General features: G+C 33.1%; 2 protein-coding genes and 1 long non-coding RNA gene across 3 annotated transcripts; all 3 read left to right on the forward strand.

Moving 5' to 3' along the window:
* Positions 1–19,391: 19,391 nt before the first annotated feature.
* On the forward strand, positions 19,392–34,170 carry LOC145583017 (putative E3 ubiquitin-protein ligase LUL4). The gene is made up of 3 exons (XM_081640116.1): positions 19,392–20,205; positions 21,361–21,871; positions 33,733–34,170. The coding sequence occupies exons 1-3, from the start codon at positions 19,613–19,615 to the stop codon at positions 33,847–33,849; spliced, it is 1,221 nt and encodes a 406-aa protein (XP_081496242.1). The 5' UTR covers positions 19,392–19,612; the 3' UTR covers positions 33,850–34,170.
* Positions 34,171–43,790: 9,620 nt separating this feature from the next.
* LOC145580904 (uncharacterized) lies at positions 43,791–47,033 on the forward strand. Its single transcript, XM_081637987.1, has 3 exons — positions 43,791–44,506; positions 44,549–44,736; positions 44,839–47,033. Exons 1-3 carry the CDS (start codon positions 43,791–43,793, stop codon positions 47,031–47,033), a joined length of 3,099 nt encoding a protein of 1,032 aa, XP_081494113.1.
* Positions 47,034–50,842: 3,809 nt separating this feature from the next.
* LOC145582005 (uncharacterized) lies at positions 50,843–52,125 on the forward strand. The gene is made up of 3 exons (XR_014099721.1): positions 50,843–51,423; positions 51,726–51,821; positions 51,904–52,125. It is a non-coding gene; the product is annotated as an uncharacterized LOC145582005 (long non-coding RNA).
* The last annotated feature ends 19,964 nt before the right edge of the window (positions 52,126–72,089 follow it).

The raw sequence follows: 72,089 nt of genomic DNA on the forward strand, positions 1-72,089 counted from the left end.
GTGCTTAAAAGATTGGTTTATATTTTCACATAATTGCAAATCCATTGCATTAAGTGTGAAAAATTTGTTCCTTGAGGCTTCTAAGTACTAAAGATTCAATCTTTAATTATTTTAAGTGATTGAAACTTTGAGTTACTAAATTCCATGAATTTTTGGTTGAACTTTTGATTTAATCATGTATTAAGTTGATTGGAATCATAAAGTTTGAATCTTGTGATAGAAATTTATCTTCATATTGGAAGATATAATTTTTCAAGGATTCACAAGTTAAAGTTGGAATCTTTATTTGAATATTTGTGTTCATAATTCCAACTCCTCTTTATTATGTCAAAATCTCATGATTAATTTAATTTAATTTAATTAATAGTGAGTTATTACCCTTGTTCATTTTGTTGCACCAAGTTGAACCAATTTTTTTAAAGAATGGTTCTTGGAAATAATTTTGGTTATGTGCACCTTAATGATTTTTTATTTATGTTAGACTTAATGATGATTATCTATCTAACATGTTTGTTTAGTTGTGCATAAAAAGATCAAGTTATGCTTGGAACAGGGTACAAGGAACCTGAGTAATGACAGGTATATATCAGGAACTTAAGCAATATAGGATAAGCAATATAGGATAAGCAATAAAGGAACAAGAACAATGATGAGTGTTATGGTTGATAAGTATGATGATGGCTAAGGAACCATGAAGGTAACTATGTAAATAGGTGTTTGCATATGTTAGCTTCACGAGGTAAGTATCCTATGCATATATAGGTCATGTATGTGTAGGAGTCTTTTAATCTAGTTTAGTTTTCTTTATTGTTTTTATAAATAAAAATAACCTTCTATTTTATTCTGTTATCCTCAGAAGTTTGCTTTGTTTGTCATCATCAAAAGGGGGAAATTGTTGACCCTGATTAGGTCTTGATGATGATGTTAATGATTGAGCAAACTTCTATCTAATAAGAGTCTTTTAGTGTTTTGATTTTTGCAGGATAAGTAAACTCTGGGAGTTGACGTGAGGATTGAAACAGAGGAACCTTAGAAGACTAAGGATGACAAGTAAAGCAGAAGAAGAGTTCCAGAAATGGAACTTCAAGGTGTTTCCTGACAGGAACATATCAACGGGTTGTAATGACCTGGTTTCGGTGTAATGCTGGGGTAAAACCTGAGATCTAGAATACATCAAGACTTCAGGATTCTAGAACAAGAGTCTTAGAGAAGCAACATGAAGACGGAGAAATAGAAGTATATTGCTCTAGGATTCATATAAGTATGTTGGACATAAAAGTCGGTCTGGAACAAGTTTATATAGAACCAAGGTGAACTCCAGAAAGTCAATGAAATTAGAGTTACTGACTTAATTAGAGTTACTGACTTGTCAGGAACTCAAAGACTGTCAGAGTTCCGAACCTAATAGAAACTTAAGTATGCACGTCTTTAAAAGTCGGTTTTAATTATATATATTTACCTAATACGTGCATATCTTTTAGGGATTTGGTTTTACTGAATAAAGATATTTATTTTCTAATAAATCCCTTTTGGAAAAAGATAAGTTTGTTTAAAATGTATTTTTTAAACAAAAAGATAAGATTGGAATAAAATCTGATTTTATGTTAATTATATCTTTATTATTATTGAAAGATTTTATTCTTAACAAAAAGATATATTTTCGGAAAACTTATTTTTAGAAAATATCTTTTAAACTTATCTTCTCATAAAACTTATCTTTTTCAAGATGAAATGAATAATTCGAGTGTACTATAAATATGCTCATATGTATTCATTCAAAGTTGAGGCTGATGAAGTGGAGTGGTCGTGCTTAATGGTTTTATCCTTCACCACGAAGCTAAGTCAGTCCTCCTGGTCAAAGTTCCTATCAGGTTTTGGTTACTGTATGTCCAGTGAGTTCCAGACAGATCTCGAGTGTCCAACATATTAGTTTTATCTCTTTATTCATATATATGTATTTAGAGTTATTCAATGAGATCTTGTAATGGGAAAAAGGGTTTGAGTATTTTGGGTATTGGGTTGTGAGGAGTTTAAATTCTCTAAAATTCAAGTGGTAGTTGTGAGTGCACAGTGAGTGAAAGGAACCTAAGTATGTCTTGGGTCAAGTGAAAGAAACCTGAGTGTGTCTTGGGTCAAGTGAAAGGAACCTGAGTGTGTCTTGGGTTGGGTAGGATAGGTTCCTATCAAGTAGCAAGTGTCCTTGGTGGAACTTGTGAGAAAGGTCCGTGTATAATAGGATGTAACTAGGTGTTTAGCCCTATTATAGTGAAATGTATGTGTTGAAAATCCCTTGGTGGGTCGAGGTTTTACTTCCAGTTGAGCTTTGGAAGGTTTCCTTGTAAAATCTGCTTTTCACTCCTTAAGTTCCTAACTAAAACTGTTTTATATTCCGCGAAAATTAGGCACTAGGAACTTACTACAATTCACCCCCTCTTGTAGTATATCATCTAAAATAACAAAAGCGAAGGCCAGGAGCCTGTTCGTGCGTCTCCCTTCCTGAAGGAACGCCTTGCCTCAGGCGTTCTTCGAATGAGGTGGTCACTTCGACCGCCGAGCATTCACTGTCACTAACTGTGGCAGTGTTTGTGCTGGTGGCTGTCTCCCCGTCCATGTCATTTGGGTTACGGGAGACTCTAGGGTTTACCAGATTGCCGTCTGGGTTTCTTTCGGCGTACTTGTCATATGTCTGCATCGTCCAGGCCATTTTCGGCTGCAGGGACAGAGAAGGGTAGGTGGATGAGAGTTGGTACGCACTAGAAATGGACCCACTCCATGAAGGAGACAGCTCATCTCCGTCCACTCAAGACTCCTCAGTCCCAGGCGAACGGCCGGCCTTATGAGGAGAAACGGACGAAGCCGAGTGTTGAGCCTGGTTTAAACAAAAAGAAAAACTAAGGCAAATAAAAAGAGAAGTAAGAAGAACAGTCAGCTTACCTCTATACGTGTAGAAAACTCTGGAAATCCTTGAAAGTCTTAGAAGTTGACCGGAAAACTCAAACTATGTGTCCGGAAAATTCAATCGTACGGCGGAGCTCTTGAAGATTCAGGGAAGAAATCACTTTCTCTCTCTAAAAGCTCTGACTTCTCTCTAGAATTCTCAAAGTTCCAAAGTAAGAAAATGAAGTCAAACATCCTATATTTATAGGCAAATTTATGGGGACAAAATGGTAAGTCTACCTTTCCCGCCTAAAAATTCAAACGGTTACTTTTTGAAAAATTTAACCTAGAATTCGAATAGGCAAAAAACGTTCTTCCGTCACTTTAAACGGAAGAGAAGACGAACGGGCTGACGGCACGTCAAAATAGACGGACATGTCAGCCGAATCTAAACCGTTGTCCCGAAATCCCAGGCAACAGGTGTCCTTTCTAGAAAGGTAGTCGGCCTGCTGCGTCCGGACCCAAGAAGTGTCCAAATAGAGGAATTACAGGCGGACAGGACCAAGCGTCCGGCCCAAAGGAGAAATCCCCCAATGCACGAATGGTAATGTCCGCATACTAACGCAATGCTCAAAATTCTATGAAATTACTCGGACATGACTGAACGAGTAGAAAATCAGAGGAGGCGGTCGATAAAGTACGAGCCACCCCCTCTAAGGGTCAAATGTTTGGGGCAAAAATTACCTCAGCACGTGGACCAATCCCTGGTAACACGTAGCCCAATCAGAAGGCAACACGTGTCACTATAGGAAGAAGCCACATATACAACCCTAATTAAGAGCACCTGAATAAGAGAGAAAAAGGGCCTTCTTACATTAGGAGGCCCAAATCCCGAGAAAGCCGCAAAACGGTGCTTCCCAAGGACACATGTCCAAACCTGATTGCGCCGCCAATCAAAAAACTTCATTCTAGGTACAAACCCTAAAAAGCTCAGATCTCCACCCCTATAAATACCCTAATCATTTATGATGACAGGGGTGGATTAAGACAACATTTAATATAGAGCACAAAACAGCCCCAACTTCTCTCTACTTTCTCTCTCTAGCCTTTCCGATTTCAAGTTACTAACTTAACCGTCGGAGCAAATATTCCGTCACCAGAATATTTGTGTTTTGCAGGTGTCCAAGTCTACTTGTAAGAAGAACGCGACCAAAGTCCAAGGAAATCACAAAACCACCCGAAACAACTCTGATTGGGACGAAACCAACGCTAAATGAAAGATAAAACTCGAGGATATAAATCTATTGGCACAACACGTAACTCTCTTTAGAACTCTGGCTATGACCAAAATAAGCTGACTCTTGTGCAGGATACGGGAATAAAAATCCGGGTTGACTAAAAAATAAAAAATAAATTAAAAAAAAAAAGACTATGACTCGACTATAATAATAAAACAAAATATTAGATAAAAGAGAGAAAAAAATAAAAAAGTCACAAAAAAAATTTACACATAAACACATTGTCACGCATGATGCAATGAAGTTCGCAACTTAGGGTCGAGTTCTATGTTCCACTATGGTCAAGCTTATTTGGGTGTCAAAAGGTACCATGGTTAAGATTTTGGACGCGTTAGCAAGGAAGCCTCTTTTGAGGATGTATGCCAACAGGCGGCTTCGCTAGTTCGTGATGATATCAAACTCGACTCCATGGTTTGGGTGGATTTAAAAACTCGGATGAACCCTTATTGCCATGAGCGTTTTTGGGTTGATAAAGCTTAAATCCCCCGGGCTAGCACATACATAGTACACGTACTATTGTGGCAAAATAGGTAAGCTCAAATGCATATACATATGTGACAATGCCAATTAAATCGCAGGTATACCATTCAAGAAGCTTTCAAGTCTCATCCACTCATCTCAATTAAATAACGATCACCCAAATTGATAAATAACCAAGAATCCTCCTCAGTGGAGTCCCCAAATTGTAGGCGTCGTTCGAAGCGCGCCAACGTAAAGCATGTTGTGAATATGCTTGACACTCATAAGAAGTGTGAATTAACATATACGATTAGGGACAAGGAAATTAGGGAGCCCCAACAAGTTTTTAAGGAACTTATAAACCATCCACGGATCATTAAAGGCAACCACGACTAAGGGACAACGATAGGCAACAACGATTGACCCGTGAAGGTTACACCCGATTCATAATCCATGAGATTACTAACTCGATATGGTTCAGAACCACGAAAGGAGGATCGGGGATGATGGTACGAAGTGAGTCATTGAGTCACATTTGCCCGTATTGGCCTCTACTCGATTCTTATTGTGACAAGTAATTCTTGAGATCTTAAAGGCATACAAACAAAGACTCAATTTGCTCCAAACTATAATTATGTTAAATTGGTTGAATATTAATGCACACATAATTCTAAAATATTTGTGATCACTTGATTAAACAATAATATTTAAAAGGATCCTAAATAGGTTGTCCAAATTATCTTATTAGGCGTTATAAAATATTCCCTTTAAACATGCAATATAGTGATCAAGAATAACAATAGAATAAACATTAACATTGGAAGCAATTTAACCATAATAACGTTAGTCAAATCAAATAATAATAAACCTAATCATGACACTAGCAATAAAGAATAAAAATAAGAGCAATTAAGTGACTAAATTACTCACGTTCCGCATTTCTTTAAACCGCTACGTCATGAATAAATTGTTAGTAACTTCAATAAATATATGAATCAAATTGAAACAATTAAATTAAAAGTAAAGTAGATTTGGTCCAAACCCTCAATTTCGCGCCTTGGTTTAAGTATGGAACTTCAGGTTAAGTATGGACTCCTTGGAGTGTTTAAGGAAGGAATGATGTAATTAGGAATATAGGTTTAAGGCTTAGAATATGAGAGAGAGAGAGAGATTAATTTTTTGGTGTATAAGAAAGGAAGAGAGAACGATTTTTGGTGCCCCGAAACTAAGGAAATCAGCCTCGTATTTATAGAGAAAATACGAGGGGTGAAGCACGAAACCCTAGAAGTGAAGGCGCCACGGAAAAAAGCCCAGAAAAAACTCCGTGTCATGGAATATATGCCGTGCCACGTCAAAATTTTCCATGGCGTGACAGTTTTGAAGTGGCATAGTAAATTCCAGTTTTTATGCATTTTTAAAACCTCGATAACTTTTGATCCATAATTCAGAATAAGGCATATAATATATAATTGGAAAGGTCTTTAATCCTAATTTCTAACACAATTAAAATCAGGTCAAAATATTTTGTAAATTTTAAGATATGGTTGTTTTAGTGAACGAGTGTCGATTTTGGGCCGAGTTTAGTGTTTTGCTCATATCTTCTTCGTTTTAAATTGAAATTGGGCTTATGATATTCTGTTGGAAATCTTATTTCAAGTCCTATCCAAAAAAAAATATTATTTGGATCAAAATTATAGGACAACAAAATAATTTTAGCTTAATTTTGTGATGTGGGCACGAAAAGTGGAAAATAAGTTATGGTTTGGGGAAATGAGCTAAGAATTGGGTTAGTTTATGAAATTTATTGGGGTTGAATATGGATGTAAGCACTCCAAATATTAGATACTCAACCCAAGCAATAATGGCAATGAAAGGTTGTTCATCATTGGGTTTGGTTTTGGAGAAACTTTTTAGATGTCTACAATTATTAATTGGGTGGTAAAGGATATACTTGAAGTTTTCATAGGTTTGTGAAGAGATTGATTAATATGGATGTTAGGATGTTATTTTACTTGCCAAGTTATATTTAAATTCACAAATTTTGATCGAAAAAACCTCCATGCATCTGTAGACACCTGATTGTGTCCCCCCAAACACCAAACCCAGTGATGAGTATCTTTCACGTCATTGATTATCAAGTAAGGTGAAATTTTGAAGGGTCTCGTGAATTTCCTTTTTTTCTAAAATGTTTTAATTCAAAATAATACATTTCGTATTTCCAAAATCATTCATTTCGTGTCCTATCTATGAAAAACGTCCAATCCAGTTTATTCTATTCTATAATCTGGGTCCAATAGTTGTATAGTTGGATGGGGTTTGAAAAGCGCTTTCCAACGATATAGTATAAGCCCAATTCCGAGTAATAATGAGGGAGTTATGGCAAAAATACTAAACTGGGCCTAAAGCGAGCTTTATATGCAGACTCAATGATCATGTGGATATTCCATTAATATTAATTATAGTTTTAAAACCATTAGGATTTATCTTAATTTTCTAGAATTATCTAGAAGGTTGTTTTAAGTTTTAAGGGCATTAGGATTGATTATTATCTTCTAGAAGGTTCTAATTTATCCTATTTTGAAAAGATAATGATTGAGAATTTTATGTTTGATAAAACAAGTGTTTTTAATGGATTTAATTATGATTTAATAAGGATAAGTATGGATAAATTAGAAGTCGGATTCCGTACAAATCCTACCTTTCGAAATTCATCGTGCGACGATGGATCCATCAGTAATGGAAATATCACGACGCGATGAAGCCATCGCCCCCGCGATGAAATCTGTTTTACTACAAGTTAGATTCTGCCTCGTTCTTTTATCTTTTCGGTCGTTTTTCTCTATAAATAGGGACGATTTTCTCCGTTTCTATTCACCAACAATAATCATTAATCATCAATCATCATCTCTTTCTCTCTCTAAGCCAAAGCTTATTCTTCCACTCTCTCTTGATATTCTAAACCTTTTCCCAAACACACACCATACGTCCTTTGCGAGACACTAATACATTTAGCCAAACTCGAAGTTGCCTTAAACCTCAACATGAAAGGTTGATAGTTCTGAAGGTTTGATCCCAAATCTAAATTTCAATTAATATTATTTTGATTGTTTATTTAATATTTTATTGAAGTTACTAGCGTATGTATTCTTTTGATAGATTGAGGTACGAGGTTTCAAAGTGAGTAATTCAATTGCTCTATTTCTTTAGAAATCATGCTTAGATTATTATTTTAATTCCTAGTATCATGTTAGGTTGCTTTTATTAATTTCTAGTATCATGTTAGGAATAAAGCATTGATTTTTATTATTTAGTGACATGATAGGATTTGTTATTAATCATATTAGTATCATGCCTAGGATCTCGCTAATAATATTATTCTTTAAGAATATGATGATGATGATTTGTTGTGTCAATATTAATATTATTATGTTGCTTGATTTATTATTATAGTTATTGCTTGATCACGCCTTTTCTAGCAAGTTTAAAGGGAATTTGTACTTGAAATCACGCTTAATAATATAATTAATAATTTGATTTTAGGCTAATGTGATTTTAATTCAAGTGATCGCCAATAATATATTTATTTGTGCATTAAAATCAACCAACGTAGATTAAATATGCTTAGGAATAATTTATTGGATGTATGTTACTTGGAAAGCGCACATGAATAAAAGAAGAATAAAGTAGAGGCCTATTTAGCGCGGGTCCAATCTCTTTTAGGTTGGATTCGTACCATCATCCCCGAATATCCAGTCATGGTCCAGGACCACTATGGAGTTAGCGATCTTTGTGATCGTGAATGGGGTGTAACCTTCACACCCATGGACGGTTTACAAGTTTCTAAAACTTGTTGGTGACTCTTTTGCTTTAGCTTTCTTCCCTTTGGACGCCACCATGCTTAAATGCATGATCACAGTGGGACTCAAAGTTGATGTTTGAAATATTCCCGACCGCATCCAACTTTTTTTTTTCTTTTGTTCTCAGCCGTAAATTCTCATTGTGACACGCCTTATGTTACCAGTCTACTAGATACCAAACAAAACATTAGTGTATTGATCTTAGTAATGTAAAGTGTTTTTCCAATGAACTCCCAAAATCCAAAGATAATTAACATTTGGACAATCCTGTTCCAATATTCATCTCACCAATTTTGAAGCGCTAGCATTCTAATAACCCTCCTTATCGATTTAGTTATTAATTGCTCTCTACCCCGTAAAAAGTACTCATATAAGATAAGAAATCTTATTGAATCCTCATTTCTTTCCAATATCCATTTCTTCATGCTCGAAGCACTAGCATTTTAACAACTCTATTTATAATCATAGTTTAATCAGAAATTCTCGGCCTCAAGTAGGTAGAGTTCAAGTGGACTCAAGCAAGGGTATTTTCATAATATAAAAAAAAGAGTACTTTATCCGTATATTAAAATTTAGTACCAACGACATATATAGGTAAAACCATCCTTAGTAGTATCAAAATACCATCCTACAACACATTGGTATCATCATAGTACTACGGTTGGTATCATATTTAACAAATATTGTTGTTGGTATAAGTTGATATATTGTTGGTATCCTAACTACGATTTCGTTGGTATTTTGCTGGGTTTGATTGGTATCAGAGTCATGCGGTTAAAAGTTAAACTAAGTTGTTAATTACATTAATAATTAAGTAAAACTGGAGAATACTAGACCTTTTATTGAATGTAAGAAACCTGATTTTAAGCATTATTATCATATTCCTGAATATACTAGTAATTTTGGCCTAGTCCTTAATTATATAGTAGATCAAATTGGTGAATTAAGATCTAAAGTCGATAACATACATGCTCGCTTTATTATAAGATATCAATAACCACAACCGATATTAGTAAAAAAGTAAGTGAGCTAAAAGAACAAGTTAAACAAGTACAACTTGCTTTAACAAAAGAAGTTAGACATCAATCTGTTAAAGAAGTATCACCTAATAAAGAGAAAATTGTCCCGTATAAATATAAGTATCCTTTCCAAAATTTAGATAAAAATAAAAAGTTTACGGTATCACTCCCTAAAAGACCTACTAATAACCAAGAAAAGAATAAAGAAACTAAAGATGAGCCCTCATCTTCAGGAGAAAACAATTAACAAATTGCAAATCTTATTTTGATAAAGAAGGAGACCCTGATAAGCTAAACAAAATTATGAACTTGATTTCTGAAAAAGGGATTAACTTTGAAATAAATGAAAATAATTATGTTTCTTTAGAAGAAGATTTATATCTACAAATGGGATTAATAAAATTAGATGATCTAGACTTTCTACCTATAGAAGTTGTTTAACAAAAGATTGGAAACAAACTTGGTAAAAGGGTAATGGATAATAATGATGTTGGAAAAGAAATTATTAATGAAAATATTAATGTAAACAATGTTATCCAAAGACCAAGGTACCAAGGAGAAGGAAGTAGCACACGACCAAGATACATACCAGGGAAGACTACCCAGTTTAGTGTTAAGGTTATGCCTAATCATATACCTAAACAAGAAGAAGTGACTCTTGAACCTATAAGTCAAACTGGTTATAAGCTTAAATTAGATGGTGTAAGAGATAGACAAGATGTTTTAGATCAGTGGAAAAAGAGTATGAGTAGTGTACTTAATTTAAACACTGAATGGACTTCTGAAAATTTCTTAAATTATATAGAACATAGTTTTTATGACTGTGTAGAAGATTGGTACGATGGAATAGATGAAGAAGTCAAAACAACATTAAGAGCTAGTAAATCTCCTACTAGAATGTTCAGACTGTTATGTCAATACATTGAGTCAGAATGGAATATCAAAGTAAGTTAAGTAATTTGTCCGTTTGCAATATGACATATGTTGAAAATTACATTATGGAATTTGAAACATATTATTATAAAATTGGTGAAAATGAAACAAATCTTGGAATGTCCTATGACAAATTACCAAGTCCTTTTAATGAAGAAATTAGTGAAAAATATCAAGAATGGAAAGAGAAATTCTTAGCTAGGGATGCCCTAGGTAATAGAATTGCTTTTCTAAGAAAATGGATTGAAAAGAACTGTAGAGAGGTTGTAGGAACTCAACAAATGAAAACATTATTTCTTACTTGTTGGGATTTCCCAAATAACTATGATGTGAAAGAAAAAACTTTAATAAGAGAAGGAATTATAAGAAAAATAAATTTGAGAGATCAAGAAAAGAAACCTATAAGAAAAAGTACTATAAACATAAATATAGAAAACCAAGTAGGTTTTTCAGAAAGGCAACATATTGTCCGGAGAAAAAGAAAACATGCAAGTGTTGGTCTTGTGGAGAATTAGGACATTATGCTAATGAATGTAAGAAAGCTAATCATAAATTAATGGAAGCCTTAGGTAGTTAGGATTATATAGAAATACCAGAAGACAAGGCTTTAGAATTGGCTTTAAGCAATAATAAAGAAATAGTAGAAATCATAGAAGAGGAAAATGAGTATAATGAAGAACCCGAAGATAGTGATGAGTTTGAAGATGAAAATTATGAAGAAATAAATAATATGATGGAAGGAGAAGTATTAGAAAACTCATAATCAGATGACGATGAGGATAAAAGTAAAATGACTATAGGTTAACTAAAAAGAGCTGAGTATTCTATTGATGATAAAGACCTAGACCAAATGAACAAAGAAAGTTAGTATTTTCCCCAGATTACTAAAGATAAAATATTTAAAACTTCTTTCTTTAAAACTAGAACTAAATATGAATAAATGGAAGGAAGTATAGTAATCGAGGGTTGTGAAAAGAAAGCAGCAGTAATTAATATCATAAATTCGAAAAGCATTAAGAACCATAAAGAAAAAGGAAATTATAGTTATATTTGTATTGGTGCAGTGCAGGTATACATAACTCCTTTACAAGATTTTGGTAAAAATGTTAAATGTTTAAGCTTTGTTTGTGATATTAGACATAAAGAGTTCTATGAGCAAATTATTAGTGGTATCACTTGTAGCTTAAGTCAAGGAACTGTAAGCTATATATGTGAACCTAGATATTATGTGAGCTTAGAAGATTCATATGCTCCAAAGTTTCTAGCAATCAAGTTATTAACTGACGGAGTAAACATGCATAAAGGAACTCGACCTATACAACTAAGATGGAAGGTAGTGTATAAGTTGGTTAACACTATAGATTCATCTTTCAAGAAACAAATAGTAGATTGCTCAGAAATATGAGCAAGGAGGAGGTCCTAAGAAGAAAATTAGCCCTATAAAGTTAAATCCTAATGAAATAGAAATTGAAAAAACATGAAAGGCATTCTTCCTAAATCCTGCAGTAAAAAATAGGTCAAGTAAGATGTTAATTGATGAATCAGGATTACTTCATATTAGATTAAATCCTAAAATGCAAAGAAGTATGAGTCTTAGAACACCAAGTCTAAGTAGACAAAATTCAACTATAATAAGGATGAAAAAAAAAGTCAATGAAAAACTCGAAGAAGATGAAGAAGAAATATTAGCTTTAATAAAAAAGTTAAATGAAAAATATGAAGCTAAGAAAGCCTTAAAGCAACTAGCAAGGCATAGTATAGATATTGGTTCGTGTTCTAATTTAGAAATGCATGAAGATTCGAATATTTCTATTATTGACAAAAAAAGGTAATTGGATATAAAACTAAAACTGTGAGCGAACCAGTATATGAAGATGAAGTTAATTTGTAAATGGAAGCTTGTAATGAAATATTCAGTACTAATCCTAATAGCATTTATATTCCAATTGATATATGCATTGAGGATTATAATAAATATAAATTATGTGCATATATTGATAGTGGTTGTTCTACATGTTTTGGAAAAGGTCATTGTTTCTGGAATTCCTGTAGAAAAAGGCTAAAAATCCTATGCAAGTTAGAATTGCTAATAATAGTGTCATGCTGCATACGGAAATAATTGGAAATTTACAAATAGAAATTGGAGGAGTTCAATGTGTTATTCCTGTGTTATGGGCAATTGATCAACCTAGCCATGATATGATAATAGGAAATAATTTTCAAAGATTACACTCTCCATGCACTCAAACCATTGATCAAATTATACTATTAATGGTCATTATGTTCCTATACAGAAAATAACAAAGGCTTATACATACTCATCATACTATGAAATTTACGCGCATCCAATGTAGTGATAGGGTTACTCCTACACAACGAGAGGTTGCACTTAGAATTTCTGAGTGTGATTCATCATTAATAGATCAGATAAATAAGCAACAAGAAAAATTATGTGAAAAATTATATTCAAAAAATCCATTAGAACATGGGAAAGGGATAAGACATTTGCTAAGATAACTCTAACAAATCCTAATAAAATTATTAGAGTAAGACAAATGGTTTATACCTACCAAGATATATTGGAATTTGATGAACAAATAAAAGAATTGCTCAATAAAAAGTTGATTAGGAATAGCAAAAGTCCTCATAATAGTCCAGCATTCATGGTAAGGAATCATGCAGAAGAGAAAAGAGGTAAAGCTAGAATGGTCATTAATTATAAACAGCTAAATGACAATACTGTTTTTGATGGCTATTACATTCCTAATAAAACTGTGTTATTTAATAGAATACAAGGAGCCATATGGTTTTCTAAGATGGATTGTAAGAGTGGCTACTGACAAATCAAAATGGAAGAAGAGAGCATTCCATTAATTGCATTTAGTGCCCCTCAAGGGTATTATGAATGGTTAGTAATGTCTTTTGGATTAAAAAATGCCCCGCAAATATTTCAGAGAAGAATGGATAATATTTTTAGAGAATTTAATCATTGTTGTTTGGTCTATATAGATGATATTCTAATATTTTCAAAAGTTTTAGAACAACATAAGAATGATCTTAAAGCGGTAACTCAAAAATGTGCTGAGCATGGTATAATCCTTGGAAAAGATAAATGTTTTTATGCTAAACAAGAAATTGAGTTTCTAGGATTAGAAATTAAAGCTGGACAAATAATATTGCAAAAGCATATTTGGGAAAAGATTGAAAAATTCCCAGATAAAATTGAAGATAAAAAACAACTAGAAAGATTTCTAGGATGTTTAACCTATGCTTCTGATTACAAAAACCATTACAAAAACTCAAGATTAAGAAAACCATTACAAAAACTCAAGAAAGAAATAACTTGGAACTAGAAGGAAAGTGATTCCAAAATTGTTCAAGATTTAAAAGCTATGTGTAAAGATCTTCCTATACTAACACTTCCTACTAGTGAAGATGATTTAATCCTTGAAACAGATGCTAGTAATGAGCACTGGAGTGCTATTTTTAAAATCAAAGAAGGATAAAGTCTTTTCAAATACAGTAGTGGAAGTTTCAATAAAGCTGAGTTAAATTATCCTACAATGCAAAAGGAAATCCTTGCAGTCATTAAAGGGATCGAGAAGTTCTTAATCTTCTTAGCCCCTAAACAGTTCCTAATAAGAACTGATTGCAAAGGCATACTCGGTTTTGTTAAAAAGAATTTGTCTAATATGCAAGTGCAAAGGAGACTCACTACTAGAATTCGGTGAAATTGCGACTGTTTTTCTACGACCGTCAAGAAAACAGTCGCAAAATATGAAATTTGCAACCGATTTTTATGCGGTCGCAATGTTGCGACCGTTTAAAAGCGGTCGCAGATTTGCGACTGTTTTTAAGATATAGAATAGTCGCATAGGTATTTTAAATTTTTTTTTTAATAAAATACTTGGGAAAAATAATTTGAAATAAAAATAATCTATTACGACCGCTAAAAGCGGTCGCAAATTCTGCAAATTGCGACTGACTATTGACCGGTCGCAGATTTACGACTGCTTCTGGCCGTCTCAATTGAGTTATTTTTTTTTAAAAAAAATGGGCATAAAAGGTCACTCAACTAACCCTAATGCATTGAATCACCGCTCAACTTTCCTCTCTCTCTTCTCTCACTCCCCTCCTCTTCTCTGTCCTTTCTATCTCCTCACTCTCCTTCTACTTTCTCTTTTTCTCTTTCATTTCTCTAAATCAAATTCCAGTATCAAACTAAGAATTTCCTCTTCAATAACCCCAAAAACAATCGACGAAATCGAAATGCAGCATCTTGAATGAAAAAAATCAAGAAAAATACCTCAAGATTTCGTATCTGTAACAAATAGGAGGGATTTCTAGATTTGTAACCTTATTCACTTCTCTTTTCTCACGCCTCTCCTTCTCCCTTTGTTCCTTTCGAATTTTGGTATAACAATTTGAGCAACAAATGAATTTGGTGTTTATGGTCAAATTTGACCCTAAAAATTCCAGATCTAAAGTTTTCATGGTCAAATTTGACCATATAACCCCAAAGAGGAAGAAATTTTGGCTAAGGTGCGTTGTTTTTTTTTGAAAATGTAGTTTGTTTTAATTTATTTTCGATTTTTGTTGTTTTATTTTGTTTTTATTCAAAATTTGTTTGAGTTTTTGTTCGAATATCGTTGATTTTGAATTTTTCTTGGTTTTGTTCCATTTTTAGGGTGGGTGAAGGGTGTTTTTGTTGATTTTGTTTTCGAATTTCCTTGTTTATGATGTTTAGGATTTTCGTTCAATTTGTTCGAATTTTTAGGGTGGGTTCGAATTTCACTGATTTTGTTCGAATTTCACTGAGTTTGTTCAATTTCATATTTTTTTCTGGGTTTTGGGTTAGCGATGGTGGTGGGTGGATGTTTTTGGTTTGTTTTGTGAGTTGTTTTTCGTTCAATTTTTGGTTTGTTTTGTGATTTAGTTTTTGTTTGATTTTCGGTTTGTTTTGTAGTTTGAATTTGGTTCTTTTTTTTTTGAAAACTGAATTTTGTTGTTTGTTTTTGGGTTAATTGGATTTTGGTTTGATTTAGATTTGCTGGGTTTCGTACATGGTTGATTTATGCTGGGTTTATTTATTTATTTAAAAAAAAACCTGCTAGGTTCATTTGTGTACAATTTTTTTTAAAATTTTTTTTAAATACTTTTAGAGACCGCCTATAACCGTCACAAAAGTCTATTTTTGCGATCGCTAATATGCCAGTCGTAATTAATAGCATTTGCGACTGTTTTAGTACCAGTCGTTGAAAATAAAGAAAACGGTCGCAAATATATTGCGACTGTTAGTCAATCGTAATTATGCAATTTGCGACCAAGTGAATAACGACCACCTCGTTACAATCGTTGGTGGTCGCAATTAATTTCAGCGACCGCTTTTGCTATTCAACGACCGTTAGAGGCGGTCGCAATTTAGCTGAATTTTAATAGTGACTCTTGCGTTGGCAATTTTGGCTTAACCAATTCTCTTTTACTGTGAACATATACAGGGATCAAAGAATTCTTTGGTAGATAGTTTAACTAGAGAATTAGCCAATGGCGAAGAAGCATAAGACATCAGAAAAACCTCCCGCCCATCAACTAGAAAAGATGAAGGCGGAGAGAAATATTCTTATTGAAGAAACTAATAAAGAAATGGAGTGGGTTTCACCCTCCACTTGGCTTTGATGGAGGCCATGATTGTTTCATCAAAAAGGAGATCTCGAGATGGTTTAACTAAAAGCTGTCACGTAGCAGTTCGAAGGTTCCTAATGTACAAAGTAATGGTCATTATCCTGTGACTCATTCCTGATATTAAGGATATTATACTAAATAAAATAAAAGATAACAATTTTAGGTTCTGATATGATTTAGTTGTATCAAGGTCATATAAGATGTATGATGTCTATGATACATGGGGAAGTAGAATAATATTCAACACCAATTCCAGAGTGGGTACTGTGTCTATTCATCCACATTCTCTGGAATGGAGGGCACCATATGTGGCGGAGTACTACAGAGCTTGGGATTATGGAATGGTTCTTAGTATTGTACCATTTCCTGATAATAATACTACATTCTTTGAGAAGCTTACGAAATTCCAGAAGTATGTTTTTAGGAGAATTTATGAAGCAACAAGATATAAAGGGAAAGTTGATCAAGTCCAAGTGCAAAGTGTAAACATTGAAATGGTTGAAGGAAAAGTTAACTCTCCATATTTGCTGATCATGTTTGAAGATGTTCATGGCAAAATCAAAGATCCAATAATCTGTATCCAGCAAAGACATGTAAAAGATCCTACGGAGGCAAGAGCTTATGGATTTTTCTATATTGCTCAGTATCTTAACCAGTTCATAATGATAAAGGAAGAATCGCCGGTCATAATACATGTTGGAAATACTACAATAGTAGCACCAGAATGGTTAAGAAATTATTTAGAAGGTGTATTACATGGTGAATTAGTGTATGATTATCTTGAACTAGTTGAAGCTGGGAGATATTTATCCTTAGAGGGAAAAGAGCACTTATTGGAGATCTTTGTCACATGGGATGAATCCTATACTGCCAAATGTGTGATGGATCTCGGTATAGAAGAAGACAATCAAATGTATGTCCATTATGAAGACAGTAAGGACAACAAAGGTGGTCTACAAGACATGATGGAATCTTGAGCCCACACCAGCAATAATGTATTATACTTTTACTATTGTATCACGTTTTATTTGTTTTAAAGAATCTTTAGAAAGCAGTGAACGATATTCACTTGCTAAGTCATGGTTTTCTGTAAGCCATAGAAAGTGTTGGTGACCTTTGTGAGCCTTCCCCTATATCAAGAGCATTAGGCAAATAAGTAAAGGAAGAGTTGGAAGAGTTAGCTAGAGAATTCCTTTGAAAGCATTAGAGAATCCTCTAGAGGAAAATACTCTAGAGGAAAATTCCATCTCTCTTAAAGTAGAGAAAACTCTAATTCAGCTTATGTATGTTTAAGCTTTCAGTGTGTGTGTTCGTTGTAATTTATAAGTGTTGTAATCTTTTCAAGTTAAATAAAATTTTCGTTCAAGAAGGGAACGTTATCCCCTTGAACCTTATATATCAAATGAGTTATCTTTCTGTTTAAGAACTTCCATCATAAACACAGTAAGGATTGTTTAATTAGAGATTACGGTCTAAGGTAGGAAACGAAATAGATTTGTGCTGTGCTTGATCTAAGGAAGACATGGTTGGGGTTAGAGTTTTTCCTTTACTTTTTACTTCTATAACTTTATTAAAAATTTAGAATTCTTTTTAAAAAAATTCTTAAATCGGTCCAAAGCGGTCTGGTCTGAGTTTTGGATCGATTCTTTCGGTCCGGTCCAAGTTCGATCCCAATTTAATCGGTCCGGTTTTCGGTTCTTAAAATTCTAATTTCGGTTCAATCTGTGTCGGTCCGGTTCGGTCTTGGACTGATGAACAGCCTTAGGGTTAGCTACCTTGGTAAAGCCGGAAGCTCAGAACACCGGAGGTTCCATTGTCGACTAGGTTCAGGTATTGGTCAAAACTCTCTAGTTAAAGAATTATTATCGCGAAGCATGGTGGGCTATTAAACTGTTAATATAATTTATTTCGATGTATAAGTAGTAGAGTTGTGATAACTGATACCGTTAAAAGTCATTAATAATCAAGAAACAAGTGAACAATAATTGATATTAATATATAAATAGGTTCGTTGGTATCAAAAGAAACATGGGTGGACCCACTAAGGAACAAGGGGGGGACGACTGTCCCCCCACTTTCGGAAAAAAAAAAAACAGAGGAAAAAATTTCAGGAAAACAAAAACTAGGAAAATAGTTATATACAATTGAGTGTAAGATATAAATAAGAAATTTGCCTTAGCTAAGTTGGTAATGGATTAGAAACAATATGACAAGGGGCCTAATATGAGACTTTAGCAGGGGTTTGAATCCTTTTTTTTTAACATTATTTCCTCTTTTTTTTTTTTTGGGTGTTTTATTTCAACAAAACCACTCAATCGCCTACTCCCTTATTCCTATTTCCCAACCACAAAGGCACAAACCACCACCCACGCGACCACAGGTCCTGGATTATAGCGAGCACCGCCACCTCCGCCGGCGACCATCGCGCCACCGCTCCGCCAAGTAGGTTTTCCCTCTTCTTCTTCTTTTTTCTTTTCTTTTCTTTTTTTTTTTATTTTTTTATTTTTTCATATTTTTAAAACCCTATTTTACTAAGTTTAAGTAATGTTTTTGTGAATTCATCAATTATCAATGTTCAATAGTTGTGAATTAGAGATTTATTTGGTTAATTAGTTTGTGAAATGAATTGTTAGTGAATTGATTTGTGAATTGAATTATTAGGGTGAATTAGTTTCTAAATTGAAATATTTTAGTAGTATGTAACTGAATTGTATTATTCAATGGATATTGGGATTGTAACTTTTTAATATTAAACAAGTATGTACCCGAATTATTTGTATTGTGTACCCGTTTTTTTAAAAAACAGGTTGATGTTGAATTACGAAATTGTCCCCCCATTGTCAAATTTCTAGGTCCGCCACTGAAAAGAAATACCAGTAAGGTATTCGTTGGTATCAAAAGAAATACCAGTAAATAGTTCGTATATCAAAAAAGAGTACCTAGTAGGCTGGTCTTGGTTGTTGTTGATATACCAACGACATTAAAGTCAATACCAAACCATCGACAAAAGTGTCGGTTAGAGTACAAGTGGACCCTATTTGGTAGAGTCCAAGAGGACTCAAGTAGGTAGAGTCCAAAAAAAGTTCTAATTTAACGACTGTTTTGTACTCCATAGATGGTATTCCCCAAAGATCTAGGACAATAGAAGTACAACTTAGAACTTTGGTTCTTACCCTAAAATCCATAGTGATCTCATAGTAACCGAACAAGTGTAAAAGCAACGACTAGGCACCTCTCTGGCGCGTAAATGCGTTATCAACGCGGTGATGACAAAACAAGCCAAAACAAAACTTCATCTAAAATCAATCAACAATTAATAAACAAACAAATAATAAAATCAACAAATTTTACTCTTTCCAATTTCTTCTTCACTTTTCTCACCAATTTCCTCAACTTTTCAACCCACAAAATCCTTCCAAAATTCCCAGATTTCAATCTCCTAAACCTCTTTAATCTCCCAAATCTTCACATTTTCCACTAATCAAAAATGGGAATTTCATTTTCTTCCGGAAGAAGAAACCAAAACCACCATCAACACCACCATCATCCACCTTACTACCACCCAAATCCACCGCCGCCACCGCCACCGTACTACTACCACCCATCTGCCACCACTACTCCTCCGGCTTCGGCCGCCGCTATCGCTGATCCTTCAACTCTTTCTCTGCCTCATCCATCAACGCCGTCGCAGCTGCCGCTGCAACAACAACCATTGGAGAACAACTATGTTTATGTGTCTTCCACCCCATACCCAACAACACATTACCAGTATCAACACCCACCTGCAATTCAGTCCAATTATTGCTATTCTCGGTGGTCTAACTCATATAATTACCCAAATCAGATGATGGGTCGTCCCAATTTTCCTTATATTCCTGCTAATTATGGAAATGGGTGGCATCAGATGAGGTACCCGGTTCCGCAATCGCAGGTTCCGCCGCCTTATGTTGAGCATCAGAGTGCTAAGGTGGTTAAGAATGATGTTAATGTTCATAAGGATACTATTAAACTTCAAGTTGATGAGAATTACCCTGATCATTTCTTGGTTTCTTTTGTTTTTGATGCGCATTATGAGGGCAGGTTTGTTAAACTATCTTTGCTTGATTTTTATGGGTTTTTGATTGTTTTCTTGTTGATTAGGGTAGGGTATTTTGATTGTTTTTTTTTTTTTTTTTTTTTTTTTTTTTTTTGTATTTATTGAATGACTAAAGTAGGCAAAACAATGTTGCATTTAGCTTGTTTAATTGTATGGAGCTGTGCAATGGGTTTAGAAGGGAGGCGAATTGGTTTCGAGTTTGGAGTAGGATGTTAAGTAATGATCAAGTGCAATGTGAGTGGGAATTGGCTTATGGTGATGCTAAGGTGAATAGTTGAGATAGGTAGTTGATAGTAGAGCTACTTTGTTGGCTGCATGAATGTATTATAGTAGACTAAAGTCGATAAGTTGATGTCCCTCGAGGTTTCTTTAGGGTTTAAGAGGTGATATTTGTAAGATAATACAATTTGTGTGTGTGTGTGTGGTGTGTGAAGCAATGTGCCATATCATAATTTATCTGGGTAGAATCTTTTCTAGTTTTCTCCAATGATTCAATCAATCTCATGTTCCTTGTTCGGATTTTGAGTTGTCTATCTGTTTTTTGTATGGATTGAATTAGGCGTCCTATAAGCTTAATTGAAGCGCTCTACACACCATTAAGAGAGCTGATACTTTGGGATTTTTTTTTTTTTTTTTTTTTTAATGGGATCATTCATATACGCATACAATACTTATTTTTACTACCTGTTGTGCAGTTAAAAGTCTATGCTGGATTCAATCTTCAGAATTTTACTCATTTATCTATTTTGCCCGTATAAGGTCTGAGATTTACAAATATTATCTCTGTTTGTAAAGCTTGCTAAATAAGGTTGATAATGTTGGGTATTAAGGTGAGGGAGGACTGAACTAATGAATTTACAAATATTATCTCTGTTTCGTAGTTGCAAGATTGACACGAATTCTTGCTAAATAATTACAGGGCTCAAGGGCTGTGCCTGTCAGACTAATTAGAGCCATGATCCCCCCTCCCCCTGCTTTTTTTTTTTTTTTTTTTTTTTTTTTTTTTTTTTTTCCCAATCAATGGTGTCTTTTTTGTAATAGCAATATGACCTGGTTCTTGATTTTTTGTATCTCCTTGTGAACTTCTCATGAATAATTACTATGAACTGATACTTGGGGTTTGCTACATCTTTTGACAGCATAACTATCTATTACTTTGCAAAGGAGGACAAAGAGACCTGTACATTTACTCCAGCATATCCTGAGGCAATCAGGTCAGTTAAAGTCCCTTTCCAGAAGGGGGTCGGGCAGAGATTTTGCCAGGCTACTGGCACTGGTGTGGACTTGGGATTCTTTGATCTGGAAAGTCTTGGGAAGCCATTAGAAGATGATGTCTTTCCACTTGTCATATATGCTGAAGTATACTCCTCATCTCACGATGCAGATGATGTGGCAGGAGAATCTCTAGTAGAGGATTCTCCCAGGGTACAGGTTACTCAAGCTGTTATTGAGAAAAAGAATGAAGGTTCCTTTCAAGTAAAAGCAATCAGGCAAATTTTATGGATCGATGGTGTTCGTTATGAACTTCGTGATTTATATGGAATAGGAAATTCATCTTCAGAAACCTTTAATGATGATGAACCAGGGAAAGAGTGTGTTATATGCATGACCGAGCCCAAGACAACAGCTGTAATGCCTTGCCGGCATCTGGTAAGAGTTTACTCAAACATGATTAAGTATATATTTGACATCATATTGTGAAATGATTGTAGTTTATGCTTGCCTGACAATCCATCCCCTTTATATCCTTTTCTATATTTTGTAATGGAATTAACACATACATTTCCCACACATTTATAAGGAGTGATTCATTAGGCTTACAACGACCAGTCAACCACCACCTCCTAGCAAGGGATCTCTTCTTTGAAGTACTTTTTGTTAGTCATCAATGCAAGTTTCATAAATGGTTTCGAAAGAGGCTAGGTTTGACAAGATAGTGAGATCTCTAGACTTAGATGCCTGTGTGTGCTTTTGTGATTCATAGATGCAGATTTTCATCAATGGTGTAAGTATTTGAGAGTTCTCTAATAGCTGGAGTCATGGAGAGTTTTCTAAGCAACACAAATTATTTTGTGTAATGTTGCTGTATTATGTCATTGTTTAATTATACAATTTGCTGACAAGCATTATATTAATTCGGATTGGCACACCGTACAACCATAGAAGGAAAACCTTCTTACTCTTCCTTTTCCTTCATGCTGAGAAAACCTGCTGTGAAGGATTGCTTCACCTATACCTTCAGGGAATGCTATTCTCATTGTTATTCAAAAAGAAAAAGTACAAAAAAACCTAACACATCATTGTCAAGGTTGAAAATCTAATCACCTATATACAGTATACTATGATATTCCATTTTATACCCCTTCTGATGCGTATGCTTATGAGATTTAAACACACACAAGTATAATTCAAGCCTAATTCTCTATAGGATTCGTCCACTAAGAATTGAATAAGAACACAAGTAGATTAAGTAAGTTAAAAGCCACGCCACCCCTTAATTAATCAGCTTGAACAAAGCTTAAAGAACTTAATCACCGGCTTTAAGGAATGAATGTTTTAATTACAAAACAAACAAATACTTTAATTTAATAATCTGAAAAATTCTATATCCCAAAAGGCATGAAATTACAACTATTTATAGACTAAAAACCAACTAATTCTAAGTCTTATAGGACTAGGACAATCCCTAGCCTTTAGCTCCAAGTAACCCAAGTAGAATAGGAAAACTAATTCTACTTAGATTAGAAAACTAGTAGTAAGACTAGTTTGATTTAGTCTATAATTCTTAAAATAAATAAAATAAATCCTAAGTGCTTAAACCAAGAAAAACCCTTTCAAGTGAAAGGTAAAAACTTGCAAGCAAAAACTAATTAAATAACAATAATTAGAGTGAGTAGAGTGATCCCAAACTTTAGCTTGTACTAGACACCAAGTTCCTTTGCTTCAGTCGTCCAAGAATCGCCAATTTGTAGCTTCTAATGAGTAAATGTTCAAGCTTAGGTTTTCCTTGTAAAGATTTAACAAACTTTCGAAGTTCTCATCAATATCTGGATCTTCCTCCTCTTCTTCAAAAGAATTTGTCCTCAAATCTCGAAGTGTATCATCAGGCATGAAACGAGCCAAATCTCCCACATTAAATGTAGCACTTACACCATAGTCACCGGGAAGATCGAGCTTGAAAGCATTGTCATTCACTTTCTCAATAATCTTGAAAGGACCTTCACTTCAAGGCATGAGTTTATTCTTTCTCTTGCTTGGAGACCTTTCTTTCCTTATCTGCAACCACACTAAATCGCCAACCTTGAAGTTTTGTGACTTTCTATGTCGATTTTCTCTCTCTTTGTACATTTAATTTATCTTCTCAATTTTAACACTAACTTGAACATGTAACTTTTACATCACTTGAACTTTTGTCTTTGTATCATGATTCACCAATTCGCCCTTGGGAAAAGGAATTAAATCCAAAGGTAGCCTTGGATTCGTACCATACACAATCTCAAATGGTGAATGATTAGTAGCATAAGTAGGAGAACAATTATAAGCAAACTCAGCATGAGCAAGTTTAACATCCCAATCCTTTTGAGTTTTACTTACCAATCCATGCAACAATACTCTTTAAGTTCGATTAGTAAAATCCGTTTGCCCATCCGTTTGAGGATGATAATAAGTGCTAAATAAAAGCTTAGTTCCAACTAACTTCCACAAAGACTTCCCAAAGAAACTCATGAATTTAACATCCCTATCACTCACAATTATTTTAAGCATACCATGCAACCGAACAATGTCTCTAAAATAAAGATCAGCTATATGCAATGCATAATCAATTTTGTGACATGTAACAAAATGAGCCATTTTTAGAGAATCTATCAACTACCACCATGATAACATCTTTACCTCTTTGAGTTTGAGACAATCCTACTCTAAAATCCATGGAGACATCCTCCCAAGGAAACTTTGTAAAGGAGTGTAAAGATCTTGATGGAACACACTTTTCGCCTTTTGACATGAATTACACCTTGCAGATTGAATATCCCCTTACAACTTAGGCCAATAAAAATGCTCTTGTAGAATACTAAGAGTTTTATTGATACCAAAGTGCCCTATAATTCCTCCACCATGAGCTTCTCTCACAATCAACTCACGAATAGAACAACTTGGAACACGCAATCGATTCCCCTTGAAAAGGAAACCATCTTAAGTCACATAAGAACCTACGGCCTCCTTTGCACAATTCTCAAGTATAGGTGCAAAATCTTCATCACTTGCTTAATAATCTTTGATCAAATCAAAACCAAGTGAACGAAAATTCAAAACACCAAGTAAAGAATACCTTCTTGACAATGCATCTGCATCAATATTTATCTCTCCGTCTTTATACTTAGAAGAAAAGTTATAATTGTAGAAATTCCACCAACTTAGCATATCTTAGATTCAATTTTTGTTGTCCATGTATGTACTTTAAAGACTCATGATCCGAATGAAACATAAAATGATTAGGACGCAAATAATGGCTCCAATGATCTAAAGTACGAACAATGGCATAGAATTCTTTGTCATAAATAGAGTAATTCAAACGAGCACCATTCAATTTTTCACTAAAGTAAGCAATAGGTCTCTTCCTTTGAATTAGAACCGCACTAATTCGTACTCCACTTGCATCAGTTTCCACCTCAAATGGACTAGCAAAGTCAAAGTCAAAGTCAGGTAGAGCTAAAATAGGAGCTTCACACAATTTCTTCTTGATTAACTCAAAGGCATGTTGTGCCTCTTTACTCCACTCAAATTAATTCTTTCTTTCTTCAAACATTTAGTCATAGGTGCAACAATACTAGAAAAGTTTTTCACAAATCTTCTATAGAAAGAAGCTAAACCATGAGAAGAATGTACCTCCGAAGCATTCTTAGGAACTAGCCATGATTTAATTGCTTCCACCTTAGATGGATCAACAGAAACACCATCTTTTGATACTATGTACCCTAGAAAAGTCACGTTTGGGACAAGAAAGTAGCATTTTTCTAGCTTTGTATACAACCTTTGCTTTCTTAGAACTTCAAACACACTTCTTAGATGATTAAGATGATCATGCGTATTTTTAGAGTAAATCAGAATATCATCTAAGTAAACCACAACACACCTACCAAGGAAAGGTTTGAGAACTTCATGCATCAATCTCATGAAAGTACTAGGAACATTAGTAAGGCCAAAAGGCATCACCAACCATTCATACAACCCTAACTTAGTCTTAAATGCAGTTTTCCATTCATCCTCATCCGAATTTGATGATAAGCACTCATGAGATCAATTTTAGAAAATATTTTCAAACCATGTAGCTCATCAAGTAGATCATCTAGCCTTGAAATAGGAAGCCTGTATTGGATTGTGTTGTTGTTCACACTCCTACTATCTATGCACATGCGCCAACTCCCATCTTTCTTAGGAACAAGTAATGTAGGCACTCCACACGGTCTCATACTCTCACAGACATAACCCCTCACCATGAGTTATTCAATTTGCCTTTGCATCTCCTTAGTCTCTTTAGGATTACTTCTATAAGCAGCTTTGTTTGGTAAAGAAGCTCTCGGAACTAAATCAATTTGGTGTTCAATACCACGAATTGGAGGCAGACCCGGTGGTAATTCATTTGGAAACACATCATCAAACTCACGCAAAACAGGCTCCAAAACCAAAGGTGTTTGCACCTTATTTTCTTCTTTAATTTCCTTCGAAATCAACACATAAAAATAACCTTTTTGCGCCACTTCTTTATCAAATTCTTTCTCATTAATCAATAGCAAGCCTTTAGCATTAGAAGTGATTTTTGGTAGATTCGAAATTAAGTGTTTCAAAGCAATTGGTTTGTCTTTTTCTCCCTCTTTAACAAAATACACATTACTTTATCATCATACTTCACAAATCTATCAAATTGCCAAGGTCTCCTTAGCAATAAGTGGCATGCATCAATAGGACAAACATCACAAAGCACTTGATCATTAAATTTGCCAATAGAAAAAGAAATCAAGGCTTGTTTAGTTACCTCTACATCACTAGTGTTGCTAAGCCAATGGAGCTTGTATGGTTGAGGATGCTTGGTTGTAGGATGCTTCAATTAATAATTAGAGTAGTAGACACCACATTAGTTCAACTCCCCGAATCAATGATCATGTCGCGCGATCTCTCTTTTACCTTGCACCTTGAAAGAATAATTTTCTCTCCTTGATTGTTCTCCATAGGTACGGTTTGGGAGTATAGTGCTCTTCTCAAAACCAAGCTTTTACTATGTGTCTCGGGCTCTACTTCACTCACATGTTCCTCCTCTTCTTCATCATTTTCTTGCTCCTTATCTTCCTCGTAACACTTGCTCTTGTTCCCACTGATATGCAGTCATCACTCTCTTTGAAGGACAAGTGCTTGATATGTGACCATAGCTCCCACACTTGAAACACTTCCTCTTATCCTCACTTTCAAACTTCCTGTGAGGTTCGAACTTAAGTTTATCTTGCTTGGAAGTAGACGAATTGTTAGCATTAAATTTACTAAAATTCGGCTTCTCAAAAGTCTTAGAAACCCCCTTAGTGTCTAGCCCCTTTTTCCCTTTTAATTGCTTTTCAACTCGAATGGCAACCTTACACACATCATCATAGTTCCAATATGGTTGTATCTCAACCTTTTCCGCAATTTCTTCATTCAATCCAGCAATAAATCTAGCTACTTTATGCTCTTGCCTTTCATCTAAATCACAAAGCATATCAAATCTTTCAAATTCGGTAATAAAAGATTCAACACTAGTCATACCTTGTTTGAAAGTTTGCATCTTTATGTAGAGACCTTGCACATAATCCTCAGGAACAAATTTCTTCTTCATGTGCTTCTTAAGTTGACTCCATGTTCGAATCTTATCCCTACCATCTCTTTCCCTTTTCGTTTTCAAGTTATCAAACCACAAGCTTGCATAGCCAACCAACTTGCATTCGGCCACCTTGCATCTTTTTCTCTCATCATAGTCCTTGAAATCAAATAGGGTTTCAGCTTTCCTTACCCACTCAAGGTACTTTTCGGGTTCAATTAGACTAACATGGAAATCTAGAAGATCTAATCTCAAGCTTTTATCATCATCCTTGCGCTTATCTCTCCTTCTAGGCCTTGGGGATTCATCCTAGATGAGTAGTCGTTTCTAGGTTTTCTAGGTTTCCTCCTTCTTGAACTCCCCTCATCACTTGATTCTGGATTAGATTCAGAACTACCCTTCTTTGATTTGTCACAGACATCAAGTCTCCTTAGTACCTCATCTAACCTTGTTGCCAATTCGGTTATCTGTCGATCTCTTCGAAGGTTTTGTGCTTGTTCTAAGGTTAAATTCCTTGGAACTACTGGCCTCTCTTCGTCACTCATAATTGCTACATAAACACAGTTAGTTTATGCAAAAATCTTGATTAAAAGATCGAATGTTGGATGAATAATTAAGCAGAACAAAGCCGGGTTCTCAACCGCAAATCAGTGCAGCAACACCAAAAGCTCGTTACTTATCCAAAAATTATGAAATTTTAGGATGTGGTAACTGGACGTTTTTGGAGTCCAACGCAAAAAGAATCTCTCGAAAATTCCCAGTAGAACATTCGCAGTTTAAGTTTTACCGAACATATGCTGTGATACCAAGATGATGCATATGCTTATGAGATTTAAACGCACACTGGTATAATTCAAGCCTAATTCTCTATAGGATTCGTCCACAAAGAATTAAACAAGAACACAAGTAGATCAATTAAGTTAAAGGCCACGCCACCCCTTAATTAATCAACTTGAACAAATCTTAAAGAACTTAATCACCGGCTTTAAGAAATGAACGTTTTAATTACAAAAGAAACAAATACTTTGATTAATAATCTGAAAAATTCTATATCCCAAATGTCATGAAATTACAATTATTTATAGACTAAAAACTAACTAATTCTAAGCATAATAGGACTAGGACAAGCCCCTAGCCTTTAGCTCCAAGTAACCCAATTAGAATAGGAAAACTAATTCTATTTAGATTAGGAAACTAGTACTAAGACTAGTTTGATTTAGTCTATAATTCTTAAAATAAATCCTAAGTGCTTAAACCAAGTAAAACCCTTTCAAGTGAAAGGTAAAAATGTGCAAGCAAAAACTAATGTAATAACACTAAGTAGAGTGAGTAGAGTGATCCGAAACTTGAGTTTGTACTAGACACCAAGTTCCTTTGCTTGAACTGTCCAAGAATCGCCAATTTGTAGCTTCTAATGAGTTAATGTTCAAGCTTAGGTTTTCCTTGTAAAGATTTAACTAACTCTCGAAGTTCTCATCAATATCTGGATCACCTTCTATTTTGATCAATCTTTTTTACCCTTGCCTTCTTTTAATGTCATTATTGCTCAATTCTCCATTTTCCAAATCGATACCTTCTGATGTTGGACATGTCTAAATAATTACAACGACACAATTGGTTCTCTTTCATCTTTTCATAGTGGCCACTGCAATCTGCAAATTTTTTTATTCCGAATTTCATCTCTTTTCATGTTACTGCACATCCACCTCAACATCCACATCTTTTCCACATTCATAATCCGAACATGATCTCTGTTGAAAGCCAAATTTGTTGACCCATATTTGGAACATCCTTAAAAAATATTGTTCTTCACCTTGAGAAACACATTATAGTCACAATAGAGTTCTGGGTGCTTCTCTCCATTTGAGTCATCTAGACTTGGTCTTTTGCAAAACATATTGATCAAGATCTTTATTTTTGTGGACAGTAGACCTTAAATTCCTAAACCACTCAATGAAGGGGCATTCTTCATCTCTTGATTGGAATTCTCTTCCATACCAAATTTGCACTCTAGCTTTATGTTTTACCGTGACCGAGTTTCTACCATGGAGTTTGCGACTCTAGATCCTTTGTTGTTATAACTTATTTTTAATAACTGCTCTAAAACCATCTATTCAAAAAGTATCTTCTGCAACATCATACTCCGTAAAACCTTATCTTGTATGGACCTCACCAACTTATTAAAAATCATTGCAAAGAGGAAATGACATTAACAAATCCTTGATGTAACTTTAATTGTAATGGAAAAATCCTTTTAAAATCCTGTGCTTATGCTGGTAATGTATGCAATATGAACCTTTCATTGCCAGTGTCTATTAAAGCATGTCTCTTGTTACTATGTCTTATGCCTTCTTGATATCAATTAAAAATGTATTCTAGTTCATTTTCAATACACAACTTAAACAACAGCAACAACAACAATACAACTTAACGGGTTGTCAAATTGGTTTTTTCAAACCTTTCCAAGCACTCAATCACCGTTTTCAATACTTAATGGTATTAACCTTTAGTTTTATTTCCTTTAATAGAGGTTTAGAGCATATTCGTTGTTCTTGTTCACCAAAGCTCTCTTCTTCTATTGCATTGGTAGATTATTGGTTCTCTCTCCGTTCTATTTGAAAGAGTTTTGCTAACCGCTTAACACAAACCTTGCCTAATCATTTCCGCACTTAAATAGTTTCTCATTTGAGGCAGCTTATTTACATATATACTTCGTATATTTTTTTTTCATCTTCCCTGCCTTATCCAATTATTTTTTCTTTGAATACTTCATATGTGGTTTCTAACTAGTTGCTTGAGCGCTTCAGATGTTCTCAAGTACTCATGTCAGATTAGAACTCAATTTTGTCTGAGGATATGCCAGATTGAATGTCAGTGCTTTCATTTCTTAAACCAACCCTGGTAGTAGATTATTTTTTTGTTAGAAAAGCTAATATTAAAATTAGCATGTATGATTAATCTTAGAATTACGAACCCCTGCTGTTTGGGCTCTTTTCTTTCCCGAAAAAATCTCTAAAATATATACTTCCTCTGTTTTTTTATTACTTGACCTATTGCAAATAGGCACAAGTTTTAAGGCAGAATAGGAAAAAAAGGGAAAGACCAAATTATCACTCCATTCCTACCCTTCCCCTCCACCCACACATAAGCTGTACAATTATACAGTACTACATCTCACCACCACAGCCGCCTACGCACCACAACCACCACAAACACTCCCTTTCACCGCTCCCGTTCAGGCAACCACCACCCCCTTCTTTAATATTTTTTTTTAAAAGGTCCTCCATCGCGCAAACCACCACTGAAATAGAGGAACAAGAGGAGAGAGAAAATAACCACTACTGTCACCATCGTCAAAAGGGTCGAAATTTGGTTGTGGTGGTTGTAGATCGTACATACCCATACTTCAACCACCGAAATAAAGACGAAAAAAAGAGAAAGAAAGTTCCCATACTCCAACCACCGTCACCGGAGCAACATTTAAGAAATTAAGATCCAAAACCGAGGCTATAAAGGTTGAATTTGGTTGTGTTTGTTTTAGATCTGGATTTGATGGCCAAATTCGATCACCGTAGCCTCGATTTTTGACATTGGTAGACTTTGAGCACTTCGACGGTGGTGAAAACGGCGCGACGGTGAAGAGAGCGTGTGGTGGGAGAAGGGTCGAGGTCATCGTCGGTGAAGAGGAGAGATAAGGGCGGTGATTGACGTGTCAAAAAAAAGTGAGGTGGTGACTGCCTTGGAAAAAGTGGAGGAAAGAGGGACGATGTGGTGGTGGTAATATGAACTATGGGGTTGATTGAGGTGAGAGAGGAAGAGGGTAAGGTTATAGTGTTCTATTAAGTTGAAATGGTCATGAGGGTAAATAAGTAAAAGTGTGGTGTTATATTTGCCATAAAAAGAAACAGGTCAAGTAAAAAGAAATTTCCCTAAAAGGAATACAAGTCAAGTAATAAAGAGCGGAGGAAGTATCTGACATGTTGGTTGTTAACCAAGGTTATACTATTAGCAAAGGAAAATTTATCCTTTTCGGAGAATGAATTCTCTCTCTTGCATGCTGCTACATGGATATGGACACCAATTTCATATTGAACCAAAACATATATTTTCTCTTTTTTTTTTTTTTTTTTTTTTTTATATATATTTTCAGAAATTAGATTTATGAGTCAGCAGTTAGTATCATTGTCTATGTAACAAATTCCCTATGAATTTTATGATTTTGGAGATCCATCCCTTATAACACACCAACCTGATCCACTCTTAACCTCTTCTAATTTTTCCTACATTCATAGTGTACTTTGAAGATTGTTTTTATGAGTCTGAGACGCTCAACTAATTCCCTTGCCCCCTCCCTCCCCAGGGGATGATTCCATTCACATTTTCATTGATGCTGACTCCTTTTTGCCCTTGTAACTTGGTGCTGACTCTACTGACCACGCAGCTGCTTAGTTGTCGCATTATCTGAGCAAATCTGATTTCTACGGCTCTAGTTTAGTTACTGACTGACTGTTGTCTGCTGCCTCTGCTTGATACCTTCCCATGGCTCTCTGCTTGGGATTCTTATCTGATTTGTTCAGTACTATTGGGTGTATGCAGTCTTCTTCTTCTTCTCTTTTTGAAAAAAAAAAAATACTTGTGCTTTCTTTTATTGCTTTTAGTCTTCTTTTGAATATTTGTGTCATTGGTTCTTGAGGACTTGTTCAACTTGTAGATTTAGGATCTTTTCTTATCTCGTTTATAACGTGATTTGCGATCTTATGTAAAGAACTACCTGCAAGGTCTCTCTCCGTTTCTTTTTTTTTTGTTTTTTTTGTTTTTTTTTTTGTGTGGGGGGGGGGGGGGGGGGAGTAGGGGATGTCATTGGCTTGTTATTGTTGGAATAAATTTAGGTTCCTTAGTGCTTTTTATCTTTATTAAAAGACCATGCATTTTCCACTAGATCATGGAGTGAGATGCATGAAGACTTGAAGAGGCTCAATTGGAACATTATATAGAATGCACCACAAGTTATTTTTTTTGTAGATAAGGATTCTGTACATGCTTTTTAACCACTAGAATGATTGGGAGTCTATTTACAAACTCAACTTCTAATGAGTTCATGTGATGTGTATGAATTAAAACATATATACATTCAGGCCCTATCTGCAAGCTTAAATTATAATGTAAGAAAGTAGAAAGTTCCCAATATTTGTTTCATGCAACAATAGAAATATGAATTAGCTATCAATGCATGTGTCTTTAATATTTATTAATACTCCTTAAGAAAGGAAGTAACACTTATCTGGATCTACTCATTGGATTTTAGCTTTAACAGTGGCATGACATTTTGATACCAAATTTTGTATATTCTACAATGTAATAAAATTTTCTCATAACTAAACAGAGTGCTTTCTCATCTACTGGTTTTTTGTCTAGCTTCATCATGGATGTATTTACTACTACATAATTCATATATATTGACCTTAGCTACATTTAGCTGTTACACATTTGCCTTGTATTGTATTAATCTTTTGGCAATATTGACTTTCTATTCTACATTTAGATGCTGTTATTTTTGGAACCTCGTCCTCTTCTATCAAGCTTCCATATGAGGAGAAAACAATGTACCTATGAGAGGTCATGGGACAGTCAATTCATAGGGAACCCTTTAGGCCTTTGAACCTTCTAAAAAGTTGAAATTGTGTCTCCCTGTAAATTTTGCTTGGTAGCGTTAGGTTCAGTAGAGGCTGCTGTTTTAAGTTGTAGAAGTTGACACAAAATCTCGCATTGCAGGGTGTTACCCATTAGCACACTAAAGTATGTATTGGCAGCTTAGTCCTGCTTTTTCCTGATGCCTGGCCACTTCCTTTGGATTTCTTGGTTGGAAGTATCATGCTTTAGGTTGCATTCTAAATCAAGATATGATCAAATTAATGAATTATGCATATAAGGTTGGGCAAGTAAGCCAGAGATAGCAGTCCAGTCTTTGGGAGATAAGTGTTATCCACCTTTTTGGTCTCTCTCCGCAGTTAAAGCCCGTCAACTCTTAAGCCCAATCATATGAGAATAATTGAAAAAGGATCAGCTTCCCTGTTCCTGATTTTTTTTTGTTTTTCCTTTGCTTGAATCATTACTGCATAGATATGCCTCACTAAAAGAGCTCCATCCATGACATTGGTGAATGAGTTTTTGCTGGTTCTCTGTTTAGCTTGTGAATAACCTGACATCTCCTGCTATCGTTTTCTATTTAGGGTCCTTTTCTTCTTTCATTTTCTTCTAGGAGAAGAATGCGGGGTGTTGGGGATAGAGTTGGGAGTTAGAATTTGTTTCCTTTTATTCTGTGCAGTAAAAGATCCCAATCTGTTTTTGTATTCATTTGTAGAGACAAAGCTAAGTTGCTAAGCTTGAATTTTTGCGCTTGTATAGTCATATGCACTTACTTTTCCTTACAGTAATTATAAATCATATTAGACTGTTAAAAACAAGGAAAGCTCACCAATCACCCCAATTATAGGAGATTAGAACTTGACTGATGTAGGGTAGGCCTGAGGGAGCCACATTTTCAAAATTATATGCCATTTGAGAGGGCAGAACATGCATCTTACAGCTTGTTAAAGTTTGTCACTAGTCTTTTGCTTGCTGTATATTTTGTGTTTTTTCTTTGGCTAATTTTTGCTTCTGTTTGCAGTGTATGTGCAGTGAGTGTGCCAAAGAGCTGGGGTTACAATCAAATAAATGCCCAATTTGTCGTCAAGCAATTACCGAGCTTATTGAGATCAAGATTAACAGTACTAGTAGCCAATGATCTCTAAAGTCCCTTTATTCATCTTGGGATTTGCCTATATGGTGCTGAAATTGTTCACAGTTCTCCCCCGTTACCTTTTGTAATTGTATCTATCCTTGTAATATATCTATAGTTGCATACGATGTAGTGTGTCTATCAAATTTATATGTTCATTCTTTACGTCTCAATGTGTGTTCTCTGATTCTGTAATTCAATTGATATAACTTACCTTTGCAATTTACTGTGTCTGTCGTTTCATGTTCTTACTCTAGTATAGCTTTTGAGGAGAATTCGAGCTCTCTTTTATCAGCTCGCCATGTTAATGATAGGTTGTTTCAAGTAGATTGATGAAAGTTTCCTGCCATAGAGATCTCTGTTTGCTTTCAGGAAAATATTATTATCCTGGTTTGGTTAGAAAGAGAAATTTTTATGTGGATCTTTGCCTTGTTAAAATTTCTTTATCTTTAGGATTTCATTCTAGCTTTTTATTTTTGTATATGAAATTTATGTTTTATCTTGATTGATCTTTTCATTGTGCTTCGTAGGGAACAATCCTTGATAGTCTACTGATCTGTTTTATTTTTTCATTTGTTGGTGAAAATTATGGCTGTTGATATTCTTTTCCGAGCTTGATAATCTCTTTCTTTCACCAATGACATCGTAAAATTTCATAACATAGCTTTGATGTATAAAGGCTGCCTATAAGCATTAGATATATTTTCTAAAATGGAATAATGCATATTATGATAACATTATATGTGATTGGTATATTCAACGGTTATTCTGTCGACTATTGTGTGTAAATTTTTAAATTCTTTATTTAATTGTCTTATATGCAACCCTCTTGTATACACCCGGTTTACACTAATATTAGTGTACATTGAGCAGTATAAAGGTAATTTTTAGCTAATTTTAAGGTAATTTTTTGTTTTTTTTTGGGTAACTTTAAAAATAATACAATTTTTATATAAATAAACAACAAGAGAAGTTTTATAAAGGTAATTTAGTTACATTCAATTACTAATAATTGATTTTTAGTCATTTAAAATGTGATTCTTTATTAATAAAGCGTAGATAATTTTTATTTGTATTCGGTTAATTTTATCCCTATTGGGGTAACTTTTATTCATTTTAGGGGTAACCTTTGATCACTTTAGGCTATCTTTATAATGGATGTACAATATTTATTATACACCCGATTTTTTAAAAGTTTGTGATCATTTAATTATATACAAAAAGTTTGCTACTATACTATTTTCACATCTAAAAAATATACTTAGTATACACATCATAAATGGCTAACGGTCAATCGTCAATCACTATTATTGTCACTTCCTCGTGACCTAATTTTAACTAGTACTTTACTTGCTACAAGGACAATTTTGTCAACGCAATACGTACTATATATGTTTCTATCATATTAGTCATTAAAAGTTTTTCGTACAAATAATGCATCCTTCACCCCTTCCTCTAAAGATGGTTGTGGGATATGAATAATGATGGGTCAGGCTTGTGCTTTGAGTCTAATCAAGATAGAATCAGTTGTATCGTGTTGTGTTGTGCTTTCGTAACTTATGTCAGTATAGTTTATCTTGTAAAATTACGCCATATTTTCCATTCAGATACGGTCCTTATTTGGTCTTAATCCCATGACAATCACAGTAATACGTAGTATATCATGTCTTACTTACCCCATATTCATGTTTTACCACACTTTATTAGTAATAAACGGACTCGGCCCAATATATGTTTACCTCCCCTTTTCATACTTGAGTATTCTATAATCCAACACCAATAAAAAGAATCTTATTGTTAACCTCTTTATCAAATAAAATCGGGATCTACCCATCAAAATTAAAAAAATAAAATTGGGATCTAGGCAACCAAAATCTTGATTCACAAGCCATAAAATCCTTTGTTGAATATTCATATTCATAACCCTTTTGTTGATGCCTTGTCTTCTCAGTATTTCATTCCATAATCTTTACGATATACTTTGGATATCTGCTGTAAATACCTAAAAAAGAGTTTCATCAAAACTACTTTTTATTACCATAACCAAGTGAGTGGCACGAAGATCCATGCAAATTGCTGGAGCAATAGTAGTGAACATACTCACTGTGTAAGTGACATAGAATCATTGCCTTTTTTGCCCTTGTTCTAATTTTCATTCTTTTGGGTTGTGCTAGAAGCCAAAAAGTGAGAAATTTGGCAAGTATATTTGCTACAGAAGTTAACATAAAGTTATTAAAGTCCAAGAATGTTTGAAATTTTTTACTACTTGTATTTAAAAGCTTTATAAAAATTGAAAATAAAGAAAGGAAATTTGGCCAATCTAGCTCTTCTTTTGCAGAGGATGAAGAATGTAATGTAATATCTTGTGATGTGAATGTGTATGTGAGTGTGATGTGTTACACTTTAATTTATTTATTTATTTATTTATTTTTTTTTTTTTTGGATATGACAAACAAATACAAGTATAAGCTTTTTTGTGTTCATGAATTTTTCTTTAATACTGCCTCCATTTTTAAATACTTCCTTCATTTCTCCATGCGCGGAGTTTTAGAAGAAATTAGGAAAAGTAATAAAATATAGAGATAGTGGGGTAGGTGAAAGAATAAAAAATTGTAAAAAGCAAAAGTAGTGGAGAGAATATGAAATTAATAAAATATGATTTATGTAGGGTCCACTAGGTGAGATAAATGAATTAACTATTGTAAAAGCTTTCGAAATAAGTAAATGGAGCAAGTATTTAAAAACGGCAGAAAAAGGAAAGCGGAACAAGTATTTAAAAACAGAGAAAGTAATACTCTTCTCATTCTAAATACTTCGTACATGAAGTATATCCTTTTCACTTTAATACAGGTAGTTTTTTTAATGTAGAAAGAGTCGTATGGACAATTATGTAGACAAGATTTAATCTCATATATTGATACCACCTCACAATGTTTAAACCAATTAAAGAAGTTGTTATCTAAGGACCTGTTCTCTTCAACTTATTTCAGATACTTATTACATATCCTTAATAAATTCAGATTATATCAGACCAGATCAAAACTTTTAATTATCATTTACTTATCGCAAATTCTATGCTACTCCTGGAGTATCGTGTGCATGGTACTCCAGGTTTATAAAATTTATGTTATTTTAATATGAACTTCTTGTTATTTTAATTTATATACATGTTATTTTAAATAAGTATATGTTATTTTATATTTGCATGTTGTTTTTTTTTTCAACATTGATCCTTTTGCTGTACTCTGGGTTTATTAAATTTATGTTATTTTGATGTGAACCTCTTATTATTTCAATTTATATATGTGTTATTTTTTAAATAATTACATGTTATTTTAATAAATGCATGTGTTTTTTTATGCATGATGTTGAAGTACATAAGTGAATAACATATTATTTTAGCAAAATAACACAAGGTTTTAAGCAAAATAACATAAGACTTAGACAAAATAACTCAAGTATATTGGGTATGGAGTAGCGTGATCCAGGAGTATATAATACTAACTCTTACTTATCGTTAAATATCGTTAATTGCATATTAAAAATTTTTATAAAAATTACATATTTAAAAGTTCATGATGAGATGAATCTAACAAGATCCATTTTAATAATGTTTTTCTTTATAGATTAATATTAAATTGCGGTCAAACTCTAGTCAAATTGTTAAATCAGACCAAATCAGACCTTAAAAAATTCAGACCAGATTTACTTATTTCAGGTGAAGAGAACAACTCCTAATAAGTGGATACAATTTTGACTTTTTTTTTTTTTATTTTTTATTTTTTTTTATTGTTGAGTTGAATAGTTTTTTACAAGGTAAGATAAGAAATAAATCATTAGAAGATCGTCAATCTTAGCACGAGAAATTCACATATGTCAGTGCAAAGATTAGAAATTGATCAACTAATACGAACTATCAGTCTTTTAGCATACTACCATTTGCTACAATGAGCATATCTGATCAACTGTCATTTGCCTCCTAATGATGAAAACTTCAATTGTCGAAAAGGGATGGGTGTTTATGATGTACTCGCATCTTCCCATAAGCGTTTATACGTTTTTAACTTGCTATATGACACGACTTGAAATAACATGATGAAAACAATGTCAACCGGACTTAATTCTACCTCTCCAAACTATAGCTCTTGGATTAACTCATACTGTAAACTATACATTTATTTATTATCCAAAACCAAAACATTTTACTGGTGATTTGATAATTTTTTACCAGGTCTATTTGCACATAATATAATGATGCTTTTGACATTTATAGCCACCTTTTATTTTTTATTTTTTTCTTTTATGATAAACAGTGTAAATTTTGGGTAAGGCATAATGCCGACACTGTATATTAGAAGGTGCACTGACCTAAAGATTGGGTAATCATGCAAAATTCGATAGTAAAATATCAAAATAACCCAATTAAGTTTGTTTTATTTTTCCTTTTATTTTTTCCAATCGGACTGTCATTATATGGACCACCTTGCTCAGTTTATATAACTACTTTCAAATGTATTGTCACCACCAATCACCATTGAACAAATAGTCGTTAAAATTGTAGAATCAATGGCTAACTTGTAAATACTTAATTTTATTTGTTGTTAACTTTTTAATTTTTGATGCACCACAATTGTGATTTTTTATATCCATCATTTATACCGGATATACTTCCTCTGTTTTTTTTATTTGACACTTTTCTATTATCACGCTTATCAACGCATATTTTTAACGATTAATATTTCTAATTATCAACATTATAAAATTATAAAAAGTTGATATTAATAAAATATACATTGAAACGATTCAAACAAGATTCCACATGAATATGTTTTATCGTATCTATAAACTATTAAAGCGAGTCAAAGTATATTGTGTGAATAGTGTAAAAGTCAAACAATGTCAAATAAAAAAAACGGAGGAAGCTAAGTACAACATTTGGTTTAGAATATTAATTAACATATGCCCTTATATTGTTAATTGGTTGTCCTCATTAGAAAATCTATCAAAGAATTATTAAAGGTGATCAAAGGACGGGCCAAGCCGAATCAATGAAAAACAAAACGATTAGTCAAGTCGGGGTCAAGGCAAGTTTCAAACCGAAAATGCTTGCCCAAAACCCATAATATTTGCACAAGCCTTGCAGGTTGCGGGCTGAAAATTTCTGCCCAAAATTAGATCGAGTTTGACATGGATGATCAGGTCTAAGAATTACCAATATAACATTAAACATTTATTAAAATATCGTATGATATGTATCATGAAATATGTTGGTCGGTAAATTTATACATATATGATAAGGAATGCCTACGTATTAAGGATAAAAAGGGAGGGTAAAGGAATCTCTACTCCTGAATATGGAGATGATAGGACTCGTACTTATATTTTATATAGCCTCAAAATAATAAAGTGAGTTGTTGAGTTTCTCACCTTCTCCATCAAACATATCAGTAGACAAATAGATATATACTCAAATAGCAACTATTATTAGTAGACAAATAGAATAATGGTAGGTACAGATCATATAGAAAGGGTATTATTAGGGGGTATGGCGTACCTTAGCACATACTTCATTAATTAGATTATATGATCAACAAATTAGTTTTTGAATACACTTGCACATGTCTCATAGTTTTATTACTCTCTTAATAATATACGAAGTATATTTAAACACTTTTATACGTAATACGTACTAGTAAGTAATTACTACTCCGTATCTTGTGGTGGATATTTTTTTTTTTTTGACAAAGCGTTCTTATTTCTTATGCTTTGTAGCTATATTCACCTAGGCAACAATATCATTAGCCGTTCATCAACTCGTTCTCATCCTCTAGGCATGACTTTTTATTCTATTCCCTTTATAAATTACACTAGGTTAGACGAATGTTAAATAATTATATATGATAATATAAAAATATAACACATCAATTCATCATATATTAAAGCGCAATATAAATTTTTAAGAAAATATTTAAATATGTAATTGTTATAATGTATAAGTTGATATTTTAGGAAGTTTACGACTCCGTATACATTTTATATGAAGTATAAAGAACATAATTTTTCAGGTACAAACCTTATTTTAGAGATTGTAAAGTCAATCAGACAACAAATTATGTTATTATGTTGGATATCACATAGATATTCATAAGGAGATATAACGAGTATCAACCCTTCTAACCCTTCTATAGATAGGAAACTTTCATATAACTACAGATAAATAAGGATATAAGGTGGTTCATCTTGAAGAGGATTCATCAAATTGTAAGATTTTTGTAAGAGAAAAAATAATTTTGTGAATCCTTTTTTTTTTTTTTTTTTGAAAAAAAAAAAGGCTTAGTCACTTGGTCAAAAAGTAGGTACAGCATGGGTTAGATTGCTTAAAGAGTGAAAGTTGCTCTGAAAATTTTTCAACATTCAGGCATCATTAATCATTATGTCACTATTAAATCACTCTTACTTAGCTTTCTTTTCCTGCTTCTATAATTGCTACTGCAATTATTTAATTAATTTTCTCTCATACTTGTAGTATTAATTATAGTATTAGTACAAATGTCCCACTTATTGGAGGATGCAGTTCAGCTACTAGGGGTAATTAACTGAAGGGTAAAACAAGATAACAAAAAAAATAAAAAATAAAAATGTAAATAAATACTCCAGTATGCAGTAATATCTTTTGTTTTGTTTTCTTGAAAATATTTAGTTATTGCAGTCTTATCATGAGTTCTCTTTCACATAAAAGCTGCTTTAATATGATGAAATCTGAATTGTCTCAAATGTTTGAAAGAGTGTTGAATACCATAAGTTAATGTAAAAATTTATGTTACTCCGTAAGTTATGGAGGCATTAGTACTTCCTCTCTGTTAAGTTCTCACATTTTAAATTAAGATATTATTTGAATAAATTACGTTGATTTTATTTTGATTTTTGCGTAAGGAAAACAAAGCTAGGCCTTGTTATGCTCTATTATGTCTGCTCTACTCTGCTCTGTTGAAATTTGCTTTGTTTTGCTCTCCTCTGCTGAAATTTGCACTGCTCTGCTGAAATCTGCTATGCTTTGCTAACCTCTACTCTACTATGTTCTACCTAAAAGCTCAAGAGAACAGGGCCCTAATTAGTTTATGTGGTTATTTTAGATTCCTCTTAATAAATAATTTTTAAATGTAAACTTTAAATTTTCTTAGTTATTAACTAGTGGTATTGAAGTTTAAAATTATACATTGACAAACGTGCTTAAAAAAATACGCGTGTCAACTACAATTTAATTGAGGAAACACATCAAATTAGTTGACTAGTTGCCTGCATATTAGACTATAAGGTTATATTTAGCTACTCACAAATCATATTTCAACTTTAGGCCATTCGCTTTAAATAATTCCAACTTTAGATTTTTTGTAAATTATCTGAGCTATGGGTTCATCTGCTTTCGTTCACTACTACAATTGTTGCAAAATCCAACGATCTTAACAACAACGTGTCAACAATGCAAGGAACCGTTATATTAAGTAGCTTTAAAAATATACTATAATGTATGACAACTCTCCTTCTTGAACCATTGTTATAAGTTGATATCTTTAACAACGAATTATGAATCAGATAACATTTTATATTTAACCGGCGTTAAAGGAATAAAATTTTAATGACGGGCCTTTGGTAAACGTTATTGAAGGGCCTTAGTATCTTCTACTGTAGTAAAATTCCAATAAACTTTTTCTGCTTAAAAAATAATAATAAAAAATAAAATAAAATAAAACCAATAAACCCCCGAAATTTATCCCCAAAAAAGCATCAGCTTCTAGTCCCTCTATGACTATCCCACTCTCCCACAAAACCCACTCACAATAGAATTTGGCGGGCTGTGAAACTCTACTTCTCCGCTTCCACTTTCCATAAACGTGATGGAATTGCTACTATTCCACTCTCGTTGGTTCTGTAATGGTCATATATATAAGGGAAAAAAAAATCAAATCTCACTTTTCTCTTTCCTCATTCTGGTTTGCAAGACATCTTTCGGTACGGTATTCTATCAATTCATCTTGATTTCTTAGGGTTCGTTGCTTGAATTAAACTGATTTGGGTCTAATTTGATGTAATTAGGGAGGCTGAGGTTACGATTTGTAGAGTACATATCAGACAACTTATTTGCGGAATTCGATAAGTAATTCATCTACTCCGTATTACTAATTCTTAGCTTTCTTGATGTTTAATTTGTTTAATTTAAATTGCATGTGGCTTCATTGGCAAGAATCTGGGTAAATTAATTCATGAAATTAGATGTATGGTTGAAATTAGATGTATGGTGAATCAATTTTGGTCAGTTTACCATGATTAAGAGGACATGTATACATTATAGCTAACACACAATTAATTTAATTTGTATTATCTTTGGTATCTAGCTAATTCAAATTTGTTTCTTTCCCCATATTGATATTCTGTTTGTTGGATTGGTATGTTGGTTACTTTCCAATTATAAAAAGAAAATACAATTCCATATTGATTTATTGGGACGATGTTGGCAACGGGTGGGATTTAGTGAATTTTTTTGATTGGAGCTTGTATTATTTTACTTGGCTATGAATAATTACACAATTTCATGTGCATTTAGAATGATATATATTTCGTATTAAGAGTAATAATTGCTTCTAGTTGGTAAACATAGTTTAACAACTACAATGTAAGGTTATATTATAGTTTTTTTTTGCTTCTGAATGAGGTAAAAGTACTTGACATCCATAATTAGACTTGTAGGCCTAATACACAATAACACTAGAACTTCGTATGTATTACATATCAACAAGAAAGACCCATTTATAAAATAGTGCTATCATGCTTATGAAAATGCAAAAAAGTACTCTTCCAAACTTCTAGCTATCTCAAGATGACCAACCTCTTTAATAGATTTAATCACTATGCCAATAAATTGAGTTTCACTCACATATTTTTTGTTGTAAGAAACACAAAACTAGTAAAGGGATTCAAATTACTCCATCAAATTTACGCCCACTCTCGAATATATATCATGCAGTATTACTTTGTTCATATAATCTATATAATTCATTTGTAAGATAAATTAAAAGACTACAAAAAAAAAAGCTCATTTATCATTTCCTTTTGTATCATTCAAAAGAGGTAATTGGGTTTCTTTTGAAAATCAAGCTTAGACTTAAATTATTGGAAAGTTGCATTTAAGGGTGGGGCTCCAAAGCAAAAGTCTGTTGTTACTTCAGAATTAATAAAAAAAAATATCTTGCAAATCAATTACTTATTTTATACACTACTCTAATTGGATATGAAAACATGGATCATGCTCCATATATAATTCATCTTATATATCAGCCTTTGTACTTTCACTCCTCTCATTCTTGCTTAAAAGCTTAACTTCTGTAAGTATCTCTTTCAAACACGGCTATATGAACATCAATAATTTTTTTTATTATTTTTTTAGGCAAAATAATCATTTCAATACAAAGATGCTAAAGTCACTAAGCCTTTAAATTTAATAGCCAAAAAATAAATGATGAAAGATATTAGGAATAGATATATTTTAGTTGGTTGTCATGTAAAAGCAAAATTTGAATTGAACAGAATAAATCACCAAATGCATTAGTTTAAGTTAAAATTATCATAGTCAAATATATGAAGTCAGTACAAAGTTAGAGTCGTAGACACATTCAGAAACAAAGACTACTTTTATTACAATTGTATTACAAGAAATCTGATGAGGCATGCCATGTGGTAGCAGCAGCTTATGTGGCAGCTAATGTGGCAGCGTGACTAATTCTGAAAACAAAAAAAAATTGATAAAAGTATTAAATTAATAGTGTTTGATAATAATGAAAGAATATTGGACAAAATCAAATTAATCAAAATTTTGTTTAGATTGATTAAAATTTATTAACTCTTCAATAATACTGACCGTTATGAAAATTTCCTCTTCGTGATTAGTCATAATGGATCGAAAATGGATGTCAAAAGATCGTACCGGAGGAGAATATGAGAAAGGAATGGAGGAGTTCATTGCTTTTGCGATTAAACATTCTAAACATCCGAATAGAATAATATGTCCATGTGTTGAATGTTGCTTTCAAACCCGACTTAGTGCTGAAGAACTAAGAGATCATTTGACCATTTATGGAATAGATGAAAACTACACGAATTGGGTTCGACATGTAGAGGTTGGAGATGTTTCTCTTGATTGGGGTGGTGCTCACAATGAGCCAAATGAAGACAACACCTGGGAAGGAGGAGATCACTTAGAGGAGTTGACGCGTGTGATTGAGGAAGAATTACAAGATTGCCCAGAAATGCTTGATAACATAACTAATGATGCAAAAACACCCTTATATCCCGGTTGTACAAAACACACAAGATTGTCAACTATCTTAAAATTGTACAACATGAAAGCTGGCAACGGGTGGAGTGATAAAAGCTTCACAACGTTACTTGAATTTTTAAAAGATGTGTTGCCTGAGGACAATACAATTCCGAGTAGTTCATATGAGGCCCAAAAGATGTTGCGTTCAATGGGCATGAGCTATGAGAGGATACACACATGTCCTAATGATTGCATTTTATATCGAAAGGAGTACGCATCTTTAACAAAGTGTCCTGAGTGCAACGTGTCTCGATACAAGAAGAAAGATAAGGTTCCTGCCAAAGTGTTATTGTACTTTCCCATTGTACCATGATTTCGACGTTTGTTTAGTAGTCCAAAAGATGCAAAGAACCTGACTTGGCATGCAAATGGGAGGATTAAGGATGATGGTATGCTTAGACACCCTGCCGATTCTCCGCAATGGATCAAAATTGATAAAGAATTTCCTGAATTTGCTCGTGAAGATAGAAATCTTCGTCTTGCACTCGCCACCAATGGCATGAACCCATTTGGCTGTCAAAGTAGCTCATATAGTGTATGGCCTGTTATTCTGGTTATATATAACTTATCCCCATAGTTGTGCATGAAAAGAAAACATATGATGCTATCTATGTTAATCTCAGGGCCAAAACAACCCGGGAATGACATAGATGTTTATCTTACGCCCCTTATTGAAGACTTGAAGATGTTGTGGGACACAAGTGTTGAAGTGTTTGATGCATCTCATAACGAGAATTTTAATTTAAGGGCTATGCTTTTTGGGACAATAAATGATTTTCCTGCGTATGGAAATCTCTCTGGATATAGTAACAAAGGATTTAAGGCATGTCCTATATGTGATGATGGTATGTGTGACATGTATTTAAATCACAGTAACAAAGTTATTTATCCTGGTTATCGTCAATTTCTGCCATCAGACCATCACTATCGTAGACTAAAAAAAGCTTTCAATGGTAAGACAGAAGAGGGTAAAGCACCTAAGCCACTAACTGGTGATCAAGTTTTTGAAAAGGTAAAAGGGTTGGAAGTCAAATTTGGAAAACAAAATGCAGATCTTCTTCCCAGCACTGGTTATAAGAAGAAGTCAATATTTTTTGACCTTCCATATTGGAGCTCTTTGTATGTGCGACATTTTCTTGATGTCATGCACATTGAAAAAAATGTGTGTGATAGTCTTATTGGAACTTTGCTTAATGTTCGTGGAAAGACCAAAGATGGTAAAAAGTCAAGATTGGATCTCGTTGACTTAGGCATTAGAGAAGAACTAAAACCTCAGACTAAGAATAGGCGTACATATTTACCTCCAGCCTGTCATACGTTATCAAAGAAAGAGAAGGTTGCTTTTTGTGAATTCTTAAGGGGAGTTAAAGTTCTAGAGGGTTATTCTTCAAATATTAGTAGTCTTGTGTCTATGAAAGACATAAAACTAATAGGTTTAAAGTCTCATGATTGTCATATTCTACTAGAGCATATCTTGCCAGTTGCTTTGAGGTCTATTTTACCAGAACGTGTTCGACGAGCCATCACAAGACTTTGCTTTTTTTTTTTTCCTGAAATATGTCGCAAAGTTATCGACCCTCAAAAACTAACCAATTTGCAAAAAGAACTTGTTGTCACTTTGTGTGAGCTTGAGATGTTTTTTCCACCATCTTTTTTTGATATTATGGTTCATCTAACTGTTCATTTAGTTAGAGAAACACAATTGTGTGGGCCGGCATATTTGAGATGGATGTACCCAATTGAGCGCTTTATGAAGATCTTAAAAGGGTATGTGATGAATCAAAGTCGTCCAGAAGGTTGCATGGTTCAACGATCCCTAGCTGAAGAAGTTGTTGATTTTTATAGTGAATATCTCTTTAATGTTGACCCAATTGGTCTACCAAAGTCGCGACGCATCACATCAACGGGTAAGGGAATTGTGGGAAATGTAGTGATATCCATATCTCGTGATGAATGGCATCAAGCACACCTTTATGTTCTTCACAACAGCTCTGAAGTTGAGCCTTATGTAGATGAACACATGGCTTTCTTAAGGGAGTTGAATCCTACTAGAAACCAAGCATGGTTAGCTTCTGAACACAATCAAACTTTTGTTAATTGGCTACAAACAAAGGTTGCTGAAGATTTGAACAGGAGACCAGATTCTGTTTCCAAAAGGCTAAAAGCTTTGTTTCGAGGTCCCCGTATGGAAGTCATATCTTATTCTGCATATCAGATAAATGGATTTACTTTCTATACAAAGGAACGAGATAATCAAAGTACTATGCAAAACAGTGGTGTGGCTCTTGAGGTTGAGGCTATGCATATTTCTAGAGCAAAAGATAAAAATCCTTTTTTTGCTAGCACGTCATATTATGGGTTTATTGTGAGCATGTGGGAGTTAGATTACAATATGTTTAGGTTACCCGTCTTCAAATGTATGTGGGTTGAGAATAAAGGCATCCAAATTGATAATATGAAGTTCACCCAAGTTGATTTCCGAAGGGCTAGCTATACTAAGGAGCCATTTATATTAGCATCTCAAGCAAGACAAATTTTCTTTGTTACTGACCCAAAGGATAAGAATTGGAGCATTGTATTATCAACAAATAGAAAAAATGCTAGTATTGACCAAGTTGAAGATGATATGGGAAATGAATTTGAAGAGCACCCATTCCCTGAATCATTACAATCATTTGATGATGATACTGACGAAGATGATATGTATAACCGAGATGATCATTCTAAAGGGATATGGATTAGACCTAGTAAGAGACGTCGAGGTGGGCCATTAAAGAAGAATTGGATGAAACCCCTTCGAAAGAAGCGCAAGATCTAAAATGATGGAATAGACAACGAGTAGTTGAAAACTTTAATTTTTTGCTAGATTTTTTCAATAGTACAATGATACATTAGAGTTTTAGTTACATTTGCACATTTGTGAAGCTGATGAATTAACTAATGTTATGGATTTAAAATTTAGTGTGATACTATGTTTTTTATTTCCATATATTTGCTTCCTTTATGGACACCAGTAACCTATTCTGTATTTTTTTTATTACCTATTATCATCAGGTTTCTCCTTTCTGAATTTACTAGTGTGTGTGTGTGTTTTAATCTGTAGTGCCTTTATGGTCTTTTAGTTTAGGTATATTTAGTTTTTGTTACAACTGATGAATTATACAGCTTTGGCAAGTATATGTTTATAATCTTTAATTTTCTCAGCAATGCATTATTCATTGTATGTATCCACCTATTAGTAGCTACTACTAAATGTTACAGTATTCTGTTGCATTATTCGTAGTCTCCTCTCACTGCTATTTTTCCACTTAAATTTTATAGGTAATGGGATCCAGTCAGCAGGATGCTGATGGTACAAATGCTTCTTTTAAAATAAATAGACCAACAACAACTAAGCGAGGTGCAACACGCATGAAGAAGGTTGTTCGAGCCAGGAATAGAAAAATGGTTTTTCCAGTACAGTGGAACTCAAAAGGCCAACCTATTGGAAATAATAGTGTGATCATGTCAAGTTATTTGGGAGCCACAACACGAAGCACAATTCCTATCAATTATGAAGATTGGGATTGAGTTCCTTATGCTTTGAAAAATGCAATTTGGGAAGATGTCTCGGTAATAATGTTCTCTTATATTATGATTTTGCAGTATTAATCAGTTCTTTACTTTTTATTTAAATTAGTTTGATTTAGTGATTTTTGTTTTTTTTTTCTTTTATGATAGAAAACATTTAACATTCCAGAACAAAAGAAAAAATGGATCATTTCTAAAGCAGCAGACAAGATGAGGTATTTTAGGTGCTTTTTAACAAGAAATTGGCTCTACGATAACCATGGGAATGTACGTGATGAGCCACCTAAGTTATATCCATTTATTGAGAAATCTGATTGGGAGTCCTTTGTAAGCAGTCGATTGTCTGATGAATTTAAGGTAAATTGCTCAACCTAGATTATAATTATTATTTTTAGCATATACATCCTATAGACTGCACTTACTTATCAGAATCATATTGGACATAAAACTAGCGAGGATAATCGACACAGAGCAAAGAAAAACAAATATCCTCAAAAGCGTTCCCGTAGAGGATGTGCTCGCTTAGAGCAGGATATGGTAAGTTGTAAACCCAAAGTGTTTTATAAATCTCTATTTCCACCAGAAGATCATTTCCTTTGCATTAGTTTCACCTTTGTCTTTTCAGTGTTGAGATTTTAGCTATAAATCATGCCTTCTCTTTATAGCTAGCATTTTTGCCTATTCTAGAGTGAGTAATTTAGTGTAGGATGGTTAGTCATGAAGATTTTCAAGCTATATTGTATAATACATTTCATGCACTCTAGTTTTGCTCAAATGTAATACCGTGAAATGGAGATCATCACTTTTTTCATGCAGTTAGCTGAGTTGGCTTCTACTGATAATCCAATGACTTTTGTACCACGAGCATCTATGTGGAAGGCTATACGAAGTGATAAGAAAACTGGGAAAGTTTCTGAGAAAGCTCAAGAAGTTGCGGAGAAAATTGTGAGAGTTTTCACGCCTCTTTTAATTATTTACTATTAAAACCCAAATTTTGTTCCTCCTACAACTAGCCTAAGAAACTATGTTGAACTCTTGAAATACAGGAATGTCTTATATACACAAGAAATTTGACATGTTTTATATTTTTCTATTTATGTTGTTTTTAATCGATTGTTATTTAGGATATGCTAGAAAACCTTGCTGCTAATGGCGAGTTTCCAGATTCCGAGCGCGAGGATGTGCTCTTCAAGGCTTTAGGAAATAAGGCAGAGCATGGAGGTCATGTAAGGGGTGTTGGTTCTGGTGTCAATATCACAGATTATTTTGGAAGCTTAAAAAATCCTAAAGAGTCACAAAATGAGGAAAGGATTTAAAATCAATGGTGATGGCTATGTCAAACGAGTTAAGGGAGTTGAGATCGTTAGTAAATTCGGGAACTCAGTCCAAGAAGACAACTATTTGTGATACTAACATTGCCGAAGGGAATGAGGAGGAGCTCACTCCAAGTTGCAATAGTCCTATCGAATTTCCAGAGGTCTATTGTGAACTCATCTATATACTGATAAACATACAGGATTATATAGTATGCTGAAATTTGTATACTGAATCCCCCTTTTCCTTTAATAGATTGTAAAAATTATTTGTCATGTGTCTGATTAAATTGAAATTGAAATCTCTGATGATATAGGGCTTGACTGCGTGTGAACTAGCACTCTCAGATCCAAGTTATCGCGTTGTGGCTACAGGCAAGGTGCATAACATCCCAAATGTTGCACGTGTTGTACATGGTGTACCACTATTGTCCAACCAAGTTAGAGTGTCGATTGAGTACATTTATGAGAAACAAGCTTTGCTGCCGGTACCTCTTAAAGATGAAGCTTATACTCTAAATGAAGCTCTAGGCACACATGTTGCTTGGCCTTGCCATTTAGTAATTATTGCCGGAAAGGTTTGTCAATCATGTAACCCATCTATGTACCAACTTTGCAGAATATAAACTATAAAAGCTATCTAATTTATTTTGATACAAACTTGTAAAATGCAGATCCCAACACACCCTACATCAAAAGCAAAACAAACTAGTTGCACCAAGGGTTCAAAAAACGATGTACACTGATTCACATTATTTTATTTTACATATTCTTAATTTTATAAAAATGTACTATCAGATGAGCATAGGAATGGTTAAACTATTAACCTATTACTGAAATTGTATATATATATTCTTACAGAACCAAGTTACTGCCTTTCCAAGCTTGCAGACTACATCAAATGCATTAAAGACAAGATCACTTCCTAGGCAAACCAATGCAAAGGTTAGTTATCTTTGATGTTATTCAATTACTATATAAAAACACATACTTTGCTTAGTCATTTGCCTTCAGCTTGGATAATGTACAATTTTCATGACATTGTCTAAGATGAGTGTTTTTGTTAACATATTTAATTGTTGGGGAGAATGATATAGATTCCAATAACACCAAAAGTCAAAGAAAAAGAAGTTGCTCAATCTTGGCAAGCAAAAAAACCTGAAGAGCAGACAACATCAAAGACTAAGCTTTCAACAGTTGACATGGAAGTGTTTATTAATGTTGATGCCCTACCTCATGAATTAAGATTGACATTTATGTATGCTAAAAGAATGAAAAAAGACGAGCAGATAATGATTCCTATGGAAGAAGCAATAGTGAATCAATCTCAACATATTTATATGGGCAAGGAGGAGATTTTTCAATTAATTGCCCAAGAAGAAATAGGTGCTTGCCACATGTCTGCATATATCATGTAAATTACCGTGATCTTTCTTTTCTTTCTTTTCTTTTTTTTTTTATTTTTTATATTATTGCCTCTACCAACTGTTATATTTTTTTAAAAAAATATTGCCTTTTTTCATTTTGTTAGACTGTTACAAAATAGTAATTTATAAATCATTATTAATGGAGGAAAAATAAGGTGATATGAGATTATAATGATCATCGGACTTAAATTGTTTTTTTTTTAAAAAAAAAAAAATTGAAATCAAAGCTTTAGATATGTTTAATTTATTAATAATATTATGTGTAATAATGTGTTTAGGTATTTAAACTAAATCCTTTTTTTTAATCAGGGGTTAATGTATCGCAATTGTCAAGCAACGGGGAAGAGCAAATTTGGGTTTTTATGTCCGTCCTCAATATCTTTAGTGGTGCAAAGTAGACATGAAGAAAAGATTCAGGAGAACCGTGTAGAACGAGCACGTTATATTGTTAATGCACTTCAGGGGATTACAAGGAAAGAAAAAGTTTATTTGGCACCATACAATGCTGGGTTAGTGCAATCTTATATATATTGCATGTCCATTTTTAAATTAATGCATATATTGGTTACTATATATGACTTACAATCATGAACTCAATGTGTAGGCGCCATTGGATATTATGTGTGATTGATCCGGAAGCTGATGTTGTCTATTATTTGGACCCCTTACGAAAGGAAAATTGTCCTATTGGAGATGATTTACGTAGCGTTGTAGAGACGTAAGCTTGATTATTAAAATACTATTAAGATTTTTTTATCCATACATTTGACAATATTTATATTTTACTTTTCTTAAGTTTGAAAAATATTTAACCATTTGATAGGGCATTACTTATATATCAAATCAAGTTGTAGGAAGTAAGAAGGTGAAGAAAAGAACAACTTGGTCCAAAATTCAGGTACTTATTTGCATATCACTTTCATGTCGATAAACTTGTAATATTTAGCTTTTAGATTGCATTTTTTTGTGTTTGTTTAAGATTATGTGATATCTATAACCAAAAATTTAATAAAAAAAAGGAAACAAATGATGAATCTAAATTTTATTTAGAAAAGATAGTCATTAGCTTAGTGCCTAAGTGCCTTACTCCGTAGGATACTAATTAATCTAACCCAAATTTCTTATAGCTTGTCTTTTATAAGTAAGTTGGAATCATTGTTATGTCTTTCCGCTCTATTTATTTTACTTATTTTTATGCAGTGTCCTCGTCAGACTAATGGTGTAGATTGTGGTTACTATGTCCTAAGGTTCATGCGAGATATCATTGCTCATAACCAACCACAAATTCCGGAAATGGTAAATTTATTGTAATGTTTTGTTTCTTTTAAAAATTAACTATTGCTTGATTATTGATTAGAATTTTTTTCAATATGTGCAGTACTTTTCAGATTGTTTATGGCCCAACTATAGCACAGAGCAAATTGATGAAGTGAAAACTGAGTTGGCACGCCACATTCTCTACTTTGCTAGTTGATTTAGGAAGTTAAAACTAATTGGTGGACAAATCATTATGTTTAGATTTCTTATTAGTTTAATGTTTCTCAAATTGTTAAAGTTAATATTATGAATGCTTCGTATTTTTTTTTCTATTACAATGGACACCGTGAAACTTATTAGTTTTTATTTATATATATACAATCCATTTGGTTGTGTAAATTTAGTTGTGTTTGTATAGATAGTCAAATAATTAAGTTCTTAGTTAATTAACAGCAACGATTCAAGATCTTTACTTTAACAACAAACAAACTATTCACATCAACAACGGTTAGAATATCAATATTGACAGTGGTTAAATGGGTAGTCTAATGTTGTTAACACCATACATTTAACAACGGTTAGAGTAATCGTTGTTACATGATACCACCCTCTACAACAACGATTTCATCTACAACGGTTGTTGACCGTTATCTATTGCTATTTTGAACCGTTGTTAATTATTTACTGGTTGAAAAGGGGAAAAAAAATCAAAATTTTATTGGTTTGATCTTCTTTGAGGCTTTGACCACCCTTTCCGGAAACCAAAACCATGTTCGAAAACCTTCCCTTTCCAACAAACTTTCCTTGTCCGTTCTCATTTTTCAATACACCCCTTCCCGCCGCCCCCCACCTAGCAGGCCAGCACCAACCACCAATAACCCTCCTCTTCCACCTCTCACTTCTTCTTGAATCTCATTCTATCTCCTCTTCAATTTGGTGGTACGAGATGAGGAGGAAGAAGATTTCGATGGTTGGGGGGAGGAAGGGGGAGGGTTTTAGTGGTGAGGGAAGGGCAAAAGGGTGATTTCAGATAGGGATGTCAGTGGGGGCGGGGCAGGTCAAGTAGGAGACTCGTCCTATCCCCGTCCTGGGTCTCGATTTGGCGGGTGGTGGAGCAGGGATGGGGATAAAAACTATACCCGCCATGGGTGATGGGGCGGGGTGGATTTTAAGTTGTACCCGCCCCATCATACCCACATTTTTTATATATCTTTAAAAACAAAATTATATACTTTTATACTATTTTATAAAATAATTATGTGAAATAAAATATTAATTATAATACATTATACTACACTTATATTATAAACAAAAACGTGTGTAATATTAAGAATTTTTTTTTTATTGTAATTCGTATTAATTATGTTGGATTGTGTGTTTGGAAGGCGGATATTAGGCGGGTCTTGAGTGGGGATTAGGAGGGTTTTTGGTGGGGATGGATATCCAAGTGGGGGGGTAGGGCGGGGATGGGGATGAATTCTGGACCCGCCGTGGGGATGAGGATGGGGATGGGGATGAAAATGTTAGGTGGGGATGGGGATGGAAAGGCCAACATCCGCCCGCCCCGTCCCATTGACATCCCTAGTTTCGAAGGTGACAGAAGTGGGTGATGAAGGAAGTGGAGTAGGGTGGTTTCATTGGTAGGGGAGGGAAAAGGGAGGTTGTTCAACGGTGGGAAAATGCAGGGGTTACGGTGGTTGCCGGTGGTGGTTGTGGGGAGAAGGCGGCCAACGGTGGTGGCTAGGGGAAGTTGGCGGCGGAAAAGGGATTTTTTTTTTACCAATTACATGTGTTTACACATATTAAATTAGATTGGAACCAACAAAATCGAATGACCCTTAAAGTTTGAATTATTTAAAAAAAAAAAATCAAATTTGGTTTTATTTAAAGTGAATGACCTTAAGTTAGGATTGTTTTTGGTATTATTCAAAGTGAATTAACTTAAGTTAGGACTGTTTTTACCAAATTTTCCAATTTTATAAATAAATTTAAAGCAATCAAGATAACATGTAAACAAGGTAATCAACCTAGATTAAGATTGATTCAAGCATAAAATCTAGTTGATATTACATTATTTGCTATTATTGTGAGTGTATTAATTATTAATATTGTTATTAATGTGTATCAATTATTAATATTATTATTTTAATAAGGAAAATTTGTCACAAATCACCTTTTAAAAATGTTTTTGTGAAAATCCACCTTTTTTTTTTTTTTTTTTAAGAGCACACCCCTAAAATAGGAATTTTTTTATGAGATAACACCTTAAGTCGGTTTTGGGCACTGATGGTGGCTAGGTTGGTGGTGTCAGCCGTTGAGAGGTAGTTCTAGTGGCGGCTAGGCGGTGATGTCGGCGGCTGGTTTGGCTAAGCTGTGGTTTGGTGGTTTTGAGGAGAGAGTAAGTAATTATTGGAGGAAAAAAGGGGAAAAAAGATAGGGAGGGTTTGACGAGCATGTGACCCTCACGTGAGGGTCAACGCTGGAAACAGGGTCAATGCCATGAAATCGACCTAAGGTGCTATTTCGCAAAAAAAAAATAAAAAAATAAAAATTCTAGTTTTAGGTTTTTTTTTTAAAAAAAAAAAGAAAAATTAGAAGGTGGTTTTTCAACCAAAAAAAAAAAAAGAAGTGTTTTAAAAGGTGATTTTTGACCAATTTTCTAATAGTTTTATTATTATCTTATTAGTTATCATTCTTATATTAATAATAATTACTAATATTACTACCTCCATTAAATATTAGTTGCAAATTTGAGGTATTATTTGTGAGATATAAAATATTTCAAAGTTGCAACTAATATTTAACGAAGGTAGTACTATTTTACACCCTCTATTTTAATGTGATAGTCCCATTTTATCTTTGTACAGTCTTTAAAATGCAACTTTGACCATCAATATCTTTAATTATAGATGAACAAAAGTTAATAAAATTTAATATTATAAAACTATATATTGAAACGAATCTAACAAAATATATATATATATATATATATATATATATATATATATATATATATATATATATATATATATATATATATACACACACACACACACATACACTAACGTGAGTTGTTGGTCAAAGTTGTAAAATTTTGACTATAATAATAATAATAATAATAATAATAATAATAAATAATAATAATAATAATAATATTATTATTATTATTATTATTATTATTATTATTAAGTATAATAACTCAATTTATTTCAGGTCATTTTAATTCGGCTTAGTAACTTTTAGTCCAAAATTAAAGAAAGAAGCCGAAAATTCCATTTCAGATTGATTAACTTCAATATGATTCCATTGCAAGATTACATGAACTAAGGAGCAAAAGCCAAAGAGAAAAGGCTAAAGAGGCTAGACCTGTAAAAAAATGTTCTAATAACTGAAAAACCTCATTGGTGGTCGGCCTCCTTTTGTTTGTACGAACCTAAATTTAAGTAACAATAAAAAAATAACAAAAAATACATCATGTTCCAAGCGTTGATGCATCATATGAACATGGCACGAAAGCGCAATGCTAGGAAAGCCCTATTATTTTTTTCTTTTTTTTTTTTTTTTTTTACAAAGAAAACTTTATAAATAAAGAATAAATTACAACCTAACAGAGCTAAAAAAAATGAAATTAAAAACAACTAACCACACCTAGCTACACGTAAACACACCAAAAGGGAAACATGCTGCTTTGAGGCTGAGCTGACACACCCTAACAAACTCACAAACTGGGTATGCCACTTACCAAAAGAGGAAACACGAAGTGAATGACTAAACCAGAGTAGCCTTGCATCATACCAAGTACCTTGGAACCTGGACAATAAAAACGTTGTTACCAAAACCTTGTCCTGGACCAAGAGTTGCCAACTGAACCAAAACCCCCGGGAAGGACAGAGTGTGCAAGTTAATACTAATGAAGGGAACCAAAATTTGCAATGACATTTAAGCAAATCAGCGATGGAAGTTGTGTAGACACAAAACCTCCGAAAGTTGAAAGCATCCTGTTGCTGAAAACCAGATCCGTGACACGACTTCACTCTTGGGGGTCTAAAAGCATAGCCACCTCCCAAGAGTCTGGAAGCCAAAGCAAGAGAATCTATGTCTTAACAACCCTATCATCAGAAACTTTATACCAAACTGCAAGTTCCTTTCCCGCAATTCTACCAGAGAATGCAAGACATTGGAGGACTTTGCTTACCCTCAATAAAGATGGGTAGCCTCCTTCAAGATTGAAATTTACAGTGATGACTGTCTTTGTCATCACTAACACCAATAATGGGATGATAGTAATTGAATGAATACCCAAATCATCCCATAACAAAGATGCAACAGGAATAGCACTCAAACCTCTCCCCTTAAAAGCACCTTCTCCCTGTAAACTCCTAATGCAGGAAAAACCTTTCACTTGCACAAAATACACCACCCTCAGAAAAACAACAAAGAGGGAATCACTCAAACTACTAATGAGAAAATCCACCCAACCAAAGGGAAAGCTCCCCTTAACATAGTCCCACCCAAAAGAGTAAACTAAGAGGACGACCAACCTAACAACCCAGGTACTGTTGAACCTTACTTCCCCTAAAATAAATGGTAAAACCAACCGATCAGACTCCAAAAACAGCAACACCACTTCGAAAGTCTCCAAACTTAGAACCACCCTTATGAACTCCAACTCATAACCAAACAGAGTAAGAGTATTATTAGAAGCTAGAAGCTCGAACTAGAACACAGATAACAAAGCGAACATTAAAACAAGCGAAAGAAGCAAAGACATAAATAAACCTAGGCTAATCATAAACAACTAAACAACAACTAGAGCAAAGAAATCTAACAAAACTCACAAAGCAACACGAGAGATTACGAAAAGCAAAGATTACCCAAAAACTACCTCATCGATAGAAACGAACACCACAACCTGTCGTCAAGGCCAGCGCAAGAAGACTGCCCCTTTGAACAAACCTTAGATTAAGGTGGAAAACCCTAGACTTAACTTCACCTTTATCGTCGGGAAACAATTAACGAAATTCCTTTCGACGGCGGCGTTAAGAATAGCCTCAGCTTCTTGATTCGTTGGGTAATTTAATCCTTAAGCACTAAACGACAAACCCAACTCTAAACCGCCGATGAACTCGAAGGCTTCAAACTGCTCTGCTCTCGCCCCTAATTTCTATACCCTAAAACTCCTAAAAAGCTAACTAAAGGAAAGCTAAAGAACAACACTCGCCGGCGATGGCAAGGAGAGGAGCGCCGATCGCCGAGGAGTTGTAGATTAGAAAGAGGAAAGCGATGGGGAAGCGGTGGGGGATAAGGCTGGGGTTTTGTAAAACAATTTAGTTTGAAATTAAGCCCTACGTTTTGTTTTGGCGCGAATTGAACATGTCACTTCTAGTGCTTTGACGTAAATAATAAGTCTTCCTTCCCCTTTTTCTTGTATTTGTGTAATTGTGTTAGAGGTTATAACTAGTATAGCACTCGTGCGATGCACGACTTACAAATCTTGATACTCATATTCATTTCACAAAATTTTAAAATAAAATGATTTAATGAGTAATAATGAATTTACTTATAAATATGTCTTAATCATATATTTTTAACCCTCAAAATAATGATACACGAAATACTACTTGAAAACAATTTTTTTTTAATTCATAAATTGTATGGAAAATTTAAAAAATAATTTAACTCAATGAACTAACAATCAATACACACATTAAGTCATATTTTTTCTCTCATTTCTACTGGCCACCTCAATTTTTAAATGGGGGGATTTTTTTGTATGGCTGGTCACACCGTATGGCCGGGGTTACTCGAGTTACTTTTGACCGAGTAACCCCTTAAATAAACCCTATTCTCTCATTTCTACTGGCCACCTCAATTTTTAAATGGGGGGATTTTTTTGTATGGCTGGTCACACCGTATGGCCGGGGTTACTCGAGTTACTTTTGACCGAGTAACCCCTTAAATAAACCCTAACCGAACAACTTGTAACCCCTGACCGAATCCCTTGAGTAAATCCCTGACCGAGTAACTCGAGTAATCCCTGATCGAAGAAACCCCTAACCGAGTAACCCCCAACCGAACCCTTCAAGTAACCTATGACCAAGTAACCCCTAAATTAAATCATGATAAAGTAATTCGAGAAACCCATGACCGAGTAACCCCTTGTGTAACCCCTGATCAAGTAACCCCTCGAGTAAAATCTGACTGAGTAATCCCTTAAGTAATCCATGATCGAGTAACTAACACCTGACCAAACCCCTCGAGTAACCCCTGACCGAACCCCTCAAGTAAACCTTCACCGAGTAACTCGAGTAACTCGTGACCAAGTAACCCCTCGAGTAACCCCTGATCGAGTAACCCCTGACCGAGTATATAACTAACCCCTGACCAAACTCCTCAAGTAACTTCTGACCGAACCCCTCAAGTAATCCTTGACCAAGTAACTCAACTAACCCCTGTCACACGATGTGGCCAGCCACATGTAAAAATTTTTCTTTTAACTGACTATCTATGTCCTCTAACTAACCCTTATGTCACTAATAAACTAACCCCTATCATATTGATCTAGTAACTTCTAAGCTTTGTTCACTTCACCTTATATTTGCTGAACTAACATATTTTTGTTGATATGATCTTAAATTATTTTTACTAAACTAAAATTAATTTTATTGAATTGAAATTATTTTTGTTGATAATTTTTTTTTTATTGTTTCTCTATTATATTTCTTCTTTAAAGTAATTGCTTTTGACTGAACTGAAATTAAATATACTAAATTGAACTTATTTATACTAACTGAAATTATTTTTACCAAATATTATATCTTTAAGGTGAAGTGAACAAAGTCTTATTATACTTATTTAGTAATCCTTAAATAACAAAGTACAACACTGACAAAGTAACAACCATAACACTAACCGGGTAACCCCTATAACACTAACTGAGTAACCTTATAATGGTTGGCTACACACATATAAATTTAGTACCAAAATCTATATTAAAAATGAAAGTTATAGTTTTTCTTATAGGGTGGTACATATATGCTTACATGCCTCATATTATTACTCGTATTTTTTTTATATGCTTTCATTTATGTCTATTATGCAAATTTGATAAATAAATAAAATCATTCTTATGTACACTTAGTAATAATATAATTTATAAAATTGTCTAGTTTCATAAAATGGTCAAGAATGATTATAATTTGTAGCTATTCATAATCTATTATTAACTATCATTGTAGGAAAAAAATATCACTTGTCAATCTTTTACCAAACTGTAAGAGATTTTTAATACATAGATTTTACATATAGAGTGGTAAAATATAGGATAAATATATCATTTCTATAAATTACATGTATCACTCCATATCTTTTAATAATATTCTACTTAATAATATATTAAATTCTATGAAAAAGATAGATTATTAAATATTATAAAATATATATAGTATATTTTAGGGAATAGTATAATTGAGTGATAGATAGATGAGTGACCTATATATTCAATACGTACATATTATATTGAGTTCCATACAAGAATATAAACAAAAAATTTATTTCTTAAGATTATATATGTGGGATAAAAAATTATTTACTATAATTAAAGTATAAAAATATTATTCAAAATCTTTAACAAAATTAATTTGCTATATAATACTACCATCCTTTTCCTAGTTCTATCCATTTACAATTTCTAAGTTTAAAGTGGAGGTAGTATATTACGTATTATAAAGTTAGTGTATTTGAGTGATAATCTACCTTTAATATATAGTTAATTATATCTTTACAAAACTGTAATATAATCTTATCTAAAATATTCAATATCCATGTGTAACATATATCAGATTTTATAGATTATGAAGATTGTTTTATAATATGCAATCAATAGAATCTTTGACAATTATATACATTCTAACAATAGACAACTAAAAAAAAACCAAAAAACTAAAATAGGGACACGTGTCAGCTTTGGAGCTAGTGTACCTTGTTTTAGTATAGTATATTATATTAAATATTATAAAATATACATTGTATATTTTAAGGAATAGTATACTAGAGTGATAGATAAATGAGTGATCTATATATTTAATACGTATATATTATATTAAGTTCCATACACGAATATAAACAAAAAAAATTATTTCTTAAGATTATGTACGTGGGATAAAAAATTATTTACTATAACTAAAGTATGAAAATATTATTCAAAATCTTTAACAAAATTAATTTGCTATATAATACTACCCTCCTTTTCAGAATTCTATCCATTTACAATTCCTAATTTTAAAGTGGAGGTACTATATTACAAATTATAAAATTAGTGTATTTGAGTAATAATCTGCCTTTAATATATAGTTAATTATATCTTTACAAAACTGTTATATAATCTTAACTAAAATATTTAATATCCATGTGTAAAATATATAAGATTTTATAGATTATGAAGATTATTTTATAATATGCAATCAATAGAATCTTTGACAATTATATACATTCTAACAATAGACAGCTAAAAAAAAAAAATCCAAAATCTAAAACAGGGACACATGTCAGCTTGGAGCTAGTGTACCCTATTTTAGTATAGTAAATTATATTAAATATTATAAAATATACATAGTATATTTTAAGGAATAGTACACTTGAGTTATAGATAGATGAGTGATCTATATATTCAATACGTATATATTATATTGAGTTCAATACAAGAATATAAACAAAAAATTTATTTCTTAATATTATGTATGTGGGATGAAAAATTATTTATTATAATTAAAGTATAAAAATATTATTCAAAATCTTTAACAAAATTAATTTGCTATATAATACTACCCTCCTTTTTCGAGTTCTATTCATTTACAATTCCTAAGTTTAAAGTGGAGGTAGTATATTACGTATTATAAAATTAGTGTATTTGAAGGATAATCTGCCTTTAATATATAGTTAATTATATCTTTACAAAACTGTAATATAATCTTAACTAAAATATTCAATATCCATGTGTAAAATATATTAGATTTTATAGATTATGAAGATTGTTTTATAATATGCAATCAATAGAATCTTTGACAATTATATACATTCTAACAATAGACAACTTAAAAAAAAAAATCAAAAATCTAAAACAGGGACACATGTCAGCTTTGGAGCTAGTGTACCCTATTTTAGTATAGTATACTAGTATAGCACCCGTGCGATGCACGGCTTACAAATCTTGATACTCATATTCATTTCACAAAATTTTAAAATAAAATGATTTAACGAGTAATAATGAATTTACTTATAAATATTTTTTGAAACTCAAAATAATGATATACAAAGTACTACTTAAAAACAAATTTTTTATTTAGTTTTTTTTATTTTTAAATTGTATGGAAAGACTTGAAAAATAATTCAACTCAATAAACTAATAATCATTACGTACATTAAGTCATATTTTTTCCCTCATTTCTACTTGCGCCACTAGCCACCTTATTTTTAAACGGGGGGATTTTTCAGTGTGGCTGGTCACACCATGTGGCCGGGGTTACTCGAGGTACTCAGTCAGGGGTTACTCGAATTACTTATAACCGAGTAACCCCTTAAATAACTCTTGACTGAGTAAGGCCCTGTTCACTTCACCTTAAAAAAAATAATATTCAGTAAAAATAAGTTCAGTTCAGCAAAAATAATTTCAGTTCAGTAAACATAATTTTAGTTCTGTACAAATAAGTAAACTTAAAGAAGAAATATAATAGCAATTCAATAAAAATAATTTCAGTTCAGTAAAATTAATTTCTGTTTAGTAAAAATAATTTTAGTTCAGCAAAAATAAGGTGAATTGAACGGGGCCTAGCTAACTCGTAACTCCTTATCGAACCCCTCGAGTAAACCCCTGACCGAGTAACTCGAGTAATCCCTGATCAAGTAACCCCTAACCAAACCCCTCAAGTAACTCATGATCGAGTAACCCCTCACCGAACCCCTTATGTAACCCATAAATTAAATCTTGACAGAGTAACTCGAGTAACCCATGACCGAGTAACACCTCGAGTAAAACCTAACTAAGTAACCCCTTAAGTAATCCATGACCGAATAACTAACCCCTGACTGAACCCCTAAAGTAACCCCTAATCGTACCCTTCAAGTAAACCCTGACTGAATAACTCGGGTAACTCATGACCGAGTAACCCCTCAAATAACCCCTAACCGAGTAACCTCTTAAGTAATGACCCACTATTTAACTAACCCCTGACTTAACCCCTCAAGTAACTTCTGACCGAACCCCTCAAGTAACCCTTGACTAAGTAACTCGAGTAGCCCCTGCCACACGATGTGGCCAACCACATATAAAAATTTGTCTTTTAATTGACTATCTCTGTCCTCTAACTTAATACGAAGTATATTTTTGAAAAGTTTACCATTATTATAATATTATGATCATTATATATTATATATTGTACTTTCGTACATCTCAAATTGTAAGGAATATTTCAAGCATTAACCCAAACTTGAGCCCCACTGTGATCATACACTTAAGCATGGTGGCGTCCAAAGGGAAGGAAGCTAGAGCAAAAGAGTCGCCAACAAGTTTTAGGAACTTGTAAACCGTTCACAGGGTGAAGATTACACCCCTTAACGATCCATGAGATCGTCAACTCCAAAAGGTCTGGAACCAAATAGGGTTCGGGGATGAAGGTACAAATCCAACCTAAAAGAGATTGAACCTGCCCTAATAATAGGCCTCTACTTTATTCTTCTCGTATTCATGTGCGCAATCTGACTAACATGCAATCAACAGATTAACCCTAAACCTGTTTATCTATGTTGGTTGAATTTAATGCACAGACAAAACTATTATTGGTGATCACTTGAATTATAATCATATTAGCCCTAAACAAGATTATTAATTATCTTATTAAGCGTGATTAAAAGTACAAATTCCCTTCAAACATGCATAAAAGGCGTGATCAAGCAATAACAATAAATAGGCATCAAGCAACATAATAATCATAAATCATAATTATAAATAATCATGATCATAACCATAATCATATCAACGCTAAAGCATAATAATAGCAAGATCCTAGGCATGATACTAACAAGATTAATAACAAATCCTAGCATGTCACTAAGCAATAAAGATCAAAGCTTTAGCCTAACATGGTACTAACATGATATTAGAAAAGAGTAAAAGGCACCCTAAACATGATACTAGAAAGCAATAATAACATCCTAACATGATACTAGGAATTAAACAAATTTAAACATGCTTTCTACAAGAATAGAGCAATAAGATTACATACTTTGACGCCTCGTATCTCTTTCTAATAACAAAATACACGCGTTAGTAACTTCAAGGAAAAGTAATAAAATCAAACAATTAGATTAAATAATTGAAATAGAGATTTGGGACCAAACCCTCAGAAATTATAACCTTTCACGTCTAGGGCGAAGGCAACTTCGAACTTGGCTAGGTGTTTCTAGATCTCGTGAATGCGGAATTCTGTTTGTGAAAAGCTAGAGAGATGAGAGCCTAGAGAGAATTTAGAGAATAGATTGATTGTTGATTGTAGATTGTAGATTGTTGATGATGATTGATGAAGAAAAACGGAGGTTCAGGACCCTATTTATAAGAAAATAGTCCGGAAATAAGTAGAATTTGATAAGGAATAAAACTCCACTCTGTCGCTGCAAAACCGACCTTGTCGCTTGGCGACAAGCTCTGTCGCGTGGCGACAAGGATTGTCGCGTAGCGACAGTCCTGTCGTTTGGCGACAAGCTGGATTCCTACGCGCTTTCAAACACGGAGTCCACTTATCAATAAAAATTGACTTTTAAAGTCCATATGAAAACTGAAATCGTATTTTCATAAAATAATATTTTATTCCAAGTAAAACTCATCAAAATATAGTTATTAATTCTAATTTTATTAGGACTTAAAAGAACCTTCTAGAGAATTCTAGAAGACTATAATTAATTCCAATAACTTTAGGAATAATAATTAACATTGGGCCCCCCCAGATCATTGGGCCACATGTAAATATCAAACCGGGCCCAGTTTAGTATTTTGGCCATAACTTCCTCATTATTCATCGGAATTGAGCTTATAATATATCGTTGGAAAGGTCTTTGCAAGCCCCATACAACTAAACTATTATTGGACCCTTGTCGTGGACCAAACTAAACTGGATTGGCTATTTTCATAAAATAGAGTTGTTTTTCGAAAACAGAAAGAAAGAATTTTTAATAAAAACTAACCGCGACACCTGACCTTTCACACTTTCACCTTATTCGATCACATTCGACGCAAAAGGTATTCATCACTGGGTTTGGTTTTGGGGAGACACATTTGGGTGTCTACACAAATAATTTCGAATCTTTTTTCTCCTCTATGGCCACTAAAAACACTTAAAGTTTAACATGAAACTTTTAAAAATAGGATTTTTGATCCCATCACTTACTACCTTAATTTTATTACAAGATGAAATCACCTGATCATCATTACACACCTATTGCACCTTCTACAACCAAAAATCTACAAAGCCTCTTACTTAAAGCTTAGTACGAAGTATAATTTTTTTCCTAAAATTTTAACCACAGAATGATGTTTAGGCTTGTCAATTGTTTGATTATTTGTCTTTTTTTTTAAAAAAAAAAATATGTGTAATCATTTAATATTTTTATTGCATATATATAATAGTAAATAAAATAAAATAAAATAAAATATACAAGCATATAAGAGAAAAAAAATGCATATCATTCTTACATATCACCTGTGACAACATATACAAAATCTACAACATATTTTCTGTGCGGCTGGTCACACTGTGTGACCACTTGTAATAAAATGGAGTAATTAACCCCTATGACACTAACAAAATAACCCCTATCATATTGATATAGTAACTTCTAAGCCCTATTCACTTCACCTTATATTTACTGAAATAAAATTATATTTGCTGATCTTATATTATTTTTACTAAACTAAAATTAATTTTACTGAATTGAAATTATTTTTGTTGATAATTTTTTTTTTTTGTTTGTTATTGTTTCTCTATTATATTTCCTCTTTAAAGTAATTGCATTTTACTGAACTGAAATTAAATATACCAAATTAAACTTATTTATACTAAACTGAAATTATTTTTACCAAATATTATATCTTTAAAGTCAAGTGAACAAAGTCTTACTTAGTAACCCTTAAATAACAAAGTACAACATTGACAAAGTAACAACTATGACACTAAATGGGTAACCCCTATAACACTAACTGAGTAACCCTATGATGGTTGGCTACACAGTACACACATATAAAATTAGTACCAAAATCGATCTATATTAAAAATGAAAATTATAGTTTTTCTTATAAGGTGGTACATATATACTTACATGCCTCATATTATTATTTTTTTATATGCATTTATTTATGTCAACTATGCAAATTTATATACGATAGATAAATAAAATCTTTTTTATGCACACTTAGTACTAATATAATTATAAAATTTTCTAGCTTCATAAAATGGTCAAGAATGCTTATAATTTGTAGCTATTCATAATCTATTATTAACTATCACTGTAGAAAAAATATCACTTGTCAATCTTTTACAAAACTATCTATAAAAGATTTTTAATACATAGATTTTATATATAGAGTGATAAAATGTAGGATAAATATATCTTTTTTTATAAATTATATGTATCATTCCATATCTTTTAATAATATTCTAGTTAATGATATATTACGTTCTATGAAAAAGATAGTAGAATATTAATTATTATAAATATACGTTGTATATTTTAAGGAATAGTATATTTGAGTGATAGATGAGTGGTCTATATATTTCAATACATATATTTTATATATTGAGTTCCATACAAGAATATAAACAAAAAATTATTTATTAAGATTATATGTAGGATATAAAATTATTTACTAAAATTAAAGTATAAAAATATTATCCAACATCTTTTACAAAATTAATTTGCTATTTAATACTACCCTCACTTTTCCGAGTTCTATCCATTTACAATTCCTAAGGTTAAAGTGGAGGTAGTATATTACGTAGTATATTTTATAAATAAAATAAGTTATAAATTAGATTAATGTATTTGAGTGATAATCTACCTTTAATATACAATTAACTAGATGAAGCCCGTGCGATGCACGGTTTGTTTGATTTTTTTAAAATAATTTTTTTTTGTATTAATATGCTAAAATTTGTAATATATTTAGATAAAATTTCTAATATTAAAAGATGATATATAATATTTAATTAATTTAAACTTAAAAATTTCATTTGCCAATTTTGCCTACGTGGCATTTGAATTATTTAATTCTAAAAGAAATTAATAATCTCTTATTTAATTGGCTACAACAAAATTTTATAATATACATAGCGCGCTAAGAAAATTAAATCCTACGCGGCTCTTCAAAAACTCGGGAAAAAACTCCCCTATATATATATATATATATATATATATATATATATATATATATATATATATATTAGATTATATTTTTACTAAACTATAATATAATCTTAACTAAAATATTCAATATTCATGTGTACAAGATATATCAGATTTTATAGATTATGAATATTGTTTTTATAATATGCAATCAATAGAATCTTTGACAATTACATAGATTCTAACAATAGACAACTCAAAAAAAAAAAAAAAAAAAAAAAAAAAAAAAAAAACAGGGACACGTGTTAGCATTGGAGCTAGTGTACCCTGTTTTAGTATAGTATATAGATAGATCGCAAGCTTGGGTGGGAAACAAGCCGAGTTTAAACTTCAATTTTTATCGAACAAGCTTGATGTAGCAAAACCAAACTTTTTTATATGCAAGCTTAATTGGCAATTTGTCCATACATGCCCTATTACATACAATGGGTCGAGCATACCAGTAGGCTAACGGGCTTAAAATTTTTATTTTATTTTACTAACACTTTAATTCATCTTTTAATCTTTTATAAAAGTAAAATAATTGATAATTTGCCTTAAAAACTTCTCGATCACAAACGATAATAGAAATTAAAAAGTTGAAATTGTGACATATGTTGGTGAAAAAAATATGAAAGAAATTATTTAACAAGTCTTCATTGGTAAAATATGAAATGAAAATAAATAGTTGTAACCAGATTATTGGAGTCCAATATATTCTCTTTGTATTTATTTTTTAAGATATAATTGCAAAATTAGCTAATTAACTAAATATAATTATATATTAAAAAGTTAATTTTTTTAATAAACAGGTCGAGCGGGCTAGCTAGCAGTAAATATTGTCTTATCTATTTCCGTCATTTATATTATTGGACTAGGCTTTGCCCAACCAATTATTTTGTCTATTTTTTTTTATTTTTTTTTTAAATGTGGTCTTAGCTTGCCTGTTGTTTTGCGAGTCGGATTGGACAAGCTAGTCGTTCTATCCACGAACAACTCTAATTTGTGTGACAAAGCATATGTGTGGATGAGCGGGGATAGCTAACCACAATCATGCTAATCACAAAAATGCCTCCTAATTGCACTTAAGGAGTGCCAAAAGTCTTTCGAATCTCATTAGTGTTACGGCTGTTTCCTCTTTTCATCCCTACTTAAACAAATTAAAGACTAAGAAATACAACAAACATAGCAAAAACATGATAAAAATCATAAGCTAAGTATATATATTAAAAGACCGGAATGGATCGGAAAAATTGGTGAAGTCATTGGAGTAGGACTTTAAAAACCCAAATGATCAAAAACCCAAAAAAAAAAAAAAAAAAAAAAAAAAAGAAGGTTAAAGGGATGGGGCTTTAAAATGTGAATTTGAATGGGACATTTTGTGTTATATCTGCCTATTGGTAGTATTGGTGAGTTGATTACCTCAAATGCAATATAATTTAAATAGGTAAATCTTGTGAAGAAATGAGTCGGGTTTGACAGTTTGATACAAACAAACTTCAAGCTGTTTATATTCCAACAAAATTGAGTTTTAGAGTCACTAACATTTATTTGAATATACCATTTTGGTGCAATTATAAGTCAATTTTTACACGCTTCTAACCCTTATTTACCAAATAAATACAGCTAATGACTAGTTTTCACCATCTCTAGTACTTGTATTTTTCGCCTTTTCCGAAAATTAAAAATATCCGGCCGGTGAAATCATGATTTAAATGTAAAGCCTACTAGAAAGGCAATTTTAAATATGGTGTTAGTGAACTTTATGCACTAAAACAAGAGTAACAAGCTACATACTAGTAAAAGAAAAGGCTAGAAACGTGAGAAATTAAGGAAATGAAGACAAAAAGGAGCAAAGAGGAGGCCGATTTCAAGTAAGATGCTTTCCAAAGTAGCTAAAACATCAACACCTTTTGCCCTTTTTTTATACCTTTCCTTTAACTCACACTAAAGTACTAAACCTCAATTGCTAGAATAAGGACTGCAAATACCATGTGGTATTGTATTTGTTAGAAAGCAATTCCATGAAATTAAATGCATAATTATTTAGGTAATTAGATGATGCATGCATTTGATGATACATAACTTCTCCTTCCTACCTTCCTCTTATGTTCCTCTCATTTTCAGTCATTTTCCATGCACCATGTGGATTTTCATGTGATGCTTATGCATTTATAATTTTATATGACATTTTTTTACATTTTCTTGTAAGTATAAGGAAGTTGCATGATGTTATTATGTATGGTTGCATTAGATGGATAAAACGTGTTAACTCGATACTTATCCCTTTACCTAATAGAAATTTTGGGTTTATGTAGATGTTTGTTAGTTTAATTACTTGGCAAGATTCCAAAAAATGTACAATAATTATGTAAGTGAAATTTGTTTATATCATTTTTCTCTGTGTTCTCTATGTACAAATATAAAAAGTGAGAAGAAAACGAAAATAAAAAAAGGAAGTTGCATTTAGGAATGAAATGCATAACATGCATATTGAGATATTTCATTATCATGTTTGTTTGTGTAATATGTAACATAAAAACAACACAAAGAATTTGTAATACATAGTCATAGTTGCTTAAAACAATGAGTACCGTGATTATTTGTAAATAGTATATCATATATTTTTCAAACTTTATCATTGATTCTAGGATCAAGAAAATCTTGTTTCGTTTTAATTTTTTCTCTCTAGACAAGGTTCATGGGAAACTAAACTGCTTCATAGTTCATATACAATTTCACACTAGTGCACATTTTCTTTTATATAATTTGGGGTATGTCTAGACGTCTAGTTCATTTTTGTTTTGTTTTTTTTTTTTTTTTAATTATTTTGATAGTACAGGTTAGTTCAATTTACTAAAGCAATAATTTGTTTATTTCAAATTAAATCATGTCATGTATATTTTTTTATTTGTGTTTCATATTGTAAAATATCTAATACATACATATATATTTATATAAAGGAGAGTTTTTTCCCGATATTTCAGAGCGCCATGTAGGATTATATTTTTTCAAGAGATTTTAGATCAGAGCTCACGTAAGATTATAATTAGATTTTAAAGCTTCATGTAAGATAGAAATTTTAAAGCGCTACATGGAATTATAATTAAATTTATTATATAATAAAAATTCAATATAATCATAAACTTTATAATATAAATACATAAAACTTTGATTGATTTTTAAAAAATATGAGCAAATCGTGTAACGCACAAGTTTAAATCCTGTATCTTTAAACACAAACTTTCATAGGTGTGGCCAGCCACATATTTATTTATTTATTTTTTAAATAATGGTCAGTGGTTACTCACTTGGTCAAGGGTTACTCGGTTAGTCAGGGGTTACTTGGTCACAGGTTACTCGGTTGGTTAGGGGTAACTCGGTTGGTCAAGGGTTACTCCGTCAGTCAAGGATTACTCGTACGTTTGTGCCACACGGTGTGGCCAACCACACACAAAAGTTGTTGATCTTTAAATTAGAAAAATTAGAAATAATAATCATAACTTTCATCAATTTTGCTGCAATAATCCCAACTTTGGATTATTCTGAAATAATCCGAACTTTGGAGGATCTTTATTTTCTTCAATCCCAAATCGGTCAACATAAGTCAATGACCTATTATATCAGGTCACTTGACACGTGTCAAGCCCTTATTGGTCCAAAATTTTTAAAAAGTTTAAAAAAAAATAACCAAAAATCAGCTGAAAGATTTGTGTTTTCGTCAAGTGCAATTACTAGATATATAATGGATCAAATTATGGAGATAATTAAGTTCGTTCTTTTGGGTCGTCATTATTTGTTGCTAGACGTGATCAATTATCTTTGGGCTAGTCAAATAGTCCAAAACCCGATAGAATGGATCCTATAAGGTCACACAAATGGGTGTTGGATTGAACAAAAGAAAGAAGCCCATTATTGGGCCTCATGGACTGGCCAACCATATGGGATTGAAGAGGGAATATTGTGGGCTTGGTTTGGGCTCTAATTATACATATGATGTATAAATAGAGACCTTGCCTAGGGTTTGATACAACACAATTAGCAGTCAATTGTGAATTGACAAACTAGCAACCAAACCCTAACGCTTCACGCAATCTCTCTCTTACTGCCTTCCTCACGTCCGTACAGCTGTACAGCCTCCCGGTGCAAGGTGGTGCACGGTGATGGTGGTGTGGTGGTGTTCGTGGTCGGTTTCTCCTCCCCTCTCCGTAGAAGGTGGTTCGAAGTGTTCGTGCCCAACTACCTAGCAGTAGTGGAGGTTCAATCCTATCCCGTAGACTAAGTAGAGGAGCAACGCTTAGGGCTCTACTATCTCCCTGATTGTCAGTCAATTGCTTGTGGAAATCACGCGTCAAAGGTATGTATTATGTGATTTTTTATGTGTTATGCTTGTAGATCCTATTTAAGTGCAAACGAATATGATTCGTGAAATTCTACATTAAAGTACCTAAAACCCTACATCACCAACCACCAATAAGCCTCCCCTTCCCCCACCGGCCCACCCTAACCACCACCTCACTGCCCAGCCTGCCACCGCTTTGTCGCCGGCCAGCCGCGTGAAGTAACCTCCACCGCGTCGCCGTCTTCCTTTCTCCCTGAAATACCTCACATTCCCCACGAAACCACCACACCGAAAATTCGAATCACCACCTCAAAACCCCAAATCCACCAACGACACCCCTCCCCACTGCCAAAAACTCCATATCGATCCTCCCACCACTCCGAAGCCCTAAGCGGCTAGGGTTTTCGACGGTGGGAGAGGTGGTTTTAAGCGGAGAGTAGGAGTAGGAGAGGTGTTTTTTGGGGGGTTTTCGGGAGTGGGAGAGGTGGTTTTAAGCGACGATTTCTGAGAGCGGGGAGTGGGAAACCGGCACAGGGGGAGGGGGAATGGGAAACCGGCGCATGGGGAGGGGAACTAGCGCCGTCGTTTAGGGCTGGTGGTTGTTAATGTTGGCTGGTGGTTGTTGGGGTTGGCTGGTGATTGGAATTTTGGGGTTTGGTTGGTTTTTTATTTTATTTTATTTTATTTTTTTATAAATTATTTTAGCCAATTCAGATGTGACACGTGTCACTTTAAAAAAATTAACCCATTCAACCGGTCGCCGATTTTTAGGATTGAAGAAAAAGAGGAACCCCTAAAGTTCGGATTATTCCAGAATAATCCAAAATTGGGATTATTCTAGCAAAATCGATGAAAGTTGGGATTATCATTTCTAATTTTTCCCTTTAAATTAGTCATAAACAAATTATTAAATTTTCATATCTGAAAAGTAACGTCAAATAATTTGATACTTTTTCTCAAGGATCAATGTAGAAATATACTCAAATGTATTTATAGTCATATAAGGAAATCAAAAAACGTAGTAAACAAAATTATAATTTTTTTTTTATAGTAAACAAAATTAGATTAGATAAGATTAGAATATTCATATCAAATGAGCTGAGATGGAAGGAACTTAACCCTGAAAATTACAATCACTACCTGAATTGAAAAAAATGAAACCAAATTTTTTTTTTTTTTTTTTTCCAATAAATGAACAAAATGATACATAGATTCACCACAATCTTGAAAATTAGTACGTAAATCTAATATCACATTTTCACATATCCTCATGGCTCAACTTAAAGGCGGAATGATGGAAAGAATAGTGAAGATGACAAAACAGTTAACAAAAATATAAGTACATTTTACAATTTTAAGTACTCCTTTAATTCTTACAATTGTCGATTTAAATTTGATCATGAATAAGAGTAGATAGATGATAGAGTAGTGTAAATAATTGTTGATAAATAGTAAGAAGATAGAAATAAAAAGTTGATGGAGAAAGAGTGATAATTGGATGGCCCTTTTATGGCCCTTTTATCACATAAGAGAAGAAC

This window comes from Chenopodium album, chromosome 15 (assembly GCF_948465745.1).
Source record: "Chenopodium album chromosome 15, dcCheAlbu1.1, whole genome shotgun sequence".
Taxonomy (NCBI): domain Eukaryota; kingdom Viridiplantae; phylum Streptophyta; class Magnoliopsida; order Caryophyllales; family Amaranthaceae; genus Chenopodium; species Chenopodium album.

What these genes read in the sequence shown, in the direction of transcription:
- LOC145583017 (XM_081640116.1), top strand. Translation starts at nt 19,613, where the DNA reads ATGGGAATTTCATTTTCTTCCGGAAGAAGAAACCAAAACCACCATCAA. An exon ending in GATGCGCATTATGAGGGCAG is followed by an intron (nt 20,206 to 21,360) that starts GTTTGTTAAACT and finishes ATCTTTTGACAG; the next exon opens with CATAACTATCTATTACTTTG. An exon ending in TAATGCCTTGCCGGCATCTG is followed by an intron (nt 21,872 to 33,732) that starts GTAAGAGTTTAC and finishes TTCTGTTTGCAG; the next exon opens with TGTATGTGCAGTGAGTGTGC.
- LOC145580904 (XM_081637987.1), top strand. Translation starts at nt 43,791, where the DNA reads ATGGATCGAAAATGGATGTCAAAAGATCGTACCGGAGGAGAATATGAG. An exon ending in GTTCCTGCCAAAGTGTTATT is followed by an intron (nt 44,507 to 44,548) that starts GTACTTTCCCAT and finishes TTTGTTTAGTAG; the next exon opens with TCCAAAAGATGCAAAGAACC. An exon ending in GAACCCATTTGGCTGTCAAA is followed by an intron (nt 44,737 to 44,838) that starts GTAGCTCATATA and finishes TGTTAATCTCAG; the next exon opens with GGCCAAAACAACCCGGGAAT.